The sequence below is a fragment of the Oncorhynchus mykiss genome, chromosome 13 (assembly GCF_013265735.2).
Source record: "Oncorhynchus mykiss isolate Arlee chromosome 13, USDA_OmykA_1.1, whole genome shotgun sequence".
Classification (NCBI taxonomy): domain Eukaryota; kingdom Metazoa; phylum Chordata; class Actinopteri; order Salmoniformes; family Salmonidae; genus Oncorhynchus; species Oncorhynchus mykiss.
Genome location: NC_048577.1, coordinates 41,044,124 through 41,115,428, shown reverse-complemented (window position 1 = coordinate 41,115,428; position 71,305 = coordinate 41,044,124). Strand labels below are relative to the sequence as shown.

At 45.3% G+C, this 71,305-nt stretch overlaps 3 protein-coding genes across 8 annotated transcripts; all 3 read right to left on the bottom strand.

The window, feature by feature from the left end:
* Window positions 1-28,152: 28,152 nt before the first annotated feature.
* trip10a (thyroid hormone receptor interactor 10a) lies at window positions 28,153-49,935 on the bottom strand. Of its 6 annotated transcripts, none has more exons than XM_036941096.1 (17): window positions 49,651-49,772; window positions 39,732-39,847; window positions 38,413-38,469; window positions 38,100-38,188; window positions 37,827-37,974; window positions 37,288-37,350; window positions 36,548-36,652; window positions 36,222-36,350; window positions 35,872-36,018; window positions 35,488-35,685; window positions 33,492-33,662; window positions 31,894-31,923; window positions 30,944-31,053; window positions 30,600-30,732; window positions 30,240-30,361; window positions 30,001-30,137; window positions 28,153-29,897 (listed from the first exon to the last, which is right to left on the bottom strand). In XM_036941096.1, the coding sequence occupies exons 3-17, from the start codon at window positions 38,416-38,418 to the stop codon at window positions 29,746-29,748; spliced, it is 1,740 nt and encodes a 579-aa protein (XP_036796991.1). In that variant the 5' UTR covers window positions 38,419-38,469; window positions 39,732-39,847; window positions 49,651-49,772; the 3' UTR covers window positions 28,153-29,745. The 6 variants fall into 6 exon arrangements, with proteins under 6 accessions (XP_036796991.1, XP_036796992.1, XP_036796989.1 ...); XM_036941097.1 differs by lacking the exon at window positions 49,651-49,772 and adding an exon at window positions 46,885-46,902; XM_036941094.1 differs by lacking the exon at window positions 38,100-38,188 and having other exon boundaries at window positions 49,651-49,935.
* Window positions 49,936-50,942: 1,007 nt separating this feature from the next.
* LOC110486375 (hemicentin-1) lies at window positions 50,943-60,000 on the bottom strand. Its single transcript, XM_021557914.2, has 14 exons — window positions 59,731-60,000; window positions 57,459-57,716; window positions 57,034-57,363; window positions 56,317-56,667; window positions 55,929-56,192; window positions 55,504-55,833; window positions 54,787-55,137; window positions 54,399-54,662; window positions 53,974-54,303; window positions 53,257-53,607; window positions 52,869-53,132; window positions 52,444-52,773; window positions 51,814-52,077; window positions 50,943-51,568 (listed from the first exon to the last, which is right to left on the bottom strand). The coding sequence occupies exons 1-14, from the start codon at window positions 59,789-59,791 to the stop codon at window positions 51,354-51,356; spliced, it is 3,963 nt and encodes a 1,320-aa protein (XP_021413589.2). The 5' UTR covers window positions 59,792-60,000; the 3' UTR covers window positions 50,943-51,353.
* Window positions 60,001-60,779: 779 nt separating this feature from the next.
* Window positions 60,780-65,985, bottom strand: angptl6 (angiopoietin-like 6). The gene is made up of 7 exons (XM_021557913.2): window positions 65,603-65,985; window positions 64,360-64,841; window positions 64,020-64,160; window positions 63,653-63,872; window positions 62,102-62,295; window positions 61,460-61,730; window positions 60,780-61,335 (listed from the first exon to the last, which is right to left on the bottom strand). The coding sequence occupies exons 2-7, from the start codon at window positions 64,819-64,821 to the stop codon at window positions 61,151-61,153; spliced, it is 1,473 nt and encodes a 490-aa protein (XP_021413588.2). The 5' UTR covers window positions 64,822-64,841; window positions 65,603-65,985; the 3' UTR covers window positions 60,780-61,150.
* Between the last annotated feature and the right edge of the window lie 5,320 nt (window positions 65,986-71,305).

Genomic DNA, 71,305 nt, shown 5'->3' with positions numbered 1-71,305 from the left:
ATTCTCACACACACACACACACACACACACACACACACACACACTCTCTCGCACATTCTCACACACACACACTCTCACACATTCTCACACACACGCACACTCTCTCACACATTCTCAGACACAGACACTCTCTCGCACATTCTCACACACACACACACTCTCTCACACATTCTCACACACACTCTCTCACACACACACACACACACACACACACTCTCTCGCACATTCTCACACACACACACTCTCACACATTCTCACACACACGCACACTCTCTCACACATTCTCACACACACACACTCTCTCGCACATTCTCACACACACACACTCTCTCACACATTCTCACACACACTCTCTCACACATTCTCACACACACACACACACACACACACACACACACACACACACACACACTCTCTCACACATTCGCACACACACACACACTCTCTCACACATTCGCACACACACACACACTCTCTCACACATTCGCACACACACACACACTCTCTCACACATTCGCACACACACACACACACACACACACACACACACACACACACACTCTCTCGCACATTCTCACACACACACACTCTCTCACACATTCTCACACACACTCTCTCACACACTCTCTCACACATTCTCACACACACACACACACACACACACACACACACACACACACTCTCACACATTCTCACACACACTCTCTCACACACTCTCTCACACATTCTCACACACACACACACACACACACACACACACACACACACACACACACACTCTCGCACATTCTCACACACACACACTCTCTCTCACATTCTCATGCACACACTCTCTCACACATTCTCACACACACTCTCTCACACACTCTCACACATTCTCACACACTGTCAACCAAATGGCTGACAGGCTGAGGTCGAACCAACAAACAGGGGCCAGTCAGTCCGTCCTTCAGTCTGTCAGTGCAGGTGGGATGAGGTGACGGACGGGTCCCCCTGGGTTGTGTGTGTAAAAGGCTTTGCCGTTGGATTCTCCTCGTCCTTTATTTGTGTCTGGGGTGACCTTGGGCAAAAGACTAGCGTGTGGGACATCAGCAAACCGGTTAGCAATCGTTAGAGCAATAACTATGAAAACATGGTGTGTCCATGGTTGTCCATGGTTGTCTTCTACCACACCATGCATTTCTCCCCCTACTGTTATAACCTTCATCTAAATTCAAACTTTCTATTTCAATTCTCGAAGGCATGAACTTTCTCCTCTTCCAGCCCACATATCAGCGTGTACAGGGGCAGTTAGCCTGGCGGCCTGGGTGCAGGTTGATAAGTAGCCAGGGCCGGAGGAGGTGGAGGAGGTCAATGCATTGAGACGTACCACTGATCAACTCCATTTCCTCAAGGACACATCCCAGTTCTGCAATCTGAGCATTTCATATATCAGCTAACTGCTCTAGGCCCTTTATCTCACCAGGGGAAGAGGGGAGAGGAGGGGGAGTGGTGGGAGGGGAGAGGGGGAGAGGAGTGGGGGAGAGGGAGGGAGAGTGAGAGAGTGGGGAGAGGAGGGAGAGTGGGGGTGGGGAGGGGAGGAGAAGAGAGGAGGGGGAGTGGGAGAGAGGAGGGGGAGAGGGGAGTGGGGATGGGAGAGGGGGCGTGGGGGAGAAGGGGAGAGAGAGGATCTGCAATGGGCTGGAAAATCTTAATTTCCTGTTTCTGCGATTGTAACCACTGATTAAACTACTGCGTCACCTCAAGAGAGAGCGGGGGGGGGGGGGGGGGGGGGGTCTGGGAACATCAGAGAACACTTTCACAAACAGATTCAGCAAATCGTGAACACTAAGACTAACAAACTAACAGTGCAGGGACAGGAGCTCTGTGAAGAGAGGAATACACACAGTGGCTCCCAGTCCCATTCATTATTCAGTCTGATTGGTTTGAATGTGACTTTCAGAGGAATAGCAGCAGTAAACACAGACTCACACTGAGGTTCAAATAATGTTACGCCACAGACTGTCAGAGGAGAGGACTCTGGGAGAACGAGTCTGTAGCACTCCATGTCTGTGTGAGAGAGAGAGAGAGAGAGAGAGAGAGAGAGAGAGAGAGAGAGAGAGAGAGAGAGAGAGAGAGAGAGAGAGAGAGAGAGAGAGAGAGAGAGAGAGAGAGAGAGAGAGAGAGAGAGAGAGAGAGAGAGAGAGAGAGAGAGAGAGAGAGAGAGAGAGAGAGAGAGAGAGAGAGAGAGAGAGAAATGACAGGAGAGCAGGACCCCTGTGGTTACCGGTCCTCCAGGAACAAAATGAAAGATTTATAGTCCTGGCCTACTTGCAGCAAACACAGCCAAGCATTTCCTTGTTATTTTAACGGCTCTGGTTAAATTTTTAATGCAGGCATAAGGTCACATGAAATTCAAGCCTCTTGCTCACTTTCTCTTTTACTGTACACACAATTTCTCTCTCCGCCTCCCCCTCTATCTCTCTGTCCTTCTCTTTTTTTCTCGCTCTCTCTAAAAGTTGTTAATGTAGAGTTGCTGCTAGTGTCACGCCTGCTTCCACTCTCACCTCCCGGGCGCTCGAGTGCACCATGCTGCCAGGGTGCCCTACATTACGCACTCCTGCCACCATCATTACGCACACCTGCTTCCCTCGTTCCGCGCATCAGCGATTCATTGCACTCACCTGGACTCAATCCCCGTGTTATTACCTCCCCTATAACTCTGCTCCCCACTTCTGTATTAATTGTCTTATGTCTTTGTGTTCCCCGGTTCTGACGCTGTTCCTGTTCTGTTCCCTGTCTGTGCTACATTAAATGTTCAACTCTCCGTATCTGCTTCTCATCTCCAGCGTCGGCTTTGATTAGGCCGTCTGTAGCAGTGGCAGTAGTGTGCTGATCTTTCAACTTGTGACCTGCCCATTATCAAGGACTGGAATGAAAAACAGAGCAGTGATGACGGGTCAGATCCTGACAGTTGGAACATGATGCATTGGATCCTGCAAAGCTGTGATTTCTAGATTCTAATAAACTTAAACTAAATATAAACCAGTTTATACAAACTTTTTTGCAGACATTACAGTACATCACAATTCCTTTGAGAAAATGGAAGGAAAACGATGACATAGTTGAAAGCTTTCTGATCATTTAGTGGCTGAGCAACTCAGCGAGAGAGAGCGAAAGGAGAGAGAGAAAGGAGAGAGAGAGAGAGAGAGAGCAAAAGAGAGAGAGAGAGGGAGAGAGGGAGAGAGAGAGAGAGAGAGAGAGAGAGAGAGAGAGAGAGAGAGAGAGAGAGAGAGAGAGAGTGTAAGGGGCAAGAGCACCACATGCAGTTAGAACAGAACAAGTTTATTTCTCTGTCTGTTTCTCTGCCTGTTTCTCTGCCTGTTTCTCTGCCTGTTTCTCTGCCTGTTTCTTTGTCTGTTTCTCTGCCTGTTTCTCTGCCTGTTTCTCTGCCTGTTTCTCTGCCTGTTTCTCTGCCTGTTTCCTTGCCTGCTTCTCTGTCTGTTTCTCTCCATGCTTCTCTGCCTGCTTCTCTGCCTGTTTCTCTGCCTGTTTCGCTGTCTGTTTCTCTGTCTGTTTCTCTTCCTGTTTCTCTGCCTGTTTCTCTTCCTGTTTCTCTACCTGTTCCTCTGCCTGTTTCTCTGCCTGTTTCTCTGCCTGTTTCTCTGTCTGTTTCTCTACATGTTCCTCTGTCTGTTTCTCTGCCTGTTTCTCTGCCTGTTTCTCTGCCTGTTTCTCTGCCTGTTTCCTTGCCTGCTTCTCTGTCTGTTTCTCTGCCTGTTTCTCTCCATGCTTCTCTGCCTGCTTCTCTGCCTGTTTCTCTGTGTTTCTCTGCCTGTTTCGCTGTCTGTTTCTCTGTCTGTTTCTCTGCCTGTTTCTCTTCCTGTTTCTCTACCTGTTCCTCTGCCTGTTTCTCTTCCTGTTTCTCTGCCTGTTTCTCTTCCTGTTTCTCTACCTGTTCCTCTGCCTGTTTCTCTTCCTGTTTCTCTGCCTGTTTCTCTGCCTGTTTCTCTTCCTGTTTCTCTACCTGTTCCTCTGCCTGTTCCTCTGCCTGTTTCTCTGCCTGTTTCTCTGCCTGTTTCTCTGCCTGTTTCCTTGCCTGCTTCTCTGTCTGTTTCTCTGCCTGTTTCTCTCCATGCTTCTCTGCGTTTCTCTGCCTGTTTCTTTGTCTGTTTCTCTGCCTGTTTCTCTGTCTGTTTCTCTGTCTGTTTCTCTACATGTTCCTCTGCCTGTTTCTCTGCCTGTTTCTCTGCCTGTTTCTCTGTGTTTCTCTGCCTGTTTCGCTGCCTGTTTCTCTTCCTGTTTCTCTACCTGTTCCTCTGCCTGTTTCTCTGCCTGTTTCTCTGCCTGTTTCTCTGCCTGTTTCTCTACCTGTTTCTCTGCCTGTTTCTCTGTCTGTTTCTCTGTCTGTTTCTCTACATGTTCCTCTGTCTGTTTCTCTGCCTGTTTCTCTGCCTGTTTCTCTGCCTGTTTCCTTGCCTGCTTCTCTGTCTGTTTCTCTGCCTGTTTCTCTCCATGCTTCTCTGCCTGCTTCTCTGCGTTTCTCTGCCTGTTTCTTTGTCTGTTTCTCTGCCTGTTTCTCTGTCTGTTTCTCTGTCTGTTTCTCTACATGTTCCTCTGCCTGTTTCTCTGCCTGTTTCTCTGCCTGTTTCTCTGTGTTTCTCTGCCTGTTTCGCTGTCTGTTTCTCTGTCTGTTTCTCTTCCTGTTTCTCTGCCTGTTTCTCTTCCTGTTTCTCTACCTGTTTCTCTGTGTTTCTCTGCCTGTTTCGCTGTCTATTTCTCTGTCTGTTTCTCTGCCTGTTTCTCTGCCTGTTTCTCTTCCTGTTTCTCTACCTGTTCCTCTGCCTGTTTCTCTGCCTGTTTCTCTGCCTGTTTCTCTGCCTGTTTCTCTACCTGTTTCTCTGCCTGTTTCTCTGCCTGTTTCGCTGTCTGTTTCTCTGTCTGTTTCTCTGCCTGTTTCTCTGCCTGTTTCTCTTCCTGTTTCTCTACCTGTTCCTCTGCCTGTTTCTCTGTGTTTCTCTGCCTGTTTCGCTGTCTGTTTCTCTGCCTGTTTCTCTTCCTGTTTCTCTACCTGTTCCTCTGCCTGTTTCTCTTCCTGTTTCTCTGCCTGTTTCTCTTCCTGTTTCTCTACCTGTTCCTCTGCCTGTTTCTCTGCCTGTTTCTCCGCCTGTTTCCCTGTCTGTTTCTCTACATGTTCCTCTGTCTGTTTCTCTGCCTGTTTCTCTGCCTGTTTCTCTGCCTGTTTCCTTGCCTGCTTCTCTGTCTGTTTCTCTGCCTGTTTCTCTCCATGCTTCTCTGCCTGCTTCTCTGCCTGTTTCTCTGTGTTTCTCTGCCTGTTTCGCTGTCTGTTTCTCTGTCTGTTTCTCTGCCTGTTTCTCTTCCTGTTTCTCTTCCTGTTTCTCTACCTGTTCCTCTGCCTGTTTTTCTGCCTGTTTCTCTGTCTGTTTCTCTGTCTGTTTCTCTACATGTTCCTCTGCCTGTTTCTCTGCCTGTTTCTCTGCCTATTTCTCTGTGTTTCTCTGCCTGTTTCGCTGTCTGTTTCTCTGTCTGTTTCTCTGCCTGTTTCTCCGCCTGTTTCTCTTCCTCTTTCTCTACCTGTTTCTCTGTTTTTCTCTGCCTGTTTCGCTGTCTATTTCTCTGTCTGTTTCTCTGCCTGTTTCTCTGCCTGTTTCTCTGCCTGTTTCTCTTCCTGTTTCTCTACCTGTTTCTCTGCCTGTTTCTCTGCCTGTTTCTCTGCCTGTTTCTCTACCTGTTTCTCTGCCTGTTTCTCTGCCTGTTTCACTGTCTGTTTCTCTGCCTGTTTCTCTGCCTGTTTCTCTTCCTGTTTTTCTACCTGTTCCTCTGCCTGTTTCTCTGCCTGTTTCTCTGCCTGTTTCTCTGCCTGTTTCGCTGTCTGTTCCTCTGCCTGTTTCTCTGCCTGTTTCTCTGCCTGTTTCGCTGTCTGTTCCTCTGCCTGTTTCTCTGCCTGTTTCTCTGCCTGTTTCTCTGCCTGTTTTTCTGCCTGTTTCTCTGCCTGTTTCGCTGTCTGTTTCTCTGTCTGTTTCTCTGTCTGTTTCTCTGCCTGTTTCTCTGCCTGTTTCGCTGTCTGTTTCTCTGTCTGTTCCTCTGCCTGTTTCTCTGCCTGTTTCTCTGCCTGTCTCTCTGCCTCTGTGGTTCAGACTCGACAAAGAGGAGAAAATCAATGTACAATCCACATAACTACTTCTACAACTGCCATCAAACTGTACTGCCCATAATAATCACGCCAGGTTTTATTGATGTTGCAAATGGAATGCTAATACAACATGAACATTGGTGCAGTCATTTGGTTGATTAATGAATCAGGTGGATACAGCGGTTTATGTGCTTGTTGCATAATCAATACTTTGAGAGTTTTGGCAGCCCACGCAGACGAGCCATGCAAGCCAATGAAGAAGCCCAAATGAAAGTGTGTTTGGATGGAGTGAATGTAGGACTGGGAAAGTGGAGGAGGGGCTAGGAGGGATGGGTAAAGAAACGAGCGAGTGTTGAAAAGAGGGAAGAAAGGTAATGATGAGCGGCCCTGCTGAAGAGAAGAGAGGTTGATGAAATGATTGCAGGGTTTATAGAGGTAGAGAAAGAGAAGAGATGGACTCACAGTGAAATAACCACAGCTCTTTAGGAAATCACTCTTTTCATTCACTAATTTCCTTCTATTCAACAGTTGGACCGCTGGGGCAGGACAACATCGATACTACTCAAGCAAATGGCAAGCATATGTTATCATAAACATCTTTCTCAAACACACACAGACACACACACACACACATTGTTATCAGTGAAGTTGACCCAACAAAAAGCCAGCTGGGGAGTTGGAGGACACATGAGGCCTGTGGTTACTATGGAGATGTAGCATGGATCACTGATAGGATGGCAGGCTCCGGCAGAGGGGTTAGAGGTAATTCTTTATTATATTTCTCAACTGTCATCCCCTCGCTCTTACTCACAGAGTTCACACTGCGTCACTCAGTGTGTGTCCATGTGTGTGTGCGTAGGTCAGACAGGAGGGAATTTATGCAGAACTGTGTGTACTTGGTTGCATGGAGTGTGTGCCTTGTGTAGGATTGAGAGAGGGAGAAAGAGAAGGAGGGAGAGAGAGGGGGGATAGGGGGAAGGAAATAGGGAGAGAGCAGGAAGGAAGGAAGGAAGAGTGAGAGAGACAGAGAGAGAGGGGGGATAGGGGGAAGGAAATAGGGAGAGAGCAGGAAGGAAGGAAGGAAGGAAGAGAGAGAGAGAGACAGAGAGAGAGGGGGGATAGGGGGAAGGAAATAGGGAGAGAGCAGGAAGGAAGGAAGGAAGGAAGGAAGGAAGGAAGGAAGGAAGGAAGGAAGGAAGGAAGGAAGGAAGGAAGGAAGGAAGGAAGGAGAGAGAAGGAAGGAAGGGAGTGGGAGAGGGAGAGGGAGAGGGAGAGGGAGAGGGAGGCAGCCAGACTCTAACAATGTCACTCAGATAGATCCTCTAGAGGTTTATTACCCAGGCAGCAACAACAACTCAGCCACGAGAAAGCAAACATTCTGCACAGGTTTTTCTCCCTTGCCTCACTTCAACCTACCTCCTCCTCTCCTTCCCCCTCTTCCTCTCCATCCCTTCCTCCTACTGCATCCCACCATCTTCCTCCCTCCAACTACCATCCATCCCGCCCTCCATCTTCCTCCATCAAACTCCCCCTCCCTAGCCTGTAGAGTTTTCTCCCGTGTTGTCAGTGCTGCTGTAACCCAGTAAGGGTCACTGCTCAGAGGAAGAACCACAAACCTCTGTCAGCCTGGTTGACAGGTGAAGGGAGAGAGGGGGAGAGAAAGAGAGAGAGAAGGAGAGAGAGAGGGAGAGGACGAATTAGTGATCCTCCTTGCCTAGCAGGAGATAGAGATATAGGAGGAAGAAGGGAGTAATAAGGGAGGAGGAGGGCAACATGGGGTCTGACAGCGGGTTTTATACTCTGAGGTCTTCACAGAGACAGAGTCTGAGTTCCTACAGTACTGTAGACATTAATAGCAGCTTTTTACTCTGTCACAACCCTCTGCTTCACTGAAATACTGAACTGACTACAACTGACAAAAACTACAGACATGTGTGTGTGTTTAGTGTGTGTACAGACCGTGCATGAAATATGGTTTACAGACCTTACTGGGCTAAGTATGTCTCACATGTTACTTCGGTCATCATGGTATGGTTTGAATTAGGGTGTGTCCATGTTACTTCGGTCATCATGGTATGGTTTGAATTAGGGTGTGTCCATGTTACTTCGGTCATCATGGTATGGTTTGAATTAGGGTGTGTCCATGTTACTTCGGTCATCATGGTATGGTTTGAATTAGGGTGTGTCCATGTTACTTCGGTCATCATGGTATGGTTTGAATTAGGGTGTGTCCATGTTACTTCGGTCATCATGGTATGGTTTGAATTAGGGTGTCCATATGATTTTGTTTGTGTTTGTCCATGTGTAAAGGACGTCACACTGCTTGCTTAGCTCATACCGCTTCCCCCTGATTCAGCTCATACCGAGACTCCAACTATACACATTTGTAGGAATCTGAAGGTGATATTATTCCAACACTGCCATGGAGGTGTGAGCTGTGTGAAGTGTAGGACAACAGTAGAAATGACAATGGGAAGGTGTCCTGGTGCCTAGGCTGAGGTGTCCCGGTGCTGTGGCTGAGGTGTCCCGGTGCTTTGGCTGAGGTGTCCCGGTGCTTTGGCTGAGGTGTCCCGGTGCTGTGGCTGAGGTGTCCCGGTGCTTTGGCTGAGGTGTCCCGGTGCTGTGGCTGAGGTGTCCCGGTGCTTTGTCTGAGGTGTCCTGGTGCTTTGGCTGAGGTGTCCCGGTGCTGTGGCTGAGGTGTCCTGGTGCTTTGGCTGAGGTGTCCTGGTGCTTTGGCTGAGGTGTCCCGGTGCGTTGGCTGAGGCGTCCTGGTGCTTTGGCTGAGGTGTCCCGTGCTTTGGCTGAGGTGTACCGGTCCTGACCAATGAGTCTGCTGTGTGTGAAGTTGGTGCTAAAAGGTTAGGCAGGTCTGGGTCACAGCACAGGGTTGTTCTGGACCAAAGGGGAGAATTAAATGATGTGTCAGACTCAGCTTCTGCCCCTGAGGGAGTTCAGAGGGGCAACGCTGTGATTTAAACATGAGCAGCCACTTACATCTGCTTACTGTAGTCATTTACATAGAGTCCAGCACTGAGCAGGTCTGAGACCTGTTGGTACCTGCTGTACAGCACCCCAAAGAGCTGGTTTACTAGTCAGACACACACTCACTGGTATGGGAGGAACAACTACATTACTGTAGTATCATCAGAACTATGGAAACATGATACACAGTGATTATTTATTTGTATTTAATATATACATCCACACACACACACAAAACCGGTCTCTAGTAATGCAGTAATGGATGACAGGTATGCCAGATTGCAGAGTGCCTCCCGGGACGCAGGAAGCTAATTAACCTCCCAGCAGGCCTGTTCCCTCCACGCACATCAGCCGCCACACACCAACATATAGAAATACATCTAAAACACGGGCGTACGGGCTGCCTTCATGGAGAATAAAAGACACCCATGGGCTTCTGGATGTCGGCACGATAGAACTCACTGTTCCTGTAGGGGACAATATAGAACAACATGCAGGATAGCACAAGGGCCCTATCCTGGTTTCATTTCCTTTGTGGTTAGCTGATATGAGGAGACTGGTACACACACAATAGTAGTCCACATTCCATTACCGTCCACCAGCAACGGTCAACACCAAATGAAGATGGGAATGTTAGGAAATGTTGTTGGGCCATATATCTTCCTCCTACCTCTTCACTTAGAGAAGCCAGCAAGTGTATCTACCTGAGACATTATGGAAAAGAACCTACAGCCGTATCCCCAGCTACAGTACAGAGCATATTGCTCTCTACTTCCACACACATGATTATAAATCATAGTAGCACCAGTTATGGATGATGCCATTTGTATTTGTGCTCCTGTGAGCAGCTTCCCCCAGCCAGCCAGCTAGCAGCCCATGCCTCCTCACATGCAGGCAGGTGATTCTAATTGATTCTGCTTATAAATTATAGATAAGCGCTTTCTAATTATTCCGGTTTGTTCCATTCTTTATAGGAACACAATTGAATTGAATGGAAATGGGATATTTCATCAGGATATTTCATTGAGTTGGGGCGCTTCACCACAGGCACCGAGGAGAATAGGGATACCAACAGACCCTACCAGAGAATACACCTCTCCAGACCTGGTTTTGGTAGATAGAGATATTGAGGCAGAATAGTAGCCAAAGACTACCTGATTGCTCCTTAGAGGTGATGATACCTTATTGTTCAGTTTTGAAACAGCCATCCACTGGCCCATATTCATGTTTCGGTCAGTACCGGGATGCTGGGCCGGCTCACTGCAACTGATGTGACTTGTGCTAATGTCAGCAGGGCGGATGGAGAAAGGGAATAGGGAAATAGTCATGTGCAAATGCAAAGTGAGTCTTTATGGGAGTTTGAATGGGGTAAGTGCTTGGCCAATAGGACACCAAAGCAAGAGCAAACATCAATTTTCCATCTCGCCTCTCTTCTCATCTTCTCATCCAAAGTTTGCGTTTCTAAATCTCTTTAAATAATTTGGCAACAGCACGCTGTTCGTTGTGAGTGCCAACGCACCTAATTTGAATTAACATTTGGGGCGGACAGAGGGAGAGCAAGGAAGGCAATACGAGTAGCTAGAGAGAGAGAGAGAGAGAGAGAGAGAGAGAGAGAGAGAGAGAGAGAGAGAGAGAGAGAGAGAGAGAGAGAGAGAGAGAGAGAGAGAGAGAGAGAGAGAGAGAGAGAGAGAGAGAGAGAGAGAGAGAGAGAGAGAGAGAGAGAGAGAGAGAGAGAGAGAGAGAGAGAGAGAGAGAGAGAGAGAGAGAGAGAGAGAGAGAGAGAGAGAGAGAGAGAGAGAGAGAGAGAGAGAGAGAGAGAGAGAGAGAGAGAGAGAGAGAAAAGAGATAGAGAGAGAGGAAAGAGATAGAGAGAGAGGAAAGAGATAGAGAGAGAGGAAAGAGATAGAGATAGAGGAAAGAGATAGAGAGAGATGAAAGAGATAGAGAGAGATGAAAGAGATAGAGAGAGATGAAAGAGATAAAGAGATAGGGTAAGAGCGCAGCAGCAGCAACAAGTCCAATCAGTCACAAAAGAGTGTCATTTGTCTCAGTCAGAGAGGCACTCATTCAATTATTCTCAAACGGTTTACTTTGGTGGAAACAGAGATGCGCCGGTAAGGCACCTATTGATTAATTCCATTTTTATATGCTGCTAGACTAGGACCTAGCTTAGTTCACACCTAAGACAGTTTGCAACAGGAGAGTGCACTTAGATGTGGACAATATATGAATATATGGCTAGTAGGTGTAAGTTGAAAGTAAATGAGAGGGAGAGAGAGAGAGAGAAAGAGAGAGGGAGAGGGAGGGAGAGAGAAAGAATGAGAGAGAGAGAGAGAGAGTGAGTGAGAGAGAGAGAGAAAGAGAGAAGGATAGAGAGAGAAAGAGAGAGAGAGGGAGAGTCTCTATTTCCTCTGAGTGCATGAGTCATACACTGACAGTACAAAACATTAGGAACACCTGCTCTTTCCATGACTTAGACTGACCAGGTGAAAGCTATGATCCCTTATTGATGTTACTTGTTAAATCTACTTGGTGGTAGTTTGTCAAGAACTGCAACACTGTTGGGTTTTTCACGCTCAATAGTTTCCCGTGTGTATCAAGATGAGGTGCAACACAATATTAGGAATGTATTCAGTGCATACAATATTGTAAATGTGCATTGTCAAGAGGTACATAACAATGCTATCTGTGTGTTTATGAGAGAGAGAGAGAGAGAGAAAGAGAGAGAGAGAGAGAGAGATTGCAGTAAATCGTTAACTTTGAGTACACAGTAAATTGCTGACTCATGTAAAGAACAGGAGCCCAATTACACCCTAGAAATGCCTGGCGCCCCTCCACCCCTCTGGTGATTGAATTTCTGCTTGGACTTCTCACAGCCATTTGTTATTTCAAGGATTATTTTGAATGTGTACAAACCTAAAGCAAAACATTGTCGGTTGTGATGCAGAAAGTAGTGCCGTGACAACCAGCATTTACAGTCCAAATTAAGTCCTCTCAGGTTGGCAGTTCTGCGTTTTCTTTGTGTTTGTGCCCTTGTGTTATCTATCACATATTCCTCTCTGCAGTAAATAGGTCTCCATCCAAAGCGCCCAACTCACACGGTATAGCAACTGTAATAATTTAGAGGGCCAGCGCTGGGGAAAGACGACAGAAGCCATTTATTGTGAAAATGGGGACTCCAGTATCAAGAGCCCTACTAGCAGGAGAAGGACAGGGAGGAGACTTAAAGTGTAGGAGTGACTGATGACCTTGGAGAAAGGGTTTGTGTCGAGTGAAAAGACCGAAATGTCTGTTTGAGATAAACATGCAAATTGGATATATTTTGGAGCCTTTTCAACAGTGGGGAAGTACTTCAGCTAAAAGTGAAGCAGAATTGGCAGCAAAAGAGGAATAATTGATTTGAATGTTCCATTTTACAAAGGGGAGCGCTGATTTCAATGGAGAGGCTCCTGTGCTGAGATGTACTGACAGGTTAGTGGGAGTGGAAGCGTAGGAAAGGAGGTTTGTTCCCACATAGCCAAAAGGAATAAAGAGAGATAGAGGAGAGGTTGTATGGATATAAAGTGGCCGAATTGGGTATGCAGATTGGTCCCACTTTGACACAAGCAAAATACTAGTTCTGTATTCATCTACAATGATAACTCCATGCCTGAAATTCAGAAACTGCTAGTGTGTGAAAGCTGTGAGTAAGCCCAGATAAGAGCGTCGGCTAAAGTCATTTAAGATGGAGAGTCATGTAATCTGTTGAATGGGACAAACCCTTAACCTAAAACTAATTTCTCCCTCCATGGCATTGTGCTTTGTCTGCAGAAAATAGGATTTGTAGTGAGTTTCCAGACATTAAAAGCTAGTGGTGAAGAGGCCCAGCCCAGTCAAAACACACACACACACACACACACACACACACACACACAGAGAGACACGCACACACACACAGGCTGAACCCCAAATCAACCCCTTCGCCATTTGCACAAGTGTCCCAAAGCTGAGGGAGTGAACATTATCAAGGGTGTAGGGGCTAATTAAACCCCCAGATAGACATGAACCTGCAAGGCTGCAGGCTTCAGAGCGAAGTACTATCCTGACATGCACTGCGATATGTTCGGAGTATGTTCAATTACATTTTTTTTTAATTGAGAGGCGTGCCTGATTATATTCCACGTGCGTTAGTTTATGTCTGATTTTGAGACTTGAGTTGGTAGGGGCGAGGGGGTGGTTTGGGATTCTCCATCACACATCAAGAGGTCCCTCACCTCTGGTCTACCTCCTCATTCATTGCTCTTCAGCTGCTGTTCCATATCAGTGTCTTTAGGACACCCAGTGCAGTTCTTAGGCAGTATGGTTACAAGGGGCACAGACCTTGCTGTATATTCAGAGACACAGGAACAGTGGAGGAGGTAGGGAGAAGGGAGTAGTTAGATAGGCAGTGGGTAGACACAGTCTTCATGATTCACTGACTCAAGACCAGAACACTGAGAACACAGACAGAATGGAAGCAGAACATAACAGTTAAAGCCAGACCATCAAGGACAACTGGACTAAAAGCCTCACACAGTCTTGGCTGTAAGCTGCCTTCAAATAAATACTGCTATTATATAATTGTACTTTTTACTATTGAGAATAAATGTGTAATTACATGTATCCACACAGTACAGGGTAATGGAACAATAATAGGTAGGAAATGAGAAGGACGGCCACATTCATGAACTTGCTAATAACTTCCTGACTTCTCAGCAGCAGAAATAACATATACAGTGGGTCTGTAGGAGACCTGTGTGTGTGTGTGTGTGTGTGTGTGTGTGTGTGTGTGTGTGTGTGTGTGTGTGTGTGTGTGTGTGTGTGTGTGTGTGTGCGCGCGCCTGGGTCCTGGAAGTGTAGTGGAAGGTGGGCATAAGTTCTAGGGAATTTGATCAGAAACGATGGAATGCTGAATATGAGATGAATCATTCGTGTTTTAAAGGACTCTGATGAAACATTCCAATTATTAATACTATTGCTGAAAAATTCAAAGCATGACGAGGAAATATTAAACTTTCATTTGGATTGTGGCATTTGGTAATTAATGTAGTCATCAGGTTTACTGCAGCAGGAATTTGCTTAATTAATGTAGAACTGTTTCCAGATGTGCTTAATAATGAAACAATAATGTCATTTCAGGTAGCCCTTTCTGCCAGACTGCAGTCCTAGCCCCGAGGCTTAGGGGACTCAGCACCCCTCATACAAAACTGAGCATTAGGCTGTGCGTATTCTGAGCAGAGGCAATAGCAGCCACATCACTGTGGAAAGCAGAATTGGCTGGGGGGGGATCTATCAGCATGGGAGCGGAGGAGGAAAACAAACTCATATGCAAAACAGAGGCGGGCAGAAATAAATATAAAAAGTCACAGTCGGTAAATCTTTGATGAGTTCCAAACTCTTCCTCTTTCGGCAGGAAGGCTTTGGGGTATTTAGTTTTTTTCCGTCTTGGTGAAGGCCTGGGTTGATTACTTTATTAGATGGTGGGGAACATGAAAATAACGAATAGGAGAGTTTGGAGACAGAGGAACTGAGGGAACAAGGGGTTGTGTAGGGGAGAATCATTCACAGCAGGAGACAGATGCAAAGCGTTTGATCACGTGGGTCTACATATCTCTTCTCCCTCCCCAGCCTCTCTCTCCCCCCACCAACATGATGGAGCTCATTGGCAAGGTAAAGTGACAGCCATGTTTAATTTCTGCGTAATAACAGAAAATTGAACACAGTGAGAATGGAGAGCGACATGGCTTTTCATCAAGAGCCCCAGACAAATAAACACAGTAGAGCTAATACACTACAGCAAGACTCAGACACATTCCCTTTTCTCTGGCAGCTACGTCCCATAAACACTACACGGAATCTCACACAACAATGCGAACTGCAATAAGCATAGAAATGTCTTGAATCAATTCAATTGTTCGGAAACTATAGAGGACAGAGACTATGCCTTCATAACGATCAAACAGCATAGGAGATATTGTGTTTTGCAGTTACAGTATCTTGACAAACCAAGGCTTTATCCTCTCATGTACTGTTTCATGTGGGGCCAGTATTCCCATAAACCACCAGGTACTGCACACGCCTGTAACATGAATAAAGACCCCGGTAACACTGACAACAACTCCGTTCCTTATCAAGTCTCATGGTTGTACAGTTGCGGATCCTGTCTGCTATTTAGAGCAACACCCAGATCTATTTTCTGAACCTCGGGAACGCAGAGATGAAAGTGTGTCAGCTTGTTGACGCAGAACAGTGAGGATAATTATTCATACCCAGGCACATACTTCATTCAGCAGCTCCGAGCCCCAAATGCAACTGACTCACACATCTCCCTCCTCCAGTCCAAACAAACATCCTCTCACTCAACCCCCCCACCAAACACACAAAGCTCAATCCACTCGTTGTACTGTAGAACGCCATGGGTCCTTTACTCATCTTTCAGCAGCCCTGATCTAGTACTAATATAGTCCTAATATCCGCTCTCCCTCCTTGAAAACATTATTTTTTGTCGAGTCAGAATGGGTCTTTCCATCCAACGAGTGCGAGTTACAGAAAGCCCAGTGCATTCAGTGGATATTTCACAGTGTTGGTGTTTATCCTCGGACAAAGAGGCTGCAGAATTCGAGGGAAATTGAAGTGCTTAGTGGGCCTACTGAGAGGACCCTTAGCCAGGACACAAAGTACCTCACTCTGCTCTGAACTAACATGGAGAGAGCTGTCCTGAAATGAGGCGTAATTAGAAGCCACTTCATTACAGTGCATCTCTAACTGAAGTACTAGACCTTCTCTGATTGGGTGACATATATGAATGTGCTTAACTCGAAAACATGAGGGATTTGATTGGTTGATAAACAATTGGTGCCGAAAAAGTACATGAATTGACTGGCATGTACAGAAGTACATGTAGTCAGAAGCATAAACACTGAGTTGACCAAGGTCTAATTTCCTACATACAGTGAAAGTGTCCAGATATACTGTTGGTCTGTCCGCAGTGCTACAAGGCAGATCACAGCACACACCTGCTGTCCTCTCAAAATAATAGTGAGTTTAATGCTTTTCACAGTCCAGCTTGCCAAGCAGTTTATCTCATATGATCACTTTGTGTTCATTTTTTTTTTTTAAATAGCCGAGACCTTTTGAACAACTGTGGCACTCACTCCCCCATGCAGTCCCTTTTCCCAGAAACAACTTAGGTCTGGGCATCCCTCCATCCCTCCATCCCTCCTGACACGCATGCATGCACTCACACACTCACACACAGAGCCACATCACACGTCCACTCACCCGCCATTCTACCCAGACTGCTCTACTCCCCTCGCCATCGCTGCCAGACAAACTAGCGCTCCCCAGGCGAGAGCTGGCCTGTCTCATCAAACTAGCTAGCAGTAGAAACCTCTGCCCTCTCGCTCCATCTCAGGGAACAACCGGCAGCTAGACAACATCATCTACATCTGCAGAATATATTTTATGTCACCGCTTCTGCAACCTTTGATGGAAAGTTATTTTCCCGCCCCAGTGATAATAAAATGATGCCATGTATGTATGACAGGCTGCTTGGGGACTTCAAATGATGGATGGCAGTCTGTGCACTAATTTATGCTAAGCTGGTTCACATGTTTTCTTCAACAGAACAGTAATGGGTCCTCTAGCCCCTGGGTGGTTTGCGTGCATGCATGTATGTGTGCCATTGGAACAGAGGTTACTGTATGACTAGAGGAGAGAGCGTAGAGTAGCCAATAGAGGCGTTTACACAGGCAGCCTAATTCTGATACTTTTTTCCCTAATTGGTCTTTTGATCAGTCAGATCAGTTCTGACAAAGATCTGATGTGAAAAGATCTGATGGGATTGGTCAAAATACCAATTAGTGAAAAACAGATTAGAATTGGGCTGCCTGTGTATACGCTGCCTAAGTGCGTGGCCAATTAGTAATTTCAGCAGCTCCGCGTTAAATTGTCACGGTACAGAGGTCAGTTTTAAACACAAACAATCAAGAGCTTAAACCAGTTACGTAGCTCCTCTAACAAGAGGCCAACTGGTAAATCACATGACATCTACATTCTACACAGCATATAATCACAATTATGCACCAGGAAAAGAGCAGAGAGATGTCAAACGTGAGATTTGATGAGATAGAGCCGCATGGGGAAAACAGACCGTATAGCCTGATCCTCCAGAGACGCGGGCGTGCAGGCTCTTCGCTACCCTGCCTGGGGTTAGAAAAACACAGATTCAGGTCCTCCAAAAGTGAATTCCTGATGTGATTTCTTCTTCAGAGAGTTTTCTTTGATGGCCTTTCACGAGGGAAATCATCCTGCCTGGGGGCAAATGAGCAGAAACAGTACTCTCCCCTATATCCTGTCCAAACACACATTCTCTTAGGCCCTCTTGATCTATCGTTCTCTTTTTCAGTCACCCCATCTCTCATCTCTCCCCCAAATCTCACTCTCTGCTTTCTAGTTCAACTGAACTTGATGTCAGAAAATAACACATTTACCTTCTCAAAAAACATCAGCTCCTCAATTTACACTATATATTCAAAAGTATGTGGAAACCCATTCAAATGAGTGAATTTGGCTATTTCAGCCACAACCGTTGCTGAAAAGTGTATAAAATCTAGCACACAGCCATGCAGTCTCCATAGACAAACATTGGCAGCAGAATGGCCCATACTGATAAGCTCAGTGACTTTCAACGTGGCACTGTCATAGGATGCCACCTTTCCAACAAGTTAATCCATCAAATTTCTGCCCTGCTAGAGCTGCCCCGGTCAACTGTAAGTGCTGTTACTGTGAAGTGGAAAAGGTAGAGGAGAAACAACGGCTCAGCCGCAAAATGGTAGACAACACAAGCTCACAGAATGGGATCTCCGAGTGCTGAAGCGTGTAGCTCCTCGGTTGCAACAGTCACTACCGAGTTCTAAACGTCAGCACAATAACTATTTGTCGGGATCTTCATTTAATGGGTTTCCATGGCCGAGCAGCCGCACACAAGCCTAAAATCACAATATGCAAAGCCAAGCATCGGCTGGAGGGGGGGGGGGGGATGTAATGCTCGCTGCCATTGGACTCTGGAGCAGTTGAAACGCGTTCTCTGGAGTGATGAATCACGTTTCATCATCTGGCAGTCAGACGGACGAATCTGGGTTTGATGGATGCCAGGAGAATGCTACCAGCCTCAATGCATAATGCCAACTGTAAAGTTTGGTGGAGGAGGAATAATGGTGTGGAGATGTTTTTCATGGTTCAGGCTAGGTCCTTTAGTTCAATTGAAGGGAAATCTTAACACTACAGCATGCAATGACATTCTAGACTGTGCTTACAACTTTGTGGCAAATGTTTGGGGAAGGCCATTTCCTGTGTGGAAGAACTTGACTGGCCTGCACAGAGCCCTGACCTCAACCCCATCGAACACCTTTGGGATGAATTGGAAGGCCGACTGCAAGCCAGGCCTAATCACCAAACATCAGTGCCCGACCTCACTAGTGCTCTTGTTGCTGAATGGAAGCAAGTCCCCGCAGCAATGTTCCAACCTCTGGTGGAAAGCCTTCCCAGAAGAGTGGAGGCTGTTATAGAAGCAAACGGGGGACCAACTCCATATTAATGCCCATGATTTTGGAACTCAGATGTTCAGCGAGCAGGTGTCCACATACTTTAGTAAATATGCTGATGTGGATTCTGTTCTCTGTAACTTCTTGTCCGTGTGCCTGGATGGCAAATCCAAACACATTGCTAAAAAAATGTACATTTATCACAGTTCTGGAGAAGCTGAAACATATGTTGATTCAAGCTTAGAGAGATCAGCCAGATGCACCTATTCTATGTGATGGCTAAAATCTTGGCAAAAACCAGGAGAGAGTAGGGAGAGCAGGGAGAGTAGGGGGAGCAGGGAGAGTTTTGTGCTGAAGCTTGAAGAGCACTGACCGCAGATAAGGTTTGCTGGATCAGAGTTCTCCAACTTATCTCTGCTCTCTCCCTCTCCCTGGGACTTCTGCAGCCAAGAATTAAGTCACTTTCTGATGATTGATCTTTCTGTCTGAAAGCAGTGGTCCTCCTGGCCCCTCTCACTTAAAATCCGCTCCCTCTCCCACTCTCTTCCTCCCTCCTGGGTCAATGGCCCCTTCGTTGCCTTTCTGCTTGTCCATGACTGTTGAGGATAGCGCTGGTGAAAAGGAACAGACCCAGCCAGGATGAAGGTTGCTGCCGCGTCTCCCTACCAGGTTAAATGTCAGCATCCAAATGTATCACAACGTTGGCCCACCGCAGCACACAATATTGGATGGCAGGCGAGTCAAAATCGACTGCAACCACAGACATATTGCGGATGAGAAGCTGTGTGTGTGTGTGTGTGTGTGTGTGTGTGTGTGTGTGTGTGTGTGTGTGTGTGTGTGTGTGTGTGTGTGTGTGTGTGTGCATGTGAGGACGTGGGTGTTTTGTATTCGAATACAAATTACAGGAGCCTCTTCATAAAGAGCTGATTCTTGTAACTGTAAAAGGAACAAACAACGTGGCCGTGGTTAACCGCGGTACCAAGACGTATTTCTGAATCTATTTGAATAGCAGGATGTAATGTCGCAAAGTTCCCCCCATCAGACATTCGTTAGCATATTCTTTGCTGCATTGAGGAGGTAGTCAGGAGATCCCCTGGGACTTCATAAATAGTGCAGCAGGTCACTGTGGAAGCATCTATAATGTGTTTATCAGAGGCGACGTCAGCACTAACAGGCAGTACGACTCCAACAGGAGCTACGTGTTTATGTACACAGAGCTGGAACTGTCAGGACTAATACAGTATCTCCCACCAAACTCGTCTCAGAGCCTAGGGAGTGTTTCTCTTGAGATAATAAAAACACAGATTATATTAATTTTCTGTCAGGTTCTACCCACACTCTGTGCATCACTGTGATTGATTTTCAGCTTATTCGCTACAGTGAGACGTTCAGCCCGGGGCTTCCGAGAGGAGGAATCAGAGGTGGTTCTACCAACACATTAATGTCTGTGTGTGTGACAGTCTGGATTCTGTCTCTCCCACACAAAGCAATGTTCCGGCTGATGTTGACATTCAAGGTGTCACGCATTCACTGAGAAAAGCTCATAGATACCCCCCCCCCAGTATATGTGTAAACTGCAGGGAGAATGCAAACAGTCAGGAAAGATGAGGACACATTCTCTGACAGCCAATCTATCTGACATCATTGAACATGCTTCCTCCCTGGTTGTAGAACCACACTTACAAACCACCCCTGTCAGCCATACAGCATATACAAAAGGACACCGTGCGGAAGTTTTATCCGTAATGATTTGAAGCACATGATGGATGCGACTGGTGGTGAGAAAGTCATTCATCTGCCCTTTCAGAGTGTGGCTGACTGGGCAGAACTAGTGTCTAACTAACTGACCTGTTTCTGCTGCTACAGTTCTGTTCAGTCAAGTCGTTATTAACCGAAGCTAAGTAAAAGTCAACATGGTCTGCCTGATATCCCTGCAAACAATAACGTATAAAGGATTTATGAAGTATTCATAAGCAGTATAGAGATACCTTCTAAGCAAAGTCATACTTTTGTACATTCATGGTGATAAAAGATCCTTAGTAAGGACTCCCTACAGCTGGTGTTTGCTCTGCTGCATTCGTAACAGCACCGATGAAATCTCAGCTTGGTGAGAAATGCCGATATTATGGACTGCTTGTGGCCTTTTCCTCCACATCCCTCCCTCCCTCCCTCCCTCCCTCCCTCCCTCCCTCCCTCCCTCCCTCCCTCCCTCCCTCCCTCCCTCCCTCCCTCCCTCCCTCTCCCAGGCAGGCAGGCAACAGTGGTCTCTCTCTCTCAGGCCCGTGGCCCATCGGTCCAACCCAGAGCATAGCTCTGAGGGGCCATCCATCACAGGTCCCGCCCCGCAGCCAGGGGATAGATTTCCGCTTCCCCGGCCCACTCATCAATCACCACGGGCTCCCCTGCATAACCAAACAGCACAGAGAGGATAGGGTGGGAAAGACCAGGTAATGTCACAACTACTAGTACCAACCTGCCAGGCAGCTTCCACTAAGGTGATAAACACATACATTCTTTTGGATTAAATGAATACCAAGTATTTACACTGTCAAACTCCACCACGGTTGGAGATCTTCTCTCTAACTGTATAAAATGGGGTTCTGTGATCAATGCAGTGAGTGAAAACGGGTGGAGCCAACTGACTGATGCAAAGAAGAGAGAGACCTGAGACAGTGCACACTACAGTGGTGATAAGAAAGAAAAGGAGGGCGCTGACGCAACAGGATAGAAAGAGCAAGATATGGGGAACGGGGGCAAAAAAACAAAGCTGCTGTGTGGGTGTGTATTGTGGGTTACACCACTTCAGCACATCAACGGTAGTGGAGTGAGAGGGAACATATAAACAGTACTTACTGTATGGAGTATGAGTCCAGCTGCTTCTGGTACTGCTGCTGCTACAGGCACACTTGCAATGAAAACCTCTAATTAATCAGAGCTATTTAAGGAATCCCATTCATCCCCCTCGGCAGGCAGAGCAGGCAGGCAGACAACCAGAGAGCAGGCAGGCAGACAACCAGAGGGCAGGCAGACAACCAGAGAGGAGGCAGGCAGGCAACCAGAGAACAGGCAGGCAGACAACCAGAGAGCAGGCAGGCAGACAACCAGAGGGCAGGCAGACAACCAGAGAGCAGGCAGGCAGACAACCAGAGAGCAGGCAGGCAGACAACCAGAGAGCAGGCAGGCAGACAACCAGAGAGCAGGCAGGCAGACAACCAGGAAGCAGGCAGACAACCAGAGAGCAGGCAGGCAGACATCCAGAGAGCAGGCAGACAACCAGAGAGCAGGCAGGCAGACAACCAGAGAGCAGGCAGACAACCAGAGAGCAGGCAGGCAGACAACCAGGAAGCAGGCAGGCAGACAACCAGAGAGCAGGCAGGCAGACAACCAGAGAGCAGGCAGGCAGACAACCAGGAAAGGCAGACAACCAGGCAGGCAGACAGACAACCAGAGAGCAGGCAGGCAGACAACCAGAGAGCAGGCAGGCAGACAACCAGAGAACAGGCAGACAACCAGAGAGCAGGCAGAAAGACAACCAGAGGGCAGGCAGACAACCAGAGAGCAGGCAGGCAGACAACCAGAGAGCAGGCAGACAACCAGAGAGCAGGCAGGCAGACAACCAGGAAGCAGGCAGGCAGACAACCAGGAAAGGCAGACAACCAGGCAGGCAGACAGACAACCAGAGAGCAGGCAGGCAGACAACCAAGCTGGCAGACAGACAACCAGGCAGACAATAGGGCAGACAACACAGAGCAGACAACACAGATCAGACAACACAGATCAGGCAAGAGAGAAATATTAACTGAATGTTCTCTCTAATTTACCTTCTCTCCCTCTTACCTTCTCTCCCTCCATCCCCCACTTTTTAGTTCTGCTGTTCTCGGTTTCCTTTCAGAGGCCTAGCAGCTGCTTTCAGAATTATTGCATAACGAGAGATTGGATATGCATTCGTTTGAGGAAAGGGCTGGCCCAGAGCATAAAGATGTGAACTATTATAAGCAGAGTAAAGTTTGATGTTTGTTTGTTTGTTTACAGTTCCAGCATAGCATTCTCAGAATTGTCTGGTGTTCTGGAAATCAATCGTACAGTACAGTACAGTACATCGTTTCTGTGATTGAGAATCCACTGACTAAAGTTCCAACCCCACACACACAGCTATACCAGAAACCTGAAGCTTTTCCCTATTTCCTCCAGTGCCTCTTTCTCCAGGAAAATGTAACTGTTGGTGGACCTGGTTGTTGAATATTTAATCACCAGTACTGTGCTCGACACAGGCATGATATTTTGTTTTGTTGGAACATGCAGGAATAAAGAGTGAGTGTGATAGTAACAGGCTGATTGATGGTGGCTGACGGAGACAGACTTCTACTGGAGAGAGTTACAGAGGATCAGCTTGTTACTCATATCTACATATCTGTATGCTCCCATGTAGCTCTACATCTCCAGTAGCTGATCAATAATCAATAATCATAATCAATAATCATCAGTTATCGGTTGTTCAATGGATACTCGGATATTTAACAGCTACCGACAAAACCACAGGACATCTCAGTTGGGAGTTGAGGTTGTACTCTTTACCTATGAATTCAAAAGCTTCTGCGGGTGTTGCTCCATGATCCGCCCTGACACAAACACTCCCTATCTATATAATGAATGTGAACTGGGTGGGCTGAGGTTATTAAATATAAAAGCACTAAACCTCTCTCTAAAAGCTTCACTTATACAAATGTTTTACTTGAACCCTAAATGGTTCTCATGTAGGTTACTAAGAAAAGCTCATCCGTTGTTTAAAAATGGCCTTTTAACCTTTGTGCAGATTGCCATGTCTCTTTTTCGATTCATTCAAACAAGCAGTGCAGGGCTGGCTACAATTTCAATTTCATTCCCCTGAAAAGATAGAACAAATATTATGTCTGAACTCAAATGTGCTGGTTGATAAAAGACCTGTATTTATGGAAAAGGGTATTTTGTTTTTCAATGATATTGTAAATTGGAATGGTAGAGTTATGTCTTTCATGGAGTATGAGAAGGTCTGCTCAATCCAAGATTACAACCAATTGATTACATCATTACCCCCAAAATGGAGGAGGCAGGTGGCAGTGGGAGGAGGTAGGGAACTGGTCTGTCTACCCAGTATAAAGGATCAAAATGGAGGAGGCAGGTGGCAGTGGGAGGAGGTAGGGAACTGGCCTGTCTACCCAGTATAAAGGATCAAAGCTGGCAGAGGAATAAAATAGCAGAAATAGGAAAGTATACCAATTTAATCTGAGGACCAGGATGTTGAGAGCTGTGCCATACAGATTGCAAAATAGTTGGGAAGAGATGTTTGCTGTACTGATTCCATGGCACAGGGTGTATGAGTCGATATATAAAACGACACAAGATTCAAGACTTGCTTTTCCGCTAAAATTATTGTATCCTTGTCACCAACAAAATGTTGAATATCGGTGACATACAATCATCGCAGAGGGGAGGGGCAGCTCTTGGAGGGCTGGTGGCCTGGCGGTCGGGAGCTTGGGCCGGTGGCTGAGAGTGACAAACATAGTGACCAAGCACATGTACCTAGGGTTTCCTCGTAAGTGAAGCCTGTTTTGTTCATTTTCTCTGACTTTTCAATCTACATCCTAACATGAAACTAAATAGAGCAAACATCGACACTTAATGCACACATGGATATCTGAGAACATGAACATCAGTGTTGACATTGAGCCCAAGTACAACAAATGCACACACATCGATACAAATCCCTTATGCAAGCAGATCGCCTATCATACATTACCTAGTAGATCTTCAGCTATCTCTGGTCGTGTCTCTCCTGTTTACTTTTCCTCTGCCTTGCCACCACATCTCTTGTTCCATCAGTCTCACATGCCTGTTGAGGAATCCACCATCTATTCCTGTCATTTAGTCTTTGAACATCTTATTTTTAGAGGAAGAAGGGATCGTTCAGTTTGTTTTAAGTGCAGGAGCTTTTCCTGCTCTCCCACCTTATTGATTGATGAATAATGTCCTGAGTAGATGTATCGTTAGCACCTTTTCACAGAAAGAGCAGTACAGTGAAATAAGATCGATAGTACACTGCTCAAAAAAATAAAGGGAACACTAAAATAACACATCCTAGAGCTGAATGAATGAAATATTCTTATTAAATACTTTTTTCTTTACATAGTTGAATGTGCTGACACCAAAATCACACAAAAAATATCAATGGAAATCAAATGTATCAACCCATGGAGGTCTGGATTTGGATTCACACTCAAAATTAAAGTGGAAAACCACACTACAGGCTGATCCAACTTTATGTAATGTCCTTAAAACAAGTCAAAATGAGGCTCAGTAGTGTGTGTGGCCTCCACGTGCCTGTATGACCTCCCTACAACGCCTGGGCATGCTCCTGATGAGGTGGCGGATGGTCTCCTGAGGGATCTCCTCCCAGACCTAGACTAAAGCATCCGCCAACTCCTGGACAGTCTGTGGTGCAACGTGGCGTTGGTGGATGGAGCGAGACATGATGTCCCAGATGTGCTCAATTAGATACAGGTCTGGGGAACAGGCGGGCCAGTCCATAGCATCAATGCCTTCCTCTTGCAGGAACTGCTGACACACTCCAGCCACATGAGGTCTAGCATTGTCTTGCATTAGGAGGAACCCAGGGCCAACCGCACCAGCACATGGTCTCACAAGGGGTCTGAGGATCTCATCTCGGTACCTAATGGCAGTCAGGCTACCTCTGGCGAGCACATGGAGGGCTGTGCGGCCCCCCAAAGAAATGCCGTCTCATGCTACCACTAGAGTGAAAGCCCCGCCAGCATTCAAAAGTGACCAAAACATCAGCCAGGAAGCATAGGAACTGAGAAGTGGTCTGTGGTCACCACCTGCAGAACCACTCCTTTATTGGGGGTGTCTTGCTAATTGCCTATAATTTCCACCTGTTGTCCATTCCATTTGCACAACAGCATGTGAAATGTATTGTCAATCAGTGTTGCTTCCTAAGTGGACAGTTTGATTTCACAGAAGTGTGATTGACTTGGAGTTACATTGTGTTGTTGAAGTGTTCCCTTTATTTTTTTGAGCAGTGTATTTTGTTGACTGTTTATCCAGATGCATTGGTGCAATAGGCTTAGGCCACATGAGAACACAGACTACAGGTTAGCACTCTGCCCATGTCGAGCACCCTGATCTCGGTCAACCACTGCTGCATGCAGGGAAATATTTTAAACCACAGCAGTTTTTAAATATTAGGCTATCCCTTGACATTCAGAGGGCAAACAACCGGATGTTCCTTTCTGATTGGAGGAAGCCTACACCGTAAAGCCTATCTGCTTGGTTTCTTAAAGCCACAGTCTAAGTTTTCCAGTGCCTAGTTTGAACAAAGAAAATAAACTTGCATCATCCCAAAGAATTCTGACCATAGCCCAAACTTTCCAACCTAGTGGAGCGATTCAGCCTCCCAGCTCAACAGAGAGGACAACGTCATCGTTAACGCATCAGTTATGACATCAGAGGAACCATCGAACCGTTTATCAGTCGCGGTGAGGATGGCTTCTTTACAGGAGAGGCTGATCCTGTTACCCGGGCAACCCCAATGCGAAGACAGGCAGTTTTATGGACCATCTGACCTTTATCGTTCCTGAGAGTAAGACTAGTGCATACAAATGACCAAGCTCAATCAACTGACCGGTCAATGCTGCCCTGTGGTCACTTGGCCTTGAGCGCAGCAGCAAGCCAATTAGGTGCTAGAAAGGAAAGGTATAATTTCCTCTGTGAGGGCCCCCCATACAGAGCATCATTATTATTCAAAAGATCAATCAGTTGTTGAAGGACTTTTAGATCACAAAAAAAAAGTCCTCGTTTTGATCAAGCAGAGGCCAATGTTCGGAATGAGAGCAAGAGCACCGTGATTAGTAGGACCTGCGTGAAAATAACCTCTGTAGTTGGTATGTTTTCAAGTCAATAGGTGTTAATGATGCATGCAAATTATTGGTGTACATGATAATAAACAGGTTTAGGAAGGCTTAATACATTGTTTGAATACCCTGCTCAGAGAGAGCAGGATAGAGGACAAGGCTGTTTGGATATCAGATCACAAGAAATTATACACTACAGCAATAGTGCCATCTGCTGTGACTCTGCTATACACTCTAAAAATGAGGGGTTCAACAAGGGTTCTTCAAAGTCCTTTGAAGAACCTTAGGGTTCTGAAAATTGCCCCTAAAAGTTTCTTCAAAGAACCCTGTAGGAGGTTGGGTTCTGTGAGGAACCTCCTTAGTTGTTGGGGGTTCTTGCAGGAACCTAACTGCCCAACAGAAACATTTGGATTTTAATTTGAGACAGCAAGGGAAGTCACTTAACTGAACAATGTAAAGATCTACTCCGTTTAAGGTAAGGTTTGTCCCCTGTATGATCGAAATTGATACTGTTTTATGATGATACCATCTGTCTTTTTATATTTGTGAAAATCTTTCTAAAACAGAAGATGGACAATCCAATGGAAATCAATCACCAAAGAGGTAAGAATATGTGGGCTGTAAGAATATGTTGAAGGCTGGCTGTATTGGGTGCAGATGACTGAACTGCTCACTTTTGTGTCTGCGGCAATACAGATGAGGCATACAAAGTTATGTCAATTGGTATTGGTATGCAGATCACATTTAGCATCCTCCTCCCTTACTTCTTTAAAGAATACCCCATAGGCCTCAACATTATGGACATGGTATGTGTATGAAAACCACTAACACAAGTTGTTTTAAATTCACATTTACCAGAAAAACCAAGGTATGAATACTGGTCATGTGCATGTTTTGTTAATAATCTGTATAATTACTATTTTTGGGATTCACAGACCCTCCCGCCACACTGATGAATATAACAGGAAACCTGTTCGATCACCATACACTGAAAAATCATTCTGGCTATGGATACATCAACACATTAACCATTTGGGGCGGCAGGTAGCCTAGTGGTTAGAGCGTTGGGCCAGTAACTGAAAGGTTGCTGGACTGAATCCCCGAGCTGACAAGGTAAAAATCTGTCGTTCTGCCCCTGAACAAGGCAGTTAGCCTACCAGGGAACAGTGGTTTGTCATTGGAAATATATTTTTATTCTGCTTTGCCACTAAAATAATTATAAACACTGATAACTAAAATATTGTTATGCATATGATCAATAACAGGAGGGGGGGGGGGGGGGGGGGGGATTTGAGGATCCATTAAAAGGGGTTCTTCGAAGAACTTATCAGGGTCCCCCCACAGTTTCAATTTGAAGAACCCCTAAGGAGACTCCAACAGCCTTTCCCTTTAAGAGTATGTACATGCTCCTGATATTTCTAGGTATTTTCTCATCTCATTCAAATGCATCTTATTTCTTGGGGAAGAACTTGCTCTCTTAATAATAATAATAATAATAATACAACGGATGGCTCTATGCAAGACAAATATTTACAATAAAAAGAACATGAATAAATGATACAACCACTTGAACTTTGAAATGTGTGTTACATTTATTAGCCTTAAAAAACAGAAGACATTTGGATGTTAGGTATATATACACACAATGCTTTTAACCAGAAAAGGCACCTGGACGTGCGAGTGAGTTTTTACATTAGGAATATTCCGGCGTGGCTCAAAACTGCAGCGCCTATTAAACCCCAGACAAAATGGACACATTCACCTGACCAAGGTACACATCTTTATTCAACAGGTTAAAAAGCTAAGAAGACAATAGTGGTGTAGTGATAGCTAAAAAATATATTATTTTATAACATAAATACGATAGTCTTATTAACGTTGCACATATTCTGTCTGCAACAAATTTATTGGTATCCATCTCGCCTCTGGATACAGACAGTCCACCGTGTTTGCAGGGAAAAGTACAAATGAGAGTTAACTCCTATGATATCAACCAAAACATGCCTTAAACTTGAACTCTTTTAAAATGTAGCAACCTACACATACTTAATAAATTATATTCTCAATACAAACAATTCATTATTTACCATTCAGAATCGAGAGCTATAAAAGAGCTCTCGTATAGGCCATTTATGTCAATGGCTTGAATCTGAGCTGCAGTGAAGCTACGGCTGTGATTGTCTGAAACATTTCTTTATTGCCATCAGTATGTGCATGTCCCTGTAAGGGGCCTTTACTGGCAGTCTTTGGCCTTGTGGGTGGCTAATCTATTTATACCGCAGAGCACAAGAAAATGAAGTCACGCTAACTGGTGAGTATATCTGATCTGAATAGTGGGGCTGTGTCAACAGGGCTTTCCTACTGAAATGCAGTGCCCAGAGATCTGTGTTGAGACACTTCCTTTATCTGAGAAAATGTTCTTTGTCCAAAACGCCGTGCGCAAATACGAAGAGCAAGAATGTGATCCGTTTACATTCTGGCTGCATGGGAGTGAGACAGAGCAGGTTATGCTTACTAATGTGTCAGGGAAACTTCCTCTTAATCCCGGCTCCTGTTCAGTAGGGCACACTGTAGCACTGTGTTCTCATTGGACAAGTTCAGGTAGTACCTCTGTTTCAAAACGTTTTATCCTTACTGACCACAACCCTAATGTCAAAACGCTCCAGTACAGCCCTGACAACAGCACTTCTCTCCCTCTCACTGTGAAAAGGAGAAGCCTTCCCACAGTGAGGTGAGGGCATATGGACATGTTGGTTGGTGCTGCATTCTAATCTATATCAGCAGTCCTGCTATGATATCCACTACTAAACCACAACCGCACTGTGATAATATCAAGGAGAACTACGATGAAAATGTGTGGCTTGTGGTAAGTATAGTGACCTGGTACAGAAGTGCAAGCCAGAAGGAACCAAAAGCCCAATTGACTGCATCTTCTCTGGCCAGCAGGGGAAAGAAATCATGGGTGCGCATCTCAGCGAGGAAATCAAAGCGACTCGATTGGCCCTAGTAGTCTCCTTATGGACACCCAGATGGTTCCGCCCACAGTGCCTTTTTTCCCTCTTTCTGATTGGTCCCATGAGAGAGCTGCCACAGTATTTTGGAATTATCATCAGTGATGACTGGCCGTTCCCTCAGGCCTTGTGCGGGTGGGATGGGTGTCGGGTCACTTGCTGAGGCTGATGCTGACGTAGGATGTTGGGATGTAGCCCTCGTTCCCGTTGGCCCTGCGGACCCTGGTCCAGCCGTCACCTTTATCCTCCTCCACTACAGACAACACCTCCCCCTCCTGCATGGTGATGGTCCCCTCGCTGGCACCTAGCAGGGACATGACAGCATGTTACACTATCGCCATGTACAAGTGTGTTATACCACAATAGTGTTGAGTACATTGGTGTCATTGTGACCCATCCACACCTACCTGGGAAGTTGTACATGGCTGTACATTGGCCGATGGGAGCGACAAGCTCCTCCTCCTCCTCAAAGTCGTCGTCAAACTCGGCGTAGATGGCCTGAGAGGGATCTGGAGTGCCTTCTTCAGAGTGGGTTCCGTCAGGGCTGGAGGGAGAAACACACATATGCTTAATAATAAATATTGTTATACGACTACAGTACATTTACTGACAGCCATGAGTGAAGTCTCAGCGTCTGGTTTCTAACCTGTATGGTTCGTGAGTGCTGCCGTTGTTGTTGGAGTGAGACCTGTAGCTCAACGCATCCTCTGGTAACGTATCTCTCCTGAGCATCGAGTCCCCTCGCCTTCCTGCCTCTGTCAACCATGACTGCGAAACAAAGCACAGAGAAAATATACCATTGTTTCCTATAGATTGTGCTCGTGACAGATTGTGAGTGAGACCAAGTTTAAGAGAGGGAAGGGTTAGTATATTAAATTAAGAAAAACACGAGATCTGTGTTTACAAAGAATTATGTGAAGAGGTAACAAACAATATGTATTCTAGCTTGCATATGGGAACATTGCATGCAGTACATGACTGTGGCCAGTAGAGGGGAGTCCATTACCTCATACTTGTTGAGCTCTCCTCTCAGTCTCTCCATGTTCTGGGCTGTCTGGTTGATCTGGGGAGACAGACTGGCAGGGTCTCCCATCTGGGGGTTCTTCTCATACACATCCTTCATCTTCTCCAGGGCCTCACTGGAGAGACCGAGCAACACACACACACAGAGAGACAGACAGAGAGGGAAAGAGAGGAGATGAGAGGTGGATTGATTCTCTGTGGAAATGCATCCCCTGTGAAGTGCAGTAATTGGTAAACAACACACACACAGGAATACTATGTTGGGAGAAGTTGTCAGTAGTCACAGAGATAGTTGTCAAAGCAGTCAGTCAAAACTCCCCCACACACCTCTGGTCCACTTCTTTCTGCAACTCCTTGCCAATGTCATCTAGTTTCTGTTGTAACCTCTTCCTGCGCTGCTCGGGGGGGAGATGGCCAAAGTCCTCTGTCACCGTGGGCTGAGAAAACGCACAGGGCGGAACAGTCACTTTAGCACACACACGCACACACACACATTCTTCATCACCATGGCACGTGGTTGGAGAGGAACACACCCCGCCACCCACAACCACCTCTAGAGGAAATGCCGGTCTGTGGTTAGGGTTCAGCCCAAGGGAAACGGTTGACGACAAGAAAACATTTTTAACCTCTAGTAATGACATTGTTTTTGCTTTAGAGTGAACAAACAGATATGCTTCGTTTTTTTACAGTGAGCTGAACCCAAGACCACCACCATTGTCACCCATATAATCATTCCCAATACCATCCCATTGGCAGCACCCACCCAAATGAGAACCTGTTTTTAGGAACTCTTCCCATTGGGTTTTGTGGTGAACGTTTAAAGGAAGGAGTTTATCATAGTGACAGACCAGTAAAACAATGGAGGTAAACTGAAGCCAATATAAAAAATAAAAATAAAAATCGGTCAAATTATACCATGTTGCCCCATTGCTGCAGTGACTTGAGTTGTGTTGTTACACCCCTAATCCACCAGGTGGCCACCTCTTCAACTCTAACTCCAAACGGACAGACAGGCCATGTTTTCAGCCCTCTGCTTTGCATCCAATGTTGAATTTGAATCTGGCTGTGTTCCAGTTCATGTGCTAGCAGCTAAACTAGAGCGTGAACATTCCAGCATTGATTTGAGAAGGTAAACAAGCAGACTTTAGTGTGACGCTTGAGACCAAGATGCTTGTTCAATTGTACTGATGGAGAGGTGGTCATGTGTGAGATTCCCCGTTAATGTGAGAGGCTGAGACACCCTTTAACACCCCACACAGACACCACTCTAGTATTACCATTACTATGATCCTCTCTGGAGTGAGCCTCTGAGGGAGAGAGAAACAGACAGACAACACGTGTGTGTGTGTGTGTGAGAGTGTGAGTGAGAGAACTGAGTGGTTCGAGCCCTGAAGGTTGATTGGCTGAAAGTCGTGGTATATCAGACTGTATAGCACGGGTATGAAAAAAATTTTTTTTGTACTGCTCTAATTACATTGGTAACCAGTTTATAATAGCAATAAGGCACCTCAATGTTTGTGGTATATGACCAATATACCACGGCTAAGGGCTGTATCCAGGCACTGTTGTGTCACGCATAAGAACAGCCCTTAGCCGTGGTATATTGGCCATATACCACAAACACCAAGGTGCCTTACTGCTTAAATATATATACAAAGTACATTCGGAAAGTATTCAGACCCATCAACTGTTTGTTATGTTATCAGCTTCACTCTAAAATGATTTAAATAAAAACGGTAAATAAATGGTTCTCCTTCGGGAAGGTTCTCCCATCTCTGCAGCACTGCACCAATCAGGCCTTTAAGGTAGAATGGCCTGATGGAAGCCACTCCTCAGTAGAAGGCACATAACAGCCCGCTTGGAGTTTGCCAAAAGGCACCTAAAGGACTCTCAGACCATGAGAAACCAGATTATCTGGTTTGATGAGAACAAGATTTAAATTCTTTGGCCTGAATGCAAAGCGTCACGTCTGGAGGATATCTGGCACCATCCCTACAGTGAAGCTTGGTGGTGGCAGCATCATGCTGTGGGGATGTTTTTCAGTGGCAGGGACTGGGAGACTAGTCAGGATTGAGGGAAATATGAATGGAGCAAATTACAGAGAGATCCTTGATGAAAACCGGCTCCAGAGCGCTCAGCACCTCAGACTGGGGTGAAGGTTCACCTTCCAACAGGACAAAGACCCTAAGCACACAGCCAAGACAACGCAGGAGTAGCTTCAGGACAAGTCCTTGAGTGGCCCAGCCAGAGCCCGGACTTGAACATCTCTGGAGAGACCTGAAAATAGATGTGCAGTGACGCTCCCCATCCAACCTGAAAGAGCTTGAGAGAATCTTCAGAGAAGAATGGGAGAAATTCCCTAAATACACGTGTGCCAAGCTTTCAGCGTCATATCCAAGAAGACCTGAGGCTGTAATCGCTGCCAAAGGTGCTTCAACAAAGTACTGAGTAAAGGGTCTGAATACTTATGTAAATGTCATGTTTGGGTGTAGACTGATCAGGGAAAAAACAAAACAACGTAATTAATTTTAGAATAAAGGCTGTAACATTGCAAAATGTGGAAAAAGTCTAGGGGTCTGAATACTTTTGAATGCAATGTGTATTCAGAGTATAAAAAACACCCGGGGGGGTTCAACTCAATATTAGGAAGGTGTTCTTAATGTTTGGTATATTCAGTGTATGACACCTTCAAAGATTCGGTCTTTCCACTCTGAAAGGTCAACACCTGAAACCTGAAACATTTTGCTCATTAAGTTAGTCCGTTTTGATTGAACGTATTCAGTCATTTCATGGAACAATAAGACAGAACAGGTTGATCCACCAAACAGGAGGCCTTTGTGAGGAGACGTTGTGACCCCTGACCCTGATGACTCACCATTCGCCCGAGGGTCCGGAAGGAGGATATTCTGGGTTTGACTGTCTTATTGATCTCCTTCAAACAGTACGACAATGGGTCCCGGCCGAACTTGGGGGAGGGGGTTCCGTTAGCGGGCGAGGGGGCGGGCGGCGTGGACAAGGGGGTGAGTGAGGAGGGGGAGGGAGAGAGCTGGGGAGGGGTGAAGCACAGACACCCAGGGAGGGGGTGGCATGGAGGGAGAGAGGGAGGGGAGGACAAAAACAGATGACAAGGGAAAGAGGGAGAGACACCATCAACACCATCAACACACCACACAGAGAAGACGACACTGCAGCAGTTACTCCTGCAGAAGCCCACAGCCACCGGATCATTCACATAGCGCCACAACACCAGCAATGAAACACCAGTACAGCACCACAGCCCCAACACCAACAAAACACAAGCCACGATGAAGGGTAGAGTAGAGTGAGCCTACGTGAGGAACAAGGTTGACAGATTGGAGCAGACCAATGGGAGGTTCCATTGGTTAACCTTAATCTGGACACAGGTAGACTGAAACTTTGTAGAAAGGACACCCTATAGGTCTGGACCTGGTATACGTGCTTGTAATAAGACATGGCAGGTCTCTAAGCTAGTGGGAACTACTGAACGTTGGCATGATGGTGTAACCACATGACCAAGTGAGGAGCAGCGAGGGAGAATATAGTCATCTCTACAGGCTGGTTTCTCAGTCACAGATCAGCCTAGACCTACAGTAGTCCTGGACTAAAAAACACTTTAACACTGAGTCAGTGTTGTGCAGTGGGGAGACTTTTTACAAATGACATCCAAAGCTCTTTCTCACAGGCCAATATGAAAGTTAACTCTGATCATTACTGATCCACCACTTTGGGGAGAGCAGGAGCGATGACACAGGAGCGGTGCACCACACAGACAGGACGGGAAGTAGGCTGGGTGCATTAGAGCAACAGGATTGGACAGCAGTCAGCAGGGTAAGCCAATCAGACATGCAGCAGGAGGAAAGTGCTGGAAGAGACTGGAGGGAGGAGAGAGAGATGCAGCAGGGGATAGAGGCCGGCCATGATGTAGGTTAGCTCGGTGTTGGGTTGCTGTACTCAACATTCCTGTCTAGTTTATTTTCAGTCATTACAGACTGGCTCAGGAGGCCTGTTTAAGGGACATCCGATATATTCTAGATCTAGACGGCCTCTAGGGGTCCAACGCCATCCATGATCTCCAATGACGGTGTAGAGAGAACACAGAAAAAATGAGTTCACCTGGAACTAGTCATCCCTCCCTGTCCCAGTATCATCCCTGATGGTTGGCATTTCCCAAAGGTGTCATTGTGGTGGTTTGACTGCTAATGTTATAGTCTAGGCCAGTATAATACAGTATAATAGCAGTGTGTTTGTAGCGGAAAAGTCAATGTGTTTGTGCCTGTCTGTGCTGATGAAAGAACAAGCTCTGCAGAACGTTGCCTGCTAGTAGAGTTGACCTATTGGAAACCACAGTCAGTCACACGCTACAGAAAGTCAGAGGGGGCTTATTCCCAGACAGGCCAGGGACACAGCCATGCACATACCAGTTCTAGAAAGGTGTGTGTGTGTGAGAGAGAGGGGAGCCATGCAGTTTGTACATGCAGAGCTCTGGGAACAGGAAAGATTGTGTGTGAGACCACAGCTTCAGGACCATAGTGATAGAGGTGGTCCCCAGAGGGACGTTCCCAGACTCTGTCTCCCTGATTCAACCCCTCTGCCTCAACACTGACACACACTGCTTCACGGTTGATCTACCTGCACCTTGGAGCACTGATCATTTCAAACACTAAGAAATCAACTCTTTCATAGGAGGGAAATAACCTGATTTGGGCATGAATTGTAAATTAGGATAATAATGTCTCTTCCTAACTCAGAAAGTCACTCAGCTAGTCAGAACTGAGTCATGGGAGTGGGCTGTACCAGGGAGTGCAAACTAGTCATTGTGTCTGTGAGGAGGCGTGGTACTAGCAGCCTACCTTACTCTTCTTGCTGAACAGCCAGAACGGTTTGCTCCTGTTCTTGCCCAGCAGCTCCAGGGGGCCTTTGGGTGTACCGAGGGTGCCCAGGCTGCTGTCTGAGGAGGCACGGTTGATGCCCTGACTGTAGTCCTCAAAGTCCAGGTCCCCAGGACGCTCAAAGCCTGACTTGTACTGCTCTATAAGAGCTATGGAGTCCTGCAGGGACAGTAGGTTACATTATGACAGTGAAACACAGACCAACAATACCGAAACGTTTCAAAGCATTTGTGTTTCATACCCATTTCCCTCAAAATTCTGTCAAACTTCATTGGACCACATGCATCTACGTACGTTACGTCTGGGTTTGTTCTGTATACATGCAGTACAGTACGGCCGACTCACATTCCTCTCGTTGACATTAGTGCCCGCTTTGGTGACGCCCTCCAGACACTTCCCGATAATGGGCATCACGTGCCTCTCCGTGTCTGAGAACAAGACGTAGCCCTGCGCCAGCTTCCTCACCCGCCTCTCATCCATATCCTGGAGTTTCTATAGGGCAAGGAGGCACATACATGACGTCACTCAATCAGATCTGCCATGTCTTGGTGCCTGATTACAGAGTAACCATCTCAAAAAGGTCAGCTGTGTTTTCAGTGTCTGTTGAACCCAACGTTAGCATTTAAAATAGCTCCAGCAGAAGGAAGGAAAGCTAGGTTAAGGTCAGGATGGATGGGTGAGAGGCTCTGCCTTACGTTGAAGATGAGAGGCATGTCGCTGAAGTAGAACTGGCTCTGCTCCTTGTTGTATTTCTGCAGCTGGGCTGCGTAGTCGTTCTTACACTCCTCCGCTATGTGTGTCCTCATGTTGGCCTGCTGTTTGGCCTGGACACCGGTAACAAAACAAACACACAGGTCTCACACACACAGGCCGGTATGGTGGCTCACATTCCACTGTTTAAAGGGGAAACAGGACCAGTAGGACAGCTGGAATGTGTTCAGTAGGGCACACCGTAGGAAAACGTTCTGCAACGGAAAATGAAAACCTGTGTTCTTTTTATTCAGCGTTGGTGTCCTCCTACCTTCTCGACGTCGGCCTTTGTGGCGTTGATGTCCTGGTCAGTTTTCTCGGCATACTGAGCAGCTTTGTCTGCTTCCCGCCACTCCCTCTCAAAACGTTTCTTACTCTGAAACACAGAGAGAGACAGAAACACATCCATGTTGATCTTAGCTAACCCAACACTGTGCTCAGTGGGCATTTTTTGAATGGAAGAGAATAGACTACTATTGTGTACAAGCGAGACCTCCGCTTCACCCAAGGGTAGTAAACACTTGCACCTGACTTTACTAAAGTGGTGTTGACATACAGTGATGAGCAATGGGCAGGAGTGCTGCTGGTTTCTGGTCTCATTTTGGTTCCCTTCCTCTGCTTTTAAAAAGAGCTCCTCGTCTCTTTTTACTGTATATTACAAATACTGGTCACCTGAGTCACCACACACACATGCACTCACAACTAGTGAACAAACGTCCCTTTCACCGATGTAACAATGACCCCACTTACAGCAGACAAAAAGCAGACAATATGAGAGAGCATTCAGAAACATTTGACAGCTTTCACCACTATAGACAATGGAGGACAGTGACTGGACAAAAACATTGGTCTTTGACTGAACAGAAAGAATAAACAGTTGTTCACTGACAAGCAAAGTACAGGCCTACTGTATAGAGAGGATGTATACATTAGTATTCTACCGACAACGTAGATTTTCCCTTTGGAAGAGAGGAGTTATTGGCAGACGGCCTGTCATGTAAACAAACGTACACTGTCGAGCTGCTTATAGGTGCTCTCCAAACTCTGCTGGGCTTTCTTGGCCTCCGACAGATGCTGCAAACAGACAAACAGAGAGAGAGGACACATGAGACACCAAGAACACTAGGATGATGACATGACGTTCCCTACTTAGAAAGGGCCATTGGGTACAGAATAAACAACGGCCACCAAAAACCACTGAACAAAACAGATGGTAAACAAATAGCAGTCTGTCTCTCTGTGGGTCATGTCTACTGGGAGACTTTTTAGTGTTTGTGTGTGTTCTATATTCCATTGGGGTTGGGCCAAGGCATTCCTCTGCTTTCAGAGGACGACAACACGACAGTGACCATCCCCTACGAGACAACCCAATCAAGGCTACCTTCGTGCCATAACAGAGGAACCTACAAATCTCTGCTCGTCCTTCCTGTCTCCTTCATACTCTCCTTCCTTTTCCCTAGATCCCACCCATCTTCACTCGCCCTCACTATAATAATCTGAGTTTTGAACTCTTCCATCCTTCCTTCTCAGTGTGGATCTCTCTCTCTCACCGTCTTGCGCTCCATCTTGAGCTCCTGCAGGTACTTGGTGATTTCGATGCAGATGTTCATCATCATGTTCTCAGCAATCAGCTCCCTCTGTCCTGCGTAGTCGTTCATCTCATTCAGGATGTCCAGGAAGGACTGGTGGTTTGAGAACCTATGGGAGAGGGGGGGGGGGGGGGGGGGGGAGATGAGATCTGTAATGGATTTGGGCATTGACAGGAAGTTACATACACTGTTGCTTAAATAGCTGTGTTAGCCAGGTAATGATAGGTCCATTACTTCCTTATTCCCGTTTCCCTCTCAGGGGGTATAGTAGCAGTCATTTGCATTGCTCTGCAGGTGCTGGCATAGCCTCTCCAACTACAGTACTATAGACAGGAAAGCAGTTTGAAAAGACATCATTGAAATTACGTCATGTATTGTTGGTGTATTATTTTAGTCAAGCTTTGTTTTCCTTCTCTATGTCTGATTAGGAACTGAAAGTCATGTTGAAGATCACAGCTGGCCTGGGCAGGTACAAATACAGCACATTTATTTTATGCACACACACATTCATTCACACACACATTCATTCACACACACAAAAGCCCACCTGCATTCCTGTTCCTCTTTACAGCCTCGTTTAGGATTGTATTTCTTTGTTAGATTTCTGTCAATATTAGGAGAGGGGGAAGATATGGTAAGTAGTCTGGAAGATTGCATCTGTGCTTTTGACATATTCTAACTTAATTATCCTAAATGATAGGAAAACACATGGCATCAAATTAGGGTGTCTATTCAAATCTCAATGAAGACGTTCTACTAACCTAAATTGGTTACAGTTTGCATTTAATAGAAATGATTTCAATTTAAAATCAATCCACACCTCTAAGAAACAACACACACAAATATTTGCTTCTTGTAGGCAAGACTGCCCCGGTCCACTGGCACAGTTGATCTTTCCATTTTTATCTCAATATCAAAATCATTTCTAGGTAACAATTAATTACCTTACTGTAAATTGTTTTGAATTCAAATGGTCAAAAAGAAACAAAAAAAGCTCAAGCAAGAATTCTACTAAGACTGGGAGTGGTCAGTCTGGGAGTGGTCAGTCAGTCTGGGAGTGGTCAGTCTGGGAGTGGTCAGTCTGGGAGTGGTCAGTCTGGGAGTGGTCAGTCTGGGAGTGGTCAGTCTGGGAGTGGTCAATCTGGGAGTGGTCAATCTGGGAGTGGTCAGTCTGGGAGTGGTCAGTCTGGGAGTGGTCAGAGAGGAGCCTAATGGGAAGGATGTGTAACCTGAAAGCTAGCAGTTATTAATCTTATATTATCATCTAGGTCTAAAAAAAAACACCCAGCCAAACAAGCTGAAAATTCAGGCAGCTCTTACACTAAAAGGGCATTATCATAATTGTCACAATTTCACTGTATGATTCCAACCTCAGTGTGGAGATATATATATAAAAAACTAAGGATATCAAGTTTCTGACTGCACTGCCCCTTTAAGGGAAAGCCAATGCAAAACTACAGTCAAGAATAACATCTATGTTAAAACACAGCCATTTCTCCTATTCTTCCTTCTTTCATTAGAGCTCCCTTTGACCACATCCTGTCCGTCATGTGCCAGTCTGCTCCCACTTCCTCTCCTCTCCACCAGAGCACAGCAGCAGATACTGACAGACACACGTGGAGTGAGAGTGAGGAACAGAGAAAAGGGGAGGCAGTAATGCAGGCTCATGCTTGAGAATGAGGGCAGTGTTTCTGGGACTGTCTGGGCTGGGGCAATGCCAACAGGGGGAGACAAGTTCAACTCTGCCCCAAACTAGTCATAAGACACCACATACATTTCATAAAACAGCTTTCGAGCACAAACATCAACTGCTGTGGGCACACAGGCAGGAACGAGGCCTGAGGAACCATGAAGAAGGAGGCCTACCTCAGCTGCTTGGCATAGTTCTGCTCTATCTCCGTCCTCTCCTTCACAAACTTGACATACTTCTCTACCAGTTCCAGCCCGGATTGCGTGTGCTTGTCGATGATGTCATATTGGTCCTGGGGAGAAGGAACATGAAAATAGAGATATTACGGACGATACACACGAGATGCATGAAAAGCTCGCCACCATTCGATAAGAATGACAGGGCGCGTTCCATTGGGTGAGTGACGTCATCTAAGGAAATGCTGGATATTAAATCAGTCCGAGGCAACATTTAGTTTACAGACTGTTGATACTGAATCTCAAGTCACCATATCTACCCAAATGTTATGCCTTCCAAGAATTCTCCACATATACACAGCCATTGACCCCCAGCCTTGAGGTGCTAAATCATGCTGCGTTCTGTTGCTAAAGAGAGGGGGAGAGAAAGTTGGAACAGGGCCAGAGAAAGAGACTGAGAGGCCACAGGGAGGAGGACGACCTTCTACCGACAGGAAATAGGAAGCGCCCCACTCTTCCTGTGGTACATGGACTCCGTAGAAACATCCCACATATGAATTGCATAGAACACTAAATAACCAACTGATTACCGCAAAACTGCCAAATTGGAGGAGGCAAGTGGAAGGGAGCGAAGGTAGGGAACCTGTTCGTCTACCTTTTAAAGGCCAAAATTGCCTAAAAGAAATCATCATAAATTGAAAAAAATACCAGTTTCATTGGAGGACCAAAATGTTGACAGCGGTGCCATACAGATTGTAAAATAGAAGAGATTTGATGTACCGATTCTATGGCACATGGTTTATGAACTGATACAAAACAACTTGAAGAGTTTTTCAATCAAAATAAAATTGTATAAAATTCTTGCCACCAACAGAATGTTATGTTTATAGGGCATACAGCCATCTCAGCTCTGCATATTTTTGCTGCGAAGAGACAGTATCATTAGATCATTTATTCTGGTATTGCCCCTATGTAGCTTGTTTCTGGTCACAGGTTCAGGAATGGCTGAAAAATCACAACATTTACCTCAAATTAACCCTACAAATAGGACTGTTGGGAGATTTGGAAAGCCATAGTCAATCAATCAACAATATGATAGTTTCAATAAAAATATTAATCTTTAATTTACAATCTGTAGATACTATGGGATTAGGAAGGTTCAGAATATATGTGAAATATCACAACACAGTTGAAATCAAGTTGAGGGAGCGTGCAATTAGCCTGCTGACTGCAGGAATGTCCACCAGAGCTGTTGCCAGAGAATTTAATGTTCATTTCTCTACCATTAGCTGCCTACAACATCATTTTAGAGGATTTGGCAGTACGTCCAACCGGCCTCACAACAGCAGACCTCCACATCCAGCTTCTTCACCTGCAGGATCGTCCAATGGGTGGTGAGTAGGGGGTGCTGAGGAGTATTTCTGTCTGTAATAAAGCCCTTTTGTTTGAAAATACTCATTCTGATTGGCTGGGCCTGGCTCCCCAGTGGGTGATCAAAATGGCCACCTGACTATTTAAAATAGACCCCCCCCCCCTCATTTGTTTGTACATTGCATAGAAAATAAACAGCGAGTAGCAGCATAGTCACTTCACCCCTACCTACATGTACAAATTACCTCGACTAACCTGTACCCCCGCACATTGACTTGGTACCCCCCTGTATATAGCCTCGTTATTGTTATTTTATTGTGTTACTTGTTATTATGTTTTACTTTAGTTAACTACATATTCTCTTAACTCTTCTTGAACTGCACTGTTAGTTACGGGCTTGTAAGTAAGCGTTTCACGGTAATGTCTACTACACCTGTTGTATTCGGCGCATGTGACAAATGAAGTTTGATTTGATGCCCTCCCAGGACCCACCCATGACTGTAGCCCCGCCCAGTCATGTGAAATCCATAGATTAGAGCCTAATGAATTTATTTCAGTTGACTGACTTCCTTACATGAACTGTAACTCCATCAAATCTTTGAAATTGTTGCATGTTGAGTTAATAATTTGTGTTCATCGGTGTATATTCTTGCTGTGTAACTACTGTGAAGAAAATAAAGAAGTGCCATGCATGTAAACTGTGTATATAATGTACAAAAAAAAGCTGTAAAAACAACGTTTATTTTTTTGTCCTCCGAAGAGGAAATCGTTATTTGATTTCCATACACTTCATAAGCAAACGTATCGTCAACTCACACAAGAAAAACTAAATAGACTTGCTACCACACGTATCATGAACAGAAATTCCCACACTTTGATATGCAGTGAGGACTCTTCTAGTTTCTTTAGTTCCTTTTTTGGCTGGGTGCTTTATGGCCACTTCAAGTACAGACAAGCCTGTTAGAGAGAGTGAGGATGATATCAAGGAACTCTAGTTACAGTATGGAGGAGGGCCATTTAATGGGAAGAGATTCCTGTCATGTTGGGCCATGTTCTTGACCCATCCTACCCCTTCAAAGGGCACACGAAAAAGAGAGTGAAGAAATAACACCTAAGGCCTTTGATTTGAGAAGAGCACGTGAACATGCGGGCTTGTATGAGACATTGCGAGCGAGTTGCTGTATGTGTGCATGTGTAGAACACAGAGGACTACATTTTGAGAAGTCTGATCAAATGTTTCGGGGGCAGGAAAATGAGGACCACAGCACACAGTGTGCTCTTTTTGTGTTCACCCGAAACACCACCAAGAGACGCGGAGAGAACACACAAACTGGTTGGTTTTCATTCCATGTTTAACAGAGTCCTCCTGTCTGAGGTTAAGTTGTAAATAAACCAAGCTGATGGTTGTGAAACAACCATTCGGGCCTACTGGCCGGGGTGAATGTCTTCCACCACACAAACATAACCTTGTTTGCCCTCTCCATAAGACAATTTTGTTTAGAAATTGGTTCCAATTTAAAGATTCAGTAAGCTAGGACATTCAGTTGGGTTTTTCCATGAGCATACTGTTGGCTTCATGATAGAATTTAGGACACACGGACACATCAAAGAACCGTAATATTCCAATGACTGAAGGCCCATCCATCCATGTTGGCCCTGCCTCAACCCAGCAGTCTTCTACCTCCACCCCCCAACTCCAGACAGATGAACTTGGGAAGGCATCACCCTAGGCATGGGAAGTCATCCTGCTCAGTGGTGGAAAAAGTACCCAATTGTCATACTTGAGTAAAAGTAAAAGATACTTTAATAGAAAATGACTTAAGTGAAAGTTACCCAGTAAAATACTACTTGAGTAAAAGTCCAAAAGTACTTGGTTTAAAAAATACTTAAGTATCAAAAGTAAAAGTAAAAAATTAAAATGTCAAATCCCTTATATAAAGCAAACCAGGTGGCACCATTTTCGTTTTTTTAAATTATTATATACGGATAGCCAGGGGCACACTCAGACATCATTTACAAACCAAGCATGTGTTTAGTGAGTCCGCCTGATCAGAGGCAGTAGGGATGACCAGGAATGTTCTCTTGATAAATGTGTGAATTAGACCATTGATTTTTTTAGTACTTTTGGGTGTCTGGGAAAATGTATGGAGTAAAAAGTACATATTTTCTTTAGGAATGGAGTGAAGTAAAAGTAAAAGTGGTCAAAAATAGAAATAGTAAAGTACAGATACCTCCAAAAATGACTTAAGTAGTACTTTCAAGTCTTTTTACTTAAGAACTTCACACCACTGATCCTACTCCATGACCACAGAGATGGTTTCCTAACTTAGTCACTATCTTTCATGAACTTTATAAAGGGACCGTCTGCCATGCTACATTTCTTTACAGGCTCTGTGTGGAACACACACACAGAGCCTGTCCTCACTCAGTCACACTCGCAGCCAGGGCTAATGCCCATACACTGATCTTACACACTGAACACTAGGTGCCTAAAATAACTGCTGGATTAACGGCAAGGAAAGCAGGGGACAGATGCCACAGAGCAGGCAGCACAGTTGGCCACGAACGTTACTGGCCAAACACAATCACAACCAATTAGGCAGTCTGGACATTGTGGCGAGAGAAAGAACGAATGTCGAATGACTGTTTTCCAATAGTCTCCCTCACACATAAATACAAACATATGAAAACATGGTTAGATGTGTGTGCAAATTGAAGTCATTCTCTAAATTACCAGCTAATAACACCTGATAGGAGAAGGTACAGTAAACTACCAGCTAATAACACCTGATAGGAGAAGGTACAGTAAACTACCAGCTAATAACACCTGATAGGAGAAGGTACAGTAAACTACCAGCTAATAACACCTGATAGGAGAAGGTACAGTAAACTACCAGCTAATAACACCTGATAGGAGAAGGTACAGTAAACTACCAGCTAATAACACCTGATAGGAGAAGGTACAGTAAACTACCAGCTAATAACACCTGATAGGAGAAGGTACAGTAAACTACCAGCTAATAACACCTGATAGGAGAAGGTACGGTAAACTACCAGCTAATAACACCTGATAGGAGAAGGTACGGTAAACTACCAGCTAATAACACCTGATAGGAGAAGGTACGGTAAACTACCAGCTAATAACACCTGATAGGAGAAGGTACGGTAAACTACCAGCTAATAACACCTGATAGGAGAAGGTACAGTAAACTACCAGCTAATAACACCTGATAGGAGAAGGTACGGTAAACTACCAGCTAATAACACCTGATAGGAGAAGGTATGGTAAACTACCAGCTAATAACACCTGATAGGAGAAGGTACAGTAAACTACCAGCTAATAAAACCTGTTTGAGTTTGCATGTTTTCAGAGAAAAGTAGAGGTTTGAAGAAATGTCTCTTGGGTTAAAAAGGGAAACAGATGTGGCAAATAAATAAATAAATACATACAAGAGCATGGATAGATGAGATGTTTTGAGTTCATTAAACGAGGTCAAACCTAATTAGGTTGCTGGTGCTCCATGCAGCACAGCACTAAGGCTGGAAAGAGGACATGAGGAATAGAGAGGCCCAGGGGGGGGAACATGGGTAATGAGGTCAGAACCTACCGTCCCACCCTCCTCTCTGTAACACACCATTTACATATTCACTATACGGGGTGTGTGTGTGTGTGTGTGTGTGTGTGTGTGTGTGTGTGTGTGTGTGTAGGAGGTCAGATCACTGGGTGGGTGGTGGAGTAGCCATAGCCTAGCTCTCAGATAAACCATGTAGCAACATTGAGGGGCAGTGTGTTCTCGGCCTGATTTTCTAGTGAAAAGACTGCTTGTTTCTCTGTTTGTCTTGTCCATTGTGTCGCCTACCAGCTACCACTGTAACTCACTCTTGTGCACATTGGCTGGGGAATCCATGACAACCGGTGGCCGTGAACAGAGGTTGAAATCAACTTATTATACTCATTAAAACCATGTGAGATCGATGAGCGAGAGCAAAGATCCATCCAGCCATCTATGTTAAAAAGTGAGCTATTGCTTGTTGTCACACGGTACTCTAGTGGGCACCAATCCTGGTCCTGGAAAGCAAGTGTTCACTACAGTGTTTTCCCAGGCTATTTTAAACTCCTCAATAAAAGGTATTGGTGATCAGTAATTAGCCTGGTTGGCAAACCCTCTCTCCAGGACTAGAGTTGGGTTGGTGACGACTGGCATGCTCAGTACAGTGCACTGTTGAAAACATTGAAGGATCTGGAGTAAATGTGCCATCATGTAACTGATATCATTCAATATGTCAACTGTGTGTGTGAGACTGTGTGCTCCAGCCATGCGCACGGTGGGCAGCAGGAGGCAATAGTGTCCTATTTCTGGGAATCAAGTAGCGCCCAACTGTGTGACAACTTGTTGCGGGCATGGCCCTCCCAAAAGTGGATCCTTCCTTAGGACAAAACTAGTCTTGGGGCAAGGAATGTCACTTAAATTCACTCAAGCTCAAAACATCAAAGGCCTAGGCCCTAGACATTCTGAATGTCTGGCAGTTTGTGCACAACCATCTGGGTCATAATGTTTAATTTCTCAAGAAAAAGCTTGACTTTAACTTGGCTAGCTAGCTAATAGCATAATGATCTGAGAGACAAGACACCAGCTGCTTTGTTCTTCAGGGTCCCCAATGACAACACTTTGATTTGAGTTACGAATCGTGCTACAACTTATGTACCTGCTACAATGGCTGCGTTTACACAGACAGACAATTCTGCTCTTTTGTCCATTTATGGAGGGGGGGCTTATATGCAGATTCAGGAATGCCCACGTGCAGGAACGTCACAAATTGCGTGCAGCAATTACACACTATTATATTTATGGGCAAAACACACTGATCCGATTGGGCAAAGGACAAATTAGTGAAAAATATCAGAATTGGACTGCCTGTGTAAACAGCGTCACATTTGTATCTGTTCAGAGAGTGACATGCTGGTCCAACTCAAGGTGTCAAAGAAATTATATGGACCCATCCAATTGGCAACAGATTTTCATGTGAAAATTCAAAAATAATAGTCATTTCAGAGTTTCCTTTAGGACAATCTGGCGCCGGACAACAGGGAACATTTTTATTGACCAGACATTTATGGACATCCATATGCATTCAGATCCAACCTGGCGCAGCCAACAGCATCAATAAATGAGGGATATTGGCCAAATTAACCACATTTACGAGTCCTTAAAAACCACCCTTAAACAAATTACAAAAACACTATTCCTTGTGTTTCGATGTGTAGCATATGCAAAACTTTATAGACTATTTTGAGGCTACTTTCCTAAAACAATTGTCCACCCCACGGTTCAGCTGTCAGAGATTTGAGCACTAAATGCACCAGGGATGCAATGGCTTCCGTGTCCACAGTATGATATTCATATTTTAACAGCTTAATTCTTGTTGTACACAAATGTGTTTACATTCCTGTAAGTGAGCCAAGATAAATCCATCCACCTGACAGGTGCGGCATATCAAGAAGCTGATTAAACAGCATGATCATTACACAGGTGCACCTTGTGCTGGGGACAATATAAGGCCACAAAATTACTACAGGGGAGTATCAAGCAACTTCGCACAACCATTGAAGAGGAATGGGACAACATTCCACAGGCCACAATCGGCAGCCTGACAACTCTATGCGACGGAGATATGTCACGCTGCATGAGGCACATTGCCTATTTAAATAAAGCTTACTTACTTTTTTTTTTTTTAAATGGTCACACTAGATACTGCCTGGTTTTCTGATCCATGCCCCTACCTTAGTTAAGGTGCACGCATGTTTATGTATTTTTGTTCCGTATGCGTTTATATATTTTTGTTTTTGGTTCTAAACTTCTTCCATTTAAGAATGATGGAGGCCACTGTGTTCTTGGGGACCTTCAATGCTGCAGAAATGTGTTGGTACCCTTCCCCAGATCTGTGCCTCGACACAATCATGTCTCGGAGCTCTAGGTCAACTGTGGGAACTTAAATAGACAGGTGTGTGCCTTTCCAAATTATGTCCAATCAATTTAATTTACCACAGGTGGACTCCAACTTGTAGAAACATCTCAAGGATGATCAATGGAAACAGGATGCACCTGAGCTCAATTGCAAGTCTCATAGCAAAGGGTCTGAATATTAAGGTAAAAAATAAAAGTTAAAAAATAAAAAAGTAAAAACTGTTTTTGCTTTGTCATTATGGGGTATTGTGTGTAGATTGATGAGAAAAAATGCATTTAATCAATTTTAGAATAAGGCTGTAATGAAACAAAATGTGAAAAAAGGGAAGGGGTCTGAATACTTTGAGTATCTGCTTCCATACATTTTTTCAACTGGTGCCGGGGGACCTTCAGATGAATCTTGTGAGGCCCGTGGGAATCCTAGAGCAAAAACAACCTGACAACTCTCACACATTGGCCCTTAACATGTAGGTCCATTGCTCGGTCAAGAGTTGTTGATATCTGATAGAGTTTTGCATAATACATCCCATGCCTCAACTGGGTTTGCCCGAGCTTTATTTATCACGGCCACTGATCACTCTATACAAACAATATCTAGAAAATGTTTGAGGTGAGAGGATTGTAGGGGTAATCCAAGCACTAAGGATAACCTTTTTATGCTGATGTCAACCCCACATAAATGATTCATTTTCTGAACCAGTTGCAGTACTAATGCAGAGTCATCATAAAAAAATAACTAAAAGGTGGATCTTTGTTCACAGGGAAACCCATAACTTTAGTAAGGCAATTTAAAACATGTGACCAGAACTGGGACGCCACAGGACATTCCCAAAACATGTGCATTAGTGTTCAAACGGCATCTATCACATATTGGAGTAGGAATCAGCTTGATAGAATGCAGCCTTTAGACAGCATGTACTAAAGTCGATTTCATCCACACTTGCATTAGTCCCCTCGTTTGGTGATCAATCATTTTGGCAAACAGATTGTGAACCCGAAAACTGTATGTTTGATTCTAGAGGGGGGGACAATGAATAGAACAATTGTTTATTTAAGGGTGTAGGGGCAGATTTATGTCATCTTGTCCTCAGGAGATTTTATTATGTATTTACTTTCGTCTGATCTGTGGAACAATTCTCATTCTTAACAATGGGCTAAAATATAGGGTAATAACATGCTTGTCGGCTAGAACACTACAGGTATTCCCCACACATTTTATTATTCCACTTCTTCCCGATTTTGCCAGTGTTAATCACACATTTGAAGTCTGATATGGCTACTTGTGTATTTGCTGCCATTCATGAACAGTTTTGAATCAATTATACAAATAAGCATTGATATTAAATGCTCCAGGAATCAAATATTTTAGTATTGTGCACAAGCTAGGCAGCGATGGTAGAGTAAGATGACAGCAAGGATCTTCAACTATATAGTAAGCAAGTAAGTAGGTAGTCTCGCACGAGTCGGAACGGCTCACAGGGCAGGAGCCCAACTCTTGTTTCTGTAGCGTGAGGCAGCTTGATGTAAAGTACACCCCCTGGATAAAACGCTAGTCTATTCCAGGGCCTTACCTCCAATCTATCTCCTGAGTAGGCACAAACCACCTGAATATTGATATGTATTCGATTTTTCATCAAGTTTGGGTGATTTAAATAAAATGTTGTTATAACAAGAACATTTTCAAAACACCCAGCACTTGAGAAACATAGATCAGGTGTGGCCAACTCTCCTGGAGAGCAAGCAGGATTTTCTTCCAGCCCTATTTAAAGAGAGTTACCCACTAATATTAAATATTCCTGTGCAGAGCCTTGGTGTACTGGTGACACTCCACGGCATGTGTTGCATACAACTTTCCACCTGAGAACAGGGATCAAATCCCTGCTTCCAACCTTCCCACTGTTTCTAGCATTTGCCTGTGTCCCTATCTCCATTTCATTCCTGTCTGAAAGTGTCAAACCACAACAACAAAGATACTTTGAGATTTTTGGGGGATAATGTAACAAAGTCGTCAAATTGAGTGTTCATTTCATGTTCAAAGCATCCTAAATACATCTAACCTGTGGTTTAATTTGTTGTTTTTTTCCACCCCGGTCATAGGCCTACGTCATGTCAAAATACATAGAATTGCAGGAAATTTGTTTTAAAACAGTAACATTTTCTTGAGTGAAGACCTCCAGGGTCCCATCTAGGGGTTGTGCCAGGGGGCAATGAAATTCAAACGCAAATCTCCGCTCCAAGATGTATTTTAAAGCGTATTTCCTGCAATTGTACAATATCGTATGTATGTTTATATGATACCAGAGGACGAGGCCCAAATGAGTTCCAAAAAATGTACACTTGGGACACGCGGTCAATTTTGACCCTGTTCTGGGTCCAGTTGAGTGTGGCTGGGACAGATGTTCTGAGAGAGAAAGAAATCTCAGCATAGTTTGACTACCTCCATCAAACCCAGTCTCTTGGTATGCTCATAGTCGTAGAAGAACATACATGCTACATCACATTAAAAGTGGCAAAAACAATACTTTGCAAAACTTCACGAGAGCTAAAGCCCTTGGCAGATCCCAGACTGCTCGCATACTCACCCAGAGATCCGTTCCCCAGTCCATGTTTAACGTCTTCTTATCAGCGGATCCCTGAATACAAAGAACTTCCTCAAAGTTATCCCAATTTGGAGGACGCCTCAAACCTGGGAGATGAATTCCGAGGACGCTCAAATACCCCTTCTGTATCCTTTCCGTTTCTAAACAGTGAGAATCATTTCTCCCTATAATTTAGCTAACTAATCTAGTTCATCTAAACAATATTCGTTGCAAAGGAAAGAGGGATAAACTAGCTTTCATATCCGCGTCACTCCCAAATCCTAATTCTTAAAGGGACAGTTCCCTAATGTATTTTCCTTCAATAAAATGTTCACTGGCGACAGACTGGCAGTGGCATGTCATAATCAGTGAATCTTGTTTATTTATGGGCATACACAAGTCACTTTTAAAAACATCTTTGAAAATAGTTTTTATAAAGGAAAATTAATGTTCAGATTCTATTGTAATTAGACTTCAGCAAGCAATACAATTAACTATTGATATAGAAATATGAACATTCTTATTAAATTCCTTTGTATGTTGTCAGATGCAAGACACTTGAACAGGCAAAAATCTACAAAAGCATTGAAAAAACGCTAGTCACACTAAAAAAGCTCATAGTTAGATTGTGTAAACACAATTCAACAAAATGTACCACTGAATCAAGGCCTATGTATCAACAGTATTCTGATTCATTTTCTAGACTAAGGTAAGCACACACACATAGCTACTTCATACTTACATAAATCCTCAAATTTGACAACACTATTTGTTCAAGAGGGCAGCCAGCACATGGCAGTAATACATTTCATGTTGTTATTTTCTTATACAGTGCAATTCCTAGCAAGGACACAACTTTCACTGGAGACGGGGGCATGTCCCCCCCACATTCTGAAATTCAATTTTGTCGTCCCCAGTTTTATCATTGGAATGTGATACAAAACTAGGCAACGGCGTGCTTTAAGACCACGCGGATGTCTCCGAGCGGTTGCATAGGTTGTTTGGAGTGTTTATCGGACTGGATATTTTAAAACAAATAATAATATTATGTCCCCCCACTACTTGAACCAAACATTGACTCCAAATCCTATACAAGTATATTAACAGTAAACTCACATAGATTTGTTACTCAAAGTCACATTCAAAGTCAAGTAAAATACATTACTCCGATTGAATCGCCACCCTAATCTTACATTTTAAATACTTTTGCAGATCACGCAGTCTCATTGTTGTTTGAAATAAATTATATTTAGTTTTTCATTCAGAATGAATTGTTCAATGATGTGGATTAAATGTATTTTTAAGGATTTTATTTATTAAATCCCAGTGTTGCAAGTAGACCAAATCATTAAAATGTTGTACAAAAGTGTTACTGTGCGTGAAGTTTAAAATGCATTCTGTCATTACAAAATTTGGAATGTGATATATTTGAACCCCCCCCCCCCCCCCAAAAAAAAACATCTACACACAAAAAAAACATTTCATGAATAAAAGATTGTCTTCCTCAAATGCAGTAGATGATGACGCAATCTTTACAAGCGATTATTATGGACCGTCCTCCCCTCAGTAACCTCTACTGGACTGGAGTTAACCTGCCCAGGACCAGATTAGTTCTGAAATGTACCTGGCTAAAGGGTGAGACACTTTCCTATGACTGGCTATCCCGAGTTGAACTCAGAGTTTATCTAATTTACTGAGGTAACTCCTCAAACCTTCGTAGGATACCCCTCTGGATCATGGTTGCCTTCCCCTGTTGTAGACATTGGCATCATTGGAACGTTGTTTGGCTGGTTGACTGGTATGAAATCATAATGTCCTTGTCTTTTCTTCATCATACAGAAGACTATCAGGACTACCAGGACAATGACCAGGGGAACAAATACAATCACCCAAATTATATAAATTATACTCGAGGAGCCACCTGAAGGGGAGGAAATAGAAGAAGAACAGGAGAGTTTAGACATGATTCAGACCAATTCTGTTTATAAATTGATTCAGGCTAGCTCGTGATCTAGGATTTGTGTTTCGCAATTCAGCTCTGTGGAATTGAATGCGATTAATCTTACTGAAAGAATATGAAGCATGTCTTATGACAACATGAATCACTACATCAGGGTTAGCTACGTTTCTACCATAACATGTCCCACAGTCGGTCAGTTATAATACCTTTCAGAGTTACTGTTGTTGTTCTGGTGGCCGTCCCAACTATATTCGTGGCAGTGCAGATGTAGATCCCAGCGTTGGTAGACGTAGCTGTGGTGATTCTAACAGTCCTCTGGCGCCCCTCAGTGGACAACTTCACATTGCGTGCAGCGGTGTAGTTCCACTTCATCTCAGGAGGAGGGTTCCCCTCAGCACTGCAGTTCAGAGACACATCACTGCCTGCACTCACCTCCACTGTGTCATTCCCTAGAAGGAACTTAGGAGCGTCTAAGAAGAAAGGAGGTGCTTTTAGAGTAGACCACTCAAAACGATGCAACTTATGGGATGTCAGATGGGTTGCCATGCAATTCAGTTGAGACTAAAATACAGTAACTTAAAAGGTTGTAAACAATTATGTAAAACCTGTCTCAATCACTATTAGGCCTATTCTACCTTTAAGATTGGTTAGAACAACGTAAAGCTGATAGCATGTGTCTCTAGAATTAGTTAAACGTTTGTAAAATAGTCCAATAATAACATACTTGAAGGATAGTAACAGGACTTACACAAGACGTCAATAACAAGCTTGTGAGAGGCTTGTCCATGTTTTTGATTTATGATCATGAAAAAGATCAAGATTAAAAGCCAACTCACAGTGCACAGTAATGCTGAGAGGTTCTGATGTCACTGTAGGATGGGGTTGTGGTCCCTCTGGTCCCAGGTCCAGTTCTGCTCTACATCTATACTGATCTCCATCATCATCTCTACTGGGGCTGATCATCAGAGTAGCTGACACATCCTCTGGTCTCTTACTGACGCTACTGTAAGTTACATTATCTAAGGGTTCATTCCCTTTGTTCCACTTCACAACCAGGTTCTGTAGAGGAGCGATGTTCTGAATGTCACACTGCAGCTGGTACTGTGTCCCCTCCACCATGGGACCAGAGTGGCTCAGAACAGAGATGGAGACGCTGTCTGGAGTCTCTGTAGACGAGGTCAACAATGTAAAAAACCCTCAATGCTGATATACAGTTAAATAGAAACATACCTTTCACATTCACAAGGAGGAAAATACTCACTGTAGAGAATGACTGGAAGTACTATTGAGGGTTGTTCGCCGTCAATGAGATTGATGTAGCATTTGGGTTCTATTGTCCAATCAGTAAGGTTATCCACAGTCCAGGTGACAACGTTGACATGTTCTTCTAAACGTTTACCTCCGAATGTGGCCTCCCAGCCCATCCCATCATGGTCTGTGGATGATGTGCTGCAGTTGACTGAGACTGAGTCTCCATATCTCACCACCACTCTGGGAGGGTTGAGCTCAAGAGGAAAGGTAACTACTGTAAAAACATACAAGAATGAAGACATCAATGTGAAATCCACATCAAATATAAACTGTTCTGCCTTGTGAGATAAGTGAGGGTGAATTAAATAATGTGAGCACAGAGATGAGCTGGAAAATACATTTTGGCTTGGCTGTTTCTGGAAGGGTGGTCATAGTTTCTGGAGTTGAGGGTGCTGTGGAGAGCATCGTTGGGTGTTGTTGTGGCGGTACATCTACTAAGACATGTATCTGCTTGGTGATGGAGCCCAGGCTATTTGTGACTGTGCAGTTGTAAGTTGCATTAGCTGTTACTCTGGAGATATTGAGAGTACGCAGGCGCCCCACAGTGATCTCATTGGCATTTCCCTCTGCAGTGTTGTTGGTCCACCTCAGCTCAGGAGGAGGGTTCCCCTCAGCACTGCAGTCCAGAGACACATCACTGCCTGCACTCACCTCCACTGTGTCATTCCCTAGAAGGAACTTAGGAGCGTCTAAGAAGAAAGGAGGTGCTTTTAGAGTAGACCACTCAAAACGATGCAACTTATGGGATGTCAGATGGGTTGCCATGCAATTCAGTTGAGACTAAAATACAGTAACTTAAAAGGTTGTAAACAATTATGTAAAACCTGTCTCAATCACTATTAGGCCTATTCTACCTTTAAGATTGGTTAGAACAACGTAAAGCTGATAGCATGTGTCTCTAGAATTAGTTAAACGTTTGTAAAATAGTCCAATAATAACATACTTGAAGGATAGTAACAGGACTTACACAAGATGTCAATAACAAACTTGTGAGAGGCTTGTCCATGTTTTTGATTTATGATCATGAAAAAGATCAAGATTAAAAGCCAACTCACAGTGCACAGTAATGCTGAGAGGTTCTGATGTCACTGTAGGATGGGGTTGTGGTCCCTCTGGTCCCAGGTCCAGTTCTGCTCTACATCTATACTGATCTCCATCATCATCTCTACTGGGGCTGATCATCAGAGTAGCTGACACATCCTCTGGTCTCTTACTGACGCTACTGTAAGTTACATTATCTAAGGGTTCATTCCCTTTGTTCCACTTCACAACCAGGTTCTGTAGAGGAGCGATGTTCTGAATGTCACACTGCAGCTGGTACTGTGTCCCCTCCACCATGGGACCAGAGTGGCTCAGAACAGAGATGGAGACGCTGTCTGGAGTCTCTGTAGACGAGGTCAACAATGTAAAAAACCCTCAATGCTGATATACAGTTAAATAGAAACATACCTTTCACATTCACAAGGAGGAAAATACTCACTGTAGAGAATGACTGGAAGTACTATTGAGGGTTGTTCGCCGTCAATGAGATTGATGTAGCATTTGGGTTCTATTGTCCAATCAGTAAGGTTATCCACAGTCCAGGTGACAACGTTGACATGTTCTTCTAAACGTTTACCTCCGAATGTGGCCTCCCAGCCCATCCCATCATGGTCTGTGGATGATGTGCTGCAGTTGACTGAGACTGAGTCTCCATATCTCACCACCACTCTGGGAGGGTTGAGCTCAAGAGGAAAGGTAACTACTGTAAAAACATACAAGAATGAAGACATCAATGTGAAATCCACATCAAATATAAACTGTTCTGCCTTGTGAGATAAGTGAGGGTGAATTAAATAATGTGAGCACAGAGATGAGCTGGAAAATACATTTTGGCTTGGCTGTTTCTGGAAGGGTGGTCATAGTTTCTGGAGTTGAGGGTGCTGTGGAGAGCATCGTTGGGTGTTGTTGTGGCGGTACATCTACTAAGACATGTATCTGCTTGGTGATGGAGCCCAGGCTATTTGTGACTGTGCAGTTGTAAGTTGCATTAGCTGTTACTCTGGAGATATTGAGAGTACGCAGGCGCCCCACAGTGATCTCATTGGCATTTCCCTCTGCAGTGTTGTTGGTCCACCTCAGCTCAGGAGGAGGGTTCCCCTCAGCACTGCAGTCCAGAGACACGTCACTGCCTGCACTCACCTCCACTATGTCATTTCCTGGAAGGAACTCAGGAGCGTCTGAGGAGAAAAGGAGGTGCTTTTAGAGTAGACCACTCAAAACGATGCAACTTATGGGATGTCAGATGGGTTGCCATGCAATTCAGTTGAGACTAAAATACAGTAACTTAAAAGGTTGTAAACAATTATGTAAAACCTGTCTCAATCACTATTAGGCCTATTCTACCTTTAAGATTGGTTAGAACAGCGTAAAGCTGATAGCATGTGTCTCTAGAATTAGTTAAACGTTTGTAAAATAGTCCAATAATAACATACTTGAAGGATAGAAACATGACTTACACAAGATGTCAATAACAAACTTGTGAGAGGCTTGTCCATGTTTTGATTTATGATCATGAAAAAGATCAAGATTAATAGCCAACTCACAGTGCACAGTAATGCTGAGAGGTTCTGATGTCACTGTAGGATGGGGTTGTGGTCCCTCTGGTCCCAGGTCCAGTTCTGCTCTACATCTATACTGATCTCCATCATCATCTCTACTGGGGCTGATCATCAGAGTAGCTGACACATCCTCTGGTCTCTTACTGACGCTACTGTAAGTTACATTATCTAAGAGTTCATTCCCTTTGTACCACTTCACAACCAGGTTCTGTAGAGGAGCGATGTTCTGAATGTTACACTGCAGCTGGTACTGTGTCCCCTCCACCATGGGACCAGAGTGGTTCAGAACAGAGATGGAGACGCTGTCTGGAGTCTCTGTAGACGAGGTCAACAATGTAAAAAACCCTCAATGCTGATATACAGTTAAATAGAAACATACCTTTCACATTCACAAGGAGGAAAATACTCACTGTAGAGAATGACTGGAAGTACTTTTGAGGGTTGTTCACCATCAATGAGATTGATGTAGCATTTGGGTTCTATTGTCCAATCAGTAAGGTTATCCACAGTCCAGGTGACAACGTTGACATGTTCTTCTAAACGTTTACCTCCGAATGTGGCCTCCCAGCCCATCCCATCATGGTCTGTGGATGATGTGCTGCAGTTGACTGAGACTGAGTCTCCATATCTCACCACCACTCTGGGAGGGTTGAGCTCAAGAGGAAAGGTAACTACTGTAAAAACATACAAGAATGAAGACATCAATGTGAAATCCACATCAAATATAAACTGTTCTGCCTTGTGAGATAAGTGAGGGTGAATTAAATAATGTGAGCACAGAGATGAGCTGGAAAATACATTTTGGCTTGGCTGTTCCTGGAAGGGTGGTCATAGTTTCTGGAGTTGAGGGTGCTGTGGAGAGCATCGTTGGGTGTTGTTGTGGAGGTACATCTACTAAGACATGTATCTGCTTGGTGATGGAGCCCAGGCTATTTGTGACTGTGCAGTTGTAAGTTGCATTAGCTGTTACTCTGGAGATATTGAGAGTACGCAGGCGCCCCACAGTGATCTCATTGGCATTTCCCTCTGCAGTGTTGTTGGTCCACCTCAGCTCAGGAGGAGGGTTCCCCTCAGCACTGCAGTCCAGAGACACGTCACTGCCTGCACTCACCTCCACTATGTCATTTCCTGGAAGGAACTCAGGAGCGTCTGAGGAGAAAAGGAGGTGCTTTTAGAGTAGACCACTCAAAACGATGCAACTTATGGGATGTCAGATGGGTTGCCATGCAATTCAGTTGAGACTAAAATACAGTAACTTAAAAGGTTGTAAACAATTATGTAAAACCTGTCTCAATCACTATTAGGCCTATTCTACCTTTAAGATTGGTTAGAACAGCGTAAAGCTGATAGCATGTGTCTCTAGAATTAGTTAAACGTTTGTAAAATAGTCCAATAATAACATACTTGAAGGATAGAAACATGACTTACACAAGATGTCAATAACAAACTTGTGAGAGGCTTGTCCATGTTTTGATTTATGATCATGAAAAAGATCAAGATTAATAGCCAACTCACAGTGCACAGTAATGCTGAGAGGTTCTGATGTCACTGTAGGATGGGGTTGTGGTCCCTCTGGTCCCAGGTCCAGTTCTGCTCTACATCTATACTGATCTCCATCATCATCTCTACTGGGGCTGATCATCAGAGTAGCTGACACATCCTCTGGTCTCTTACTGACGCTACTGTAAGTTACATTATCTAAGGGTTCATTCCCTTTGTACCACTTCACAACCAGGTTCTGTAGAGGAGCGATGTTCTGAATGTCACACTGCAGCTGGTACTGTGTCCCCTCCACCATGGGACCAGAGTGGCTCAGAACAGAGATGGAGACTCTGTCTGGAGTCTCTGTAGACGAGGTGAACAATGTAAAAAACCCTCAATGCTGATATACAGTTAAATAGAAACATACCTTTCACATTCACAAGGAGGAAAATACTCACTGTAGAGAATGACTGGAAGTACTATTGAGAGTTGTTGGCCGTCAATGAGAGTGATGTAGCATTTGGGTTCTATTGTCCAATCAGTAAGGTTATACACAGTCCAGGTGACAACGTTGACATCAAAACCTGAACCCCCGAATGTGGCCTCCCAGCCCATCCCCTCATGGTCTGTGGATGATGTGCTGCAGTTGACTGAGACTGAGTCTCCATATCTCACCACCACTCTGGGAGGGTTGAGCTCAAGAGGAAAGGTAACTACTGTAAAAACATACAAGAATGAAGACATCAATGTGAAATCCACATCAAATATAAACTGTTCTGCCTTGTGAGATAAGTGAGGGTGAATTAAATAATGTGAGCACAGAGAAGAGCTGTAAAATACATTTTGACTTGGCTGTTGCTGGAGGGTGGTCATAGTTCCTGGAGTTAAGGGTGCTGTGAGGAAAATATTACGTAATGTTGTTGATGATCTCAGCTCTTCTTAAATGTGTTGAAAGGGGATTTGCCTTGCCCAAAATATTCAGATGTTATTTCCTATTGTGCAAGCACAGTCCCCAAATCCAGAACAAATTCAAGAAAGCGTACAGTATTATATAGAGCCATTATGACATGGAACTCCGTTCCTTCTCATATTACTGAAATAAACAGCAAACCTGGTTTCAAAAAACAGACAGAGCACATCTCACTGCACAACGCCTCCCCCCTATTTGACCTAGATAGTTTGTGTGTATATGTATTGATATGTAGGCTGTGTGTGCCCTTTTTTTTCAATTAATGTCTAAAATGACATGCCCAAGTCTAACTGCCTGTAGCTCAGGCCCTGAAGCAAGGATATGCATATTATTGGTACCATTTGAAAGGAAACACTTTGAAGTTTGTGCTAATGGGGAATGTAGGAGAATATAACACAATAGATGGTAAAAGCTTGTACAATAAAAAAAACTGTTATTTTGTATTTTTTTTGTACCATTATCTTTGAAATGCAAGAGAAAGGCCATAATGTATTATTCCAGCCCAGGTGCAATTTAGATTGGCCACTAGATGGCAGCAGTGATGTGCAAAGTTTTAGACTTAACCAATGAAGCATTGCATTTCTTTTCAAAATGTTGTCTCAAGAATGCCCAAATGTGCCTAATTTGTTTATTAATAACTTTTCATGTTCAAAATTGTGCACTCTCCTCAAACAATAGCATGGTATTCTTTCACTGTAATAGCTACTGTAAATTGGACAGTGCAGTTAGATCAACAAGAATTGAAGCTTTCTGCCAATATCAGATATGTCTATGTCCTGGGAAATGTTCTTGTTTCTTACAACCTCATGCTAATCGCATTAGCCTACGTTAGCTCAACCATCCCGTGGACGGGACACTGATCCCGAAGACATTTTTAAAGTATGTAGTTCTGTCCTTGAGCTGTTCTTGTCTATTAATGTTCTGTATAATGTCATGTCTTTTGCAAAAGCAGCAGATAAATGGGGATCCTAATAAAATACCCACGATACACAGTATATCATGGAACAACAATTGCTTAAAAGGGCACTGAAAAGCACATAGTCCATCCCTATGTGTTCCAAAATGAAGGTCAAAGGATTCTTATTTTTGACAATGGTGGATCTGTCAAAAATGGAGCATCCATAGGTTAGCACATACAAGACAAACTACCATACTAACAACAATGCACCTCACCCACCATCAGTGGTTTTCAGAAGTCATTTACATTGCTCTCAATGTTGCACAGCATGGACATTCACACCCACCACACCCGTTTAGACAATGTCATATCACTCAATGACGTCAACAGTGTCCGTGTTTTACCTGAGTGAGTGTAAGTGTATTTCTTGTGATTTTATGTTATTATATAATTGTATTCTTTAATTAGGGTCATGAGTTGTTCCTATCCATGTGACCTGACCAGGAAAAACTCAGGGCCCTGTCTACTGATGACTGTTACCTTATTGCGTTATTGCTACATATCAATATTCATTTTTTTATTGCTCATGAAATACTTAATTTCTTGAGTTTAATTGCTCTCAAATGTTAGTCTTCAAATTGACCATTGTGGGGTTAAAACTAATTTCCTTTATCAACAATCAACTTCCGTTCAAGTTCGGTTAGTGGGAGGTGAGCACATGTTTAAGTACCACCCTGGGAGACAGAAAACAGTTACTATATCACCAGAGTAGATAATAACTACGGTCAACATAAACATAATCCACACAGATATCACAACAATAGATATTAATAGATAAGTATGGAACAAATTAAACACTCACTTCCATGTAACAGCATGAGCATGAGCATGAGGAGGCCCAACATCCTCTGGAGTGAGATCATGGTAGTTCTCTGCTGAGCAAGGTGGGGGTGATGCTGAGCAAGGTGAGGGGGATGGGGGATGTCGTAAGAGAGGATGCCCTAAGAGAGGATGCTGATGGTCCACCCGTTGGTCCAGGCTCGGTCTTAACACTGTGATAATGCCAGTTACTGTATCTCAGACAGAGAGCTTACTGTGTGAAGCAAGTGTTTCGAAGAGGAAATTCAAACCCTGCCCTGATGCTGAGCAAAGAGGAAACTGCTAAAACGGAAACATGACATCGTGGTTGAAAAAGTACCCAACTGTCATACTTGAGTAAAAGTAAAGGTACCCTTGTAGAAAATGTAAAGGTACCCTTGTAGAAAATTTAAAGGCACCCTTGTAGAAAATTTAAAGGCACCCTTATAGAAAATGACTCAAGTGAAAGTCACCCAGTAAAGTCCTACTTGAGTATAAGTAAAAAAGTATTTGGTTTTTAATAAACTTAAGTATCAAAAGTAAAAGTATAAATAATTTCAAATGTCTTATATTAAGCAAACCAGAAGGCACAATTTTCTTGTTTTTTATTTAAATTTACAGATAGCCAGGGGCACACTCCAACACTCAGACATAATTTACAAACAAAGCATTTGTGTTTAGTGAGTCTGCCAGATCAGATGCAGTAGAGATGACCAGGGATTTTCTCTTTATGTGTGTGAATTAGACCATTTTCCTGTCCTGGTAAGCATTCAAAATGTAACAATTACTTTTGGGTGTCAGGGAAAACGTATGGAGTAAAAAGTACATTATTTTCTTCAAGAATGTAATAAAGTAAAAGTCAGATTCCCCATAAATCGACTTACTTACTTACTTTAAAGTATTTTTACTTTAAGTACTTTACACCACTGCATCAAACCACAAAGTCAGTTCTCATAAGCAAAATAAACAGACTTCTAACTCACCGTGTGGTGTGTGTATGTGTGTGCATGTGTGTGTATGTGTGTGAGAGGATAGATAGATAATATCAAAAAGTAATGTTCAAACATTGTTTTGCAATTTTTTATTAAATAAATACATTGCAGTTAGAATACAATTCCACATGTTGTGTTGGCATGTCAGTCTTACGCTGTCTTATTAACATACCTGTTTAACATATAAGAACTTCATTAACAACCTTCCTCATCCATGACGGAACCATAACATTACCCTGATGCCTGATGGACATGTGTGTTTAACACAGGAGGCTGCTGAGGGGAGGACGGCTCATAATAATGGCTGGAACAGAGTGAATGGAATGGCATCAAACACAAGGAAACCATGTTTGATGTATTTTAAACTATTCCACTCCGGCCATTACCACGAACCCGTCCTCCCCAATTAAGGTGCCACCAATGGGGAGAGGGTTAGGTGGGTTTGATCATCATGGTGACTGTTTTGAGGGAGTAGGAGCCCCCGTGGAACTCTGCCCAGTAAACCCCGTCCTGGTAGCGGCTGCGGTAGTGACCCCCTCGATACCACACGCCGTTTAAGTTGGAGTGGGCACACATGTGGTACCACCAGCCCCCCTTCTGGAAGTGGGCACAGTTCCCTAATGAGGAAATGGAGAGAGAAACCAACTCATCAAGCCAAACCTGGGTGTTCAAACAGGCAGCCATGAAAAGAGGCAGAAATGAAAAAAGAGAGAGGGTAGTACAGAGTGAGAGAGGATTCACCTGAATAAGCATCCTTATCCTTGTCCAGAGTTGTAAAGGCTTTGTCATTGTGCCAGGACATTGAGTCTCCAGCGTTGCCTTGGTATTCCCCCAGCCTCAGACGGTACCAGTCGCTCTCAGGCTCCAGGCGGAAGCTGTCGTACTCTGCAAACACCTGGCGGCCCTGCCAGTCCTCCATGGCCACCCGAAGCTTGTAGTGGGCCTGCTTGGTCAGCCAGTAGAGGTGCTCCAGACCCAGCCAGTACTCTCCATCCAGGTTCCCAAAGCCTTGCTGTGGTGGAGTACGACAGATAGTTTAGGGTTATGTTCACTGTAGCAATAGTTTTCATGACTTCTGTGGTGTTTAACCATCCTCAACTGAAGGATACTCTTGAGTCTCTGAGCTCTAATACCAGCTGTTTTTCTGGTTTTATAGCCCACTGTGATGGTTGTCAATTACAGTAACTATACAGCTCATGTTTCATCACATATAATCAGCTGAAATGAAAGGCAAATGGAGGAGGGGAAAGGATTATGGGTCTGCAGTGCACACACTCACTGTGTGTTTTGTATTGCAATGGTAATAGCACACTGATTGATGTCATAACAAGCTCTTGAGCGCTTCACTTTTAGTGGCTCACTGCAAACTGGAGGTGAGAGCACCTTGTACTGCTCCCAGGTCCTGAAGAAGTTGACTGAACCGTCCTGTCTCCTCTGGATGACGGTCCAGCCTCCCTGGGCCTTGGTCTGTTCACACCAGGCCTGCAGAAGCCGGTTGGCGCTCTGTGGACGCAGCAGGTAGATCCCATTGGTGGTCTCGCCCGAGTCCAGCACATGCTGGCAGTCCCTCCAGGGTCCTGAGGTACAGAGATGGTGTAGGTATGTGGCTCACAAAGGCAGTTAGGATTTCGGAACATACCTGGGTTCAAATAGTCATAATTGTGCTCGATTGAGCCTGTCTGGTGCAATGGAACTAATGGAAGTCCAAACTCCGCCCACCTGCCACTAGGCAGGCTCAACCAACTGCTGGAAATGAGGGAGTGAGTATGTGAGTATGAGACATGTAATGGGGAGAGTGGTCTGGAATTGTGTTTGTTTTAGAGCCAACAGGGTCACAGATACATGTTTTCTCGCTTTGCTTCAGCTTATCTCTTTACTGCCCGAAGACATTCTTTCACCACACATGTTGTATGTCTTATGTCACACTGGGAGAGATAAGCGTACACCGCAGGAGCGGACACAGAAAGCCTGTCCATACAAGGTGGTGTCACCCATCTGAATGCTCTGCCTTGTAATCTTACACATTCCAGTTGTGCGCACACCGTGCATTGTATGGGGGTATCGCCTTGTAATTCAAGGTTACATAGCAGTGTCCTAAAGAGGGCTGTGATTAGGGTGTGTGTTTGTTAGGGTGGCTTGATGTGTGTGTGTGTGTGTGTGTGTGTGTGTGTGTGTGTGTGTGTGTGTGTGCGTGTGTACTGCTGGTAAATTAGATTTTTTTAGATTCAAACATATTTTAATTTGGAATTTATCCTAATCGCTCTTTCTAAAGAGGAGGTGCTGACAAATCTTATTATTGGTGCCAAATTCTGGATTAGCTACTTTTTATGGTTTATTTCCTAAAATCGAGGATTATATTTTGGCCCATTTGATTGTTATTTATAACAAATATTATTGATGAATTTGCAAATGTTATATCAAAGTCAAACCTTGTGTGTGTGTTACTCATTAACAAAGCCCCTTCTCTACTCTGATGAGAACAGCTGGCAGTTATTAGACATTGTTTAGGCATTCCCAGAGAGATAAAGTCCTATCAGCGGGTCAGTGACTCCCCGAGCTTCTGCACAGTGTCTTCTGGAGTGTAAATAACACTGGCAAAATACTGACACTGTTTCAAAACACAAACTCAAGGTCTGAACAGCAAACAATGAAGCATTTGAAGGGCCAAAAGAAAACAGCTTAATGTTCTGATTGTTGTCAGACGTGTCAGTGAAAAACAATATCGAAACAAAGCAGGAACCAATGAGATATGCGATGTATTGACTGAAATAGAAACAAGGTGTTATAATGTGTGATAACGCTGCCCGGGGAAGATACACAGTGTTACTCTTTCACACGGTCTTTGAAAGACAGACTTTCATTCCTACATAGACAGTGTTGGTTAAGCTGAAAGCGCCGTTGGCAGTTGTAAGCTCTGAGGGTGCAGTGATTTACCTGGGCTCTTAGTGACAGGGAAGCTTATGAAGGGGGCGTCGGTAGGGGTGTCGGCCATGGTGGTGGGGAGCACCTTTGTCCCCTGCAGGGGTTCTCTCTCCTCCTGTGGCTGTAGTGGAGGGGCGCCCTGGTCTCTCTGAACATCATTAGCCATCTCCTTGGACTCTGAGCTGTCATTCAGGGGCCCACTGGACTGGATACTCAGGGGTTCAGAGGTCATCTGTCCAATGCAACATAAATATATAAAGAATTTTGTACAGAGCATTGTGGGTACTGTAGTATGTTATGGTACCACTTTAGCTGCATGGGTCAGGGTCAGTGCTTGAGAACAATGCCAGTGGTTAGATAAATGCAGAGCTCCCCCTACCTGTGGAGGTGGGGTAGTGTTCTTGGTGGCCTGGCACAGCTTCTCCAGCCGGGCGATGAGCTGACTCTGGTTGCTCATCATGGAGGTGAGGGCTCCATACTTCTTCTCCAGCTCCCTGTAACTAGTGGAGATCTGCAGCATCTGGGATGTTGGTCCACCATGACCGAGCAACAGACAACGGGCCAATCAGGGATGTATCAAGGTGCTACATGCCTGTCATCAATAGGTAAAGGATACTAAGACGGTAAAGAGCAGTAGTAGGAGCAGGTATACAGTTATATGATTCTAACTTCCCTCCTTATGAACACGGCTGTTCCCACAATGCTCTCTGTCTGATTACCTGTGCGGTAGCGTTGAGCAGTAGGTTCTCGACCCGCCTCTGTTTGACCACCTGGTCCTTCTTGTACATAACCTCGTGCAGCAGCTGGGCATAGAGCTGGGCGATGCGGGAGTTCATGCTGCCGCTCTCTTTCCGTAGCGCCCGTACCTCCGTAACCAGGGCCCCCTCCTGCTCCAGCTGGCCTCTCAGCTTCTCCAGCTGTTCCTGCTGACGGTTCAACTCCCCCCGCAGAGCCTTTACCTCTGAGTGGTTGGCGGCGCCGGTGGTGGACTCGGTGCTCACGCACAGCGCCCCCTTCAGTTTTTGCTGGGGAACAATGAATGTGTAGGAGCAGCGGCCTGCTTTTAGCTCTGAGGAGCGGGACGGGCGCTTTTGGGACTCTTCCTTCCGCCCCCCCACCTCAGGCATGACTAGGAGGAGCCCCAGCAACAGAGACAGGCCAATAGTCAGCTGCTTCTCCATCTACCTGTTCAACTGCTCTTCTGTCCATGGAAATAAGCAGTGATAGAGATTCATTAGCAGATTTCCCCAATAAAACATGACAACTCTTTATCTAGAACATGTAGAGATGTATTCATTCAGTAAAAATAGCTTTTCCCCATTTCAAACAACTATAATTGTACACCAACAAGTACATCACAGTCAGACAGTGGCCACACAGATGCAAAATTCCATCCAGGCATTTTCAGTGGAAAGCAGAGCATGTAAAAGTGCTACCACAATATCTAAGATGCAGCTCAGACTGTCTCTCAAGCATTGACAGCCCACCAGATGTTCCCCTGGAAGGTGAAAGTTAACACCCTTAACACTGTCTGCCTAGCTGGAATTTATTAGCAAGTCAGAACTGGGGTGACAATGGTCGACAAAACTCAGAGTCAACTCACACTTCTATCCCATTGATCAACACAATCCTTCCAGGGTCAACTCTGGCTACCACCATTGTCAACACCGTAAACACCATTATCACCTCAACATTGACACAACACACTATATTTGCAGGGGTCACTACTCCTCAACCTCAGTGAAACACATTATTGGTACCAACAAGTGTCTGTAAGTAAACTGGAATACCAAAGAAAAAGAATACATCACATGATTGCCAAATGGTAGTGTCAGAAGCCCTGTACCATATCGCCAAACATGAACCATTGATCATCTATCATTATAATAGCAGCACTGTTGTTATTAAATCGGAAAGGGGATCCTATCTTTGTAACTTTCAAAGTGAGGGAGCATGACTTACCTCAGTCCTGTTCAGAGGTATAGAGTCAGTTGGCAAACTCTGTCAGCTGTGTTCCTGTGTGTATCCCAGAATCCCGAGCTCCAATGGGTACAGAATGGACTTCTTTAAAGCATCCGCATCTAGAATCCAGATGTCAGGACTATTGGACCTTTCCTTAGCATTGCCTCAGAATGGTCTACTGCCTCAGAATTGCCTCCCAATGAGAAAGTCCACTGCTGTGGCTGTAGCATGCAGCCCGGCGACCCTTTTTCCTGGTGTGTCTGAGCCTCACAGAGACAGGCAGACCAGAGAGACTGAGCTACAGTAAGAAAGACTCAAGGGAGAAATAGAACTACACACACCACTGATACACAACATCTTTTCAGCAGCAAGACCTCCCCCTCACTTCATCCCTGTCACAGGCCCTCTAAACAAAGAGAGACATAATTACAAACTACCCTAATGACACCCCCCCCCCCCCCCCCCCCCCCCTCTCTCTCCCCTCCCATCCTCTCAACTCAGCTGCCTCTGGCCCTCAGTGCAGGAGGCAGGAGCCCTCTCTCTGTCTCGGCCCGTTGCCTCCCTTCAGCCTGCTGTTCTCTCACAGAGGCCTACTCCCAGGCGGTCCATCTGTTTACTGTAGTTCAGCTTGAAAAGGTAGCCTACGAGTAATCAATATAATTTATTGAACCATGCCAAACATAAAAACAATACATTGAGGGTTATAATATGGATAAGATGCAGATGAAGGTGAATATCCACCGTTATGACGAGGAACAATTCTGTCAGTCATCCTGGATAGTCTCTTTCAACTGCTGTGTGCTAGTAGATACGGGTCAGACGGCATTTCATCTGAAAAGGACCCATGAGCGCAACATGTGAAGTCTACAGGAGCATGTCAAACCTGGTGTCAAATGAAAGTTAAGAGTCTATGGTTTTACAAATGAAGGCATATATACATTTTCCAACCATATTCATCCGAAAAATGTGGAATAAGCGAAGGTTTTCATTTCTGGTCAAACAGATGGAAAATGGGTCTTAGAAATCATCTACAAGAAAAAGTATTAAAAGGTATTAGAAATGCATCAAAACAACAATAATGTAAAGACCTCTGCCAATGAATATCAACACTTATATTTTGTCGTTTAGATTACATTCCTTCTGCCTTGTAATTCCGTTACCAAAAACCTCTAGGGAGGATAATGAAAGGTCACAGAAGTAACAAGTAAAGGTAGACCTACCAATTAGTTACAGTGTTTTTACTGAGATCAAGTTTGTTTATGAATTATTAAGTGATTAAAACTATACCAGGCGGTGTCAGAGGAAGGCCCAAGAAATTGTCAAAAAATCAGCCACCCAAGCCACAGACTGATCTCTCTGCTACCGCACGGCAAACGGTACCGATGCAAGTCAGGAACCACCAGGAGCCTGAACAGCTTCCACCCCCAACCCATAAGACTTCTAAACAAGACTGCTAAATAGCTAGTCAAATGGTTACCCGGACTACCTGCATTAACCCTTGTTGCACCAACTCTCTTACACTGACTCTATGCACACACACTAGACTCTACCCACACACTCACATATATTTACACTGACTCTATGCACACACACTAGACTCTACCCACACACTCACATATATTTACACTGACTCTATGCACACACACTAGACTCTACCCAAACACTCACATATATTTACACTGACTCTATGCACACACACTAGACTCTACCCAAACACTCACATATATTTACACTGACTCTATGCACACACACTAGACTCTACCCAAACACTCACATATATTTACACTGACTCTAAGCACGCACACTAGACTCTACCCAAACACTCACATATATTTACACTGACTCTATGCACACACACTAGACTCTACCCAAACACTCACATATATTTACACTGACTCTATGCACACACACTAGACTCTACCCAAACACTCACATATATTTACACTGACTCTATGCACACACACTAGACTCTACCCAAACACTCACATATATTTACACTGACTCTATGCACACACACTAGACTCTACCCAAACACTCACATATATTTACACTGACTAGTAAAGAAGTAAGTAAAGAAAATAAATAAAACAGTAAAAAGACATTTGAAAATAAGAGTAGCAAGGCTATATACAGACACCGGTTAGTCAGGTAGATTGAGGTAGTATGTAGGTATGGTTAAAGTGACTATGCATATATGATGAACAGAGTAGCAGCAGCGTAAAAAGAGGGTTTGGGGCGGGCACACAATGCAAATAGTCCGGGTAACCATTTGGTTACCTGTTCAGGAGTCTTATGGCTTGGAGGTAAAAACTGTTGAGAAGCCTTTTTGTCCTAGACTTGGCACTCTGGTACCGCTTGCCATGCAGTAGTAGAGAGAACAGTCTATGACTGGGGTGGCCTTCCTCTGGCACCGCCTGTTATAGAGGTCCTGGGTGGCAGGCAGCTTTGCCCCAGTGATGTACTGGGCCGTACGCACTACCCTCTGAAGTGCCTTGCGGTCGGAGGCCGAGCAATTACCGTACCAGGCAGTGATGCAACCGTTCAGGATGCTCTCGGTGTTGCAGCTGTAGAACCTTTTGAGGATCTCAGGACCCATATCTTTTTAGTTTCCTGAGGGGGAATAGGCTTTTACTCATTATTTGTATTCAGTGTACAGTGTATTTATTCCTTGTGTCACTATTTCTATTTTCATCTTTAACTCTGCGTTGTTGGAAAAGGACCCGTAAGTAAACATTTCACAGTTAGTCTACACCTGTTGTTTCCGAAGCATGTGACAAATCAAATCTGATTTCATTCTGTTCTGAAATTGGTCGTGTAATTACTGAAAAATCTGTAACGGAATTACTGCAATTCAATTGGCTACAACGGGTGATCATAGTTGTCACAAACCAGTTGGGACCAACCAAATGTGGTCTTCTTTGGGCCAGAGCTCATTACAGTAATAGCCCGTGTGTAGAATACCCAAATCTGGAAAATAAGGATGTAACGGTTCTCTTGTTGTGAAGTAGAGGTGGACCAAAAAGCAGCGTGGTGGTTATTCATGTTCTTTAATTCATAAAGACACTATACATGAAATAACTAATAAAACAATAAATGTGCGAAAACCTAAACAGCCCTATCTGGTGCAAACACAGAGACAGGAACAATCACACACAAACACACAGTGAAACCCAGGCTACCTAAGTATGATTCTCAATCAGAGACAACTACTGACACCTGCCTCTGATTGAGAACCATACTAGGCCGAAACATAGAAATACCCAAAACCTAGAAAAACAAACATAGACTGCCCACCCAACTCACACCCTGACCATACTAAATAAATACAAAACAAAGGAAATAAAGGTCAGAACGGGACAAAGGAAAAGTAATATTTCTACCTTTATGGTGATATATCCTCTATTCATTTACAGTGGGGCAAAAAAGTATTTAGTCAGCCACCAATTGTGCAAGTTCTCCCACTTAAAAATATGAGAGGCCTGCAATTTTCATCATAGGTACACTTCAACTATGACAGACAAAATGAGAAAAAAAATCCAGAACGTGACATTACCTACCCCCCCCCCCCCCCCCCAAAGGTGCGGACTCCGGCCGCAAAACCTTGACCTATAGGGGAGGGTCTGGGTGGGCGTCTGTCCGCGGTGGCGGCTCTGGCGCGGGACGCGGACCCCACTTCACTATTGTCTTAGTCCGCCTCATTGTCCGCCTCCGTGGCTCTCTAACCATGGCAACCCCTCTCAATGACCCCACTGGACAGAGGGGCAGCTCGGGACAGAGGTGCAGCTGCTCGGGACAGAGGGGCGGCTGCTCGGGACAGAGGGGCTCTGACGCCTCTGGGCTGACTATGGGCTCTGGCGCCTCTGGGCTGACTAGGGGCTCTGGCGCCTCTGGGCTGACTAGGGGCTCTGGCGCCTCTGTGCTGACTAGGGGCTCTGGCGCCTCTGGGCTGACTAGGGGCTCTGGCGCCTCTGGGCTGACTAGGGGCTCTGGCGCCTCTGGGCTGACTAGGGGCTCTGGCGCCTCTGGGCTGACTAGGGGCTCTGGCGCCTCTGGGCTGACTAGGGGCTCTGGCGCCTCTGGGCTGACTAGGGGCTCTGGCGCCTCTGGGCTGACTGGCGGTACCGGCGGCCCCTGGCTGACTGGTGGCACCGGCGGCCCCTGGCTGACTGGCGGCACCGGCGGCCCCTGGCTGACTGGCGGCACCGGCGGCCCCTGGCTGACTGGCGGCACCGGCGGCCCCTGGCTAACTGGCGGCACTGGCGGCACTGGGCAGACGGGTGGCTCAGGCGGCACTGGGCAGACGGGTGGCTCAGGCGGCACTGGGCAGATGGGTGGCTCAGGCAACGCTGGGCAGACGGGTGGCTCAGGCAACGCTGGGCAGACGGGTGGCTCAGGCAACGCTGGGCAGACGGGAAGCTCCGGCAACGCTGGGCAGACGGGTGGCTCAGGCAACGCTGGGCAGACGGGTGGCTCAGGCAACGCTGGGCAGACGGGTGGCTCAGGCAACGCTGGGCAGACGGGTGGCTCAGGCGGCACTGGGCAGACGGGTGGCTCAGGCGGCACTGGGCAGACGGGTGGCTCAGGCGGCACTGGGCAGACGGGAGGCTCAGGCGGCACTGGGCAGACGGGTGGCTCAGGCGGCACTGGGCAGATGGGAGGCTCAGGCGGCACTGGGCAGACGGGTGGCTCAGGCGGCACTGGGCAGACGGGTGGCTCAGGCGGCACTGGGCAGACGGGTGGCTCAGGCGGCACTGGGCAGACGGGTGGCTCAGGCGGCACTGGGCAGACGGGTGGCTCAGGCGGCACTGGGCAGACGGGTGGCTCAGGCGGCACTGGGCAGACGGGTGGCTCAGGCGGCACTGGGCAGACGGGTGGCTCAGGCGGCACTGGGCAGACGGGAGGCTCAGGCGGCACTGGGCAGACGGGTGGCTCAGGCGGCACTGGGCAGACGGGTGGCTCAGGCGGCACTGGGCAGACGGGTGGCTCAGGCGGCACTGGGCAGACGGGTGGCTCAGGCGGCACTGGGCAGACGGGTGGCTCAGGCGGCACTGGGCAGACGGGTGGCTCAGGCGGCACTGGGCAGACGGGTGGCTCAGGCGGCACTGGGCAGACGGGTGGCTCAGGCGGCACTGGGCAGACGGGTGGCTCAGGCGGCACTGGGCAGACGGGTGGCTCAGGCGGCACTGGGCAGACGGGTGGCTCAGGCGGCACTGGGCAGACGGGTGGCTCAGGCGGCACTGGGCAGACGGGTGGCTCAGGCGGCACTGGGCAGACGGGAAGCTCCGGCAACGCTGGAGAGGAAGGCTCTGGCAGCGCTGGACTGAGTAGCTCTGGCGCCTCTGGACTGAGGGGCGGGAGCTCTGGTAGCGCCGAACAGGCGGGAGACTCCGGTTGCGCTGGAGAGGAGGAAGGCTGGCAAACAGGGGACACCGTGCGCAAGGCTGGTGCCATGTAAGCCGGCCCAAGGAGACGCACTGGAGACCAGATGCGTAGAGCCGGCTTCATGGCACTTGGCTCGATGCCCACTCTAGCCCGGCCGATACGCGGAGCTGGAATATACCGCACCGGGCTATGCACCCGCACTGGGGACACCGTGCGCTTCACAGCATAACACGGTGCCTGCCCGGTCTCTCCAGACCCCCGGTAAGCACAGGAAGTTGGCGCAGGTCTCCTACCTGGCTTCACCACACTTCCTGTGTGCCC

Coding starts and splice junctions, on each gene's coding strand:
- trip10a (XM_036941094.1), bottom strand. CDS start 49,674: ATGGACTGGGGAACGGATCTCTGG. Junction 36,653..37,287: donor CCTATAAGCAGCTCGACAGT/GTACGTTTGTTT, acceptor TCTGTGTTTCAG/AGTAAGAAACGTTTTGAGAG. Junction 35,686..35,871: donor CTAATGTCAACGAGAGGAAT/GTGAGTCGGCCG, acceptor CTGTCCCTGCAG/GACTCCATAGCTCTTATAGA.
- LOC110486375 (XM_021557914.2), bottom strand. CDS start 59,791: ATGATCTCACTCCAGAGGATGTTGGGCCTCCTCATGCTCATGCTCATG. Junction 54,663..54,786: donor AGAAACAGCCAAGCCAAAAT/GTATTTTCCAGC, acceptor ATGTTTTTACAG/TAGTTACCTTTCCTCTTGAG. Junction 52,078..52,443: donor TCTCAGCATTACTGTGCACT/GTGAGTTGGCTT, acceptor CTTTCTTCTTAG/ACGCTCCTAAGTTCCTTCTA.
- angptl6 (XM_021557913.2), bottom strand. CDS start 64,821: ATGGAGAAGCAGCTGACTATTGGCCTGTCTCTGTTGCTGGGGCTCCTC. Junction 62,296..63,652: donor CCCTGTCACTAAGAGCCCAG/GTAAATCACTGC, acceptor TCTGTACCTCAG/GACCCTGGAGGGACTGCCAG. Junction 61,731..62,101: donor GGACCTGGGAGCAGTACAAG/GTGCTCTCACCT, acceptor ACTCCACCACAG/CAAGGCTTTGGGAACCTGGA.